Source organism: Hyperoodon ampullatus (assembly GCF_949752795.1).
Source record: "Hyperoodon ampullatus genome assembly, chromosome: 4".
Taxonomy (NCBI): domain Eukaryota; kingdom Metazoa; phylum Chordata; class Mammalia; order Artiodactyla; family Ziphiidae; genus Hyperoodon; species Hyperoodon ampullatus.
In genome coordinates, this window is record NC_136917.1 from 109,272,210 (window position 1) to 109,344,298 (window position 72,089).

The 72,089-nt window shown below is 37.6% G+C and overlaps 1 protein-coding gene across 1 annotated transcript; it reads left to right on the forward strand.

Moving 5' to 3' along the window:
• Positions 1-33,235: 33,235 nt before the first annotated feature.
• On the forward strand, positions 33,236-57,728 carry HAPLN1 (hyaluronan and proteoglycan link protein 1; the record flags this gene model as incomplete). Its single annotated transcript, XM_079703981.1, has 4 exons — positions 33,236-33,335; positions 47,096-47,467; positions 55,114-55,416; positions 57,439-57,728. The coding sequence occupies 4 exons, from the start codon at positions 33,236-33,238 to the stop codon at positions 57,726-57,728; spliced, it is 1,065 nt and encodes a 354-aa protein (XP_079560107.1).
• Between the last annotated feature and the right edge of the window lie 14,361 nt (positions 57,729-72,089).

Here is a 72,089-nt window from a genome sequence, read left to right on the forward strand (position 1 = left end):
CACCCAAGTGTGAATGAGTTTCACTCATGCATTTACATTTCAAGCCTTTTATCTCTGTAAAGTAAATGTTTTGTTTTCTGTGAAAAGAATTTCAAGCATCTGGGGGCCTTCCCTTCCTTACACCACAGTGTATAATTAAGCCGATTTAGTCCTCCATGGTCTTCAATCTGTTATCCCCATTCCATATGTGAGGCCACAGAGATTCCCTCAAGGCCTGTTTCTAGAAATGTGCAGGACCTTGGGTCCTGCTAACCCACGGCCTGATCAACCTGTCCTTCCACCCTCCCCCCAGTGCTTTGCCCAGACACAATATCCCTCCCCCACCGCAAAGGGCATCCCAGCCCATCCCTTTGAACCCTCCTGTTCTCTTTGCTTGGGTCCTCTAAGCCCTTTATTTCCATGCTTGGGTGGCTGCCCCTGGACAGGTAGAACACCTATAGCTTCTTATGTTCTATTGTTTGAGCCCCTATGTCACCCCAAATAGATGGACGGAGCAGTGAGAATCCACATATTCAGTCCAGAACTCCTCTAAGTCAAGGTTTTGAAGGAGGAAGACAGGGATATGCATAAGACAAGCACAGGAATTAGCCACCTTGTCGAAAATATGGGTCAAAGCCAGCATCTTTTTAAAATGTGTGCTCAGGTACTTTCCATTTGGTTTCAGAGAAATTTCAACATCAATGCTAACTACAGATTCTGGAAAACTAACTGGAGGAAGAAAAAAAACAGTGAAAATTTGCCTTGGCTTTTTAAACAAATGATCAGAGTCATTTGTTTAAATATTTTCCTATTTTATATTTGACATAGGGCATACGGATAATCACGTTATTAGTTGTTTCAGATTTATTTATGTTTTCTTTGATTATACTCCTTTGATTATGCCACCACTGATGCTCCTGTAAGATGCTCCTGTAGTATAAAGATGTGTTCATCACTTTTTAAATTGCTAGGACTAATGACTCAGACTGAGAGACTTGGTTTCCTTCCCCTACTTCCCTGCAGCTTAGAGGATAGTGATCTTTGACCTGCATCAGTCACCTAGCTGGGGGATATGAGTGCCTGACATTCAGTAAGTGCCCTATAAATGCTTCCTGTTGTTTCTATCAGTGCCTAGTACCGTGCTGAACTTGAGGCTTGAGGGGTCTCCCCGCCTTCTCTTCCAAGCGCCTATATTTCAGATGTCTGAACACCTCCCAACCCCAGGCCATTCCCTGACTCTGCCTTTGTTTCCTTATCAGTCTTCTTCTTATCTTTCAATGTCATTAAATTCATAAACTCTTCTCAGACTAAAAAATAATTATTGGTATAAAATTAATAATGTAAATAAAATTAATTGATAATTTTAATAAATCTCTAAATTTAAGGAAATTGAGACTGGAGGAAGGAAATGAGTTTAGAAAGGACATGGAACAGTATAGGCACGATCTAATAAGGATACACTGGCTGGGGGAGAGAATTTGAGGATTGTGTGAATGTTTCAAGGGCAGATGATAACATGAAGAGGGGAGCGATTGACTAAGATTGGGAATAAAGGAAGAATAAAAGTTTCTGGAGAAAACGGTGAGTCTAATATAGGAAGTGCCCATGGGACAGCCGAGAACTCATATTAGTTAAACGTACATACTTAGGTACAGGGGAGAAGTCATGGCTGGAATAGATATTTGGAAGTCTTTAGTATTAAAATGGTAGTTGCAAATCATACGTAAGAGAAAGGAGTTCATTCCAAGGAAGAAAAAAGGGAGAAACAGTTGACCAAGGACTAAAACCCAGGAAAAAATTGGTAAGAATGAGTTTGCCATTATTTACATATGATTTTCACTTTCATTTTATCAACAATAAATGTCCACTGAGATGAATAACATCAATGTTTTATTAATTCTTATATCTCACAGTCTTAGTCAGTCCTCTGCACATAGAAGGTGCCAGACATGTTTGTTGAATTAAATGAAATTAAAATGGCATTTCCGAGCCTTCAGGCTCTAATGACAGATTTTCATAATGATAACCCTGAGCATGGGTAAGCCCCCAAAATGTCTGAATTGCAGTTATTTATTCAATTTTGTCCAAAACTGAGCTAGCTTTAAATATATGTTGCTGCATTTTGTTGTTTGAAAATCAGTAATCAATGTGTGGTGTAGATAGTAATTCAATATAGTACTTGATTAGTCTTAGCCCGTGTTGTTTAGCTTAACATATAAATGAGTTCGCCACAGAATGTAGCCTAGTTCAAGTCCATTTATAATTCTTTTTCTGGTTCCTTGGTCCTGAAGACCTCTAAATCTTAGGTCAGATTTGGAGCCTAGAATCCCAGATTTCTCTGCAACTTGCTTTATTTTTCCCCCTAGTTCTTCTCCCTCCTGTTGCCCCCTACTTGGGTTACCATGTAAACTATATTGAAGAATTGAGTAATTTTTAGTATAAGTATGTCCCAAGTATTGCATGGTACATTCTTATACTAAAGAGATTATTTGCTGTTTATCTGAAGTTCAAATTTAACCGGTATCCTGTATTTTCCATTGGCTAAATCAGATAACCCTACCCACCTCCTACATTTGTGTTACTAAAGCCAAAATATGGCAAACAAGAATTTCTTCATGAGACTTCTGAACACTCCCCTTGTAAAGGCCAACAAATGAAGTTACTGAGTGAATGTTCACGAGTGACATAAATGCATTAAAAAGATACTGTAAATAAAATGATCTAACTACAATGTACCAATCAAGATGAAAATTTATAAAACATTTATAACTACTGTATGATATACCCTGGATACTAATAGCTATCTTAAGAATGCCATGAGTGTCTATCAGTGATGTGTTTTAGTCCATTTAAAATATTTAAAAATAATGTACATTTCAAAATAAAACTTTTTAATTTTCACATCTTCAAGTTGGCAATAATAATAAAACAAATTAATTGCTTTTAAATGAAAGAGAATACATTTAGAAAACTTTGTATAATGTACAATGGCTATAAACTCTTAACTATTCTAACTGCAGAATATCTGAAAAGATCTTTTCGCTTAATTATATGTCCTATTGTAGTTGTGCTGCCACCTTGTGATGTTTTGAGATATGACCCAATTTAACTCAGTCCATTAATGTGTTGTACCAGATTGACAATTTGGTCAATGTTACAATGATTCCTCACAGGATTAATATTTTCCATTTCACTCAGAAAGGCCACATATTTTAATACCAAGAAAGGACCCTCAAGTATTTAATGCAAATATTTTCTAGGAGTTTAATGTATTACCTGCAAATTAGTAAATCCCTTGAGATAATCACTAAAGTATAAGTCATTTAGTACTGTATTAATTTATGTTTTATGGGTGAGTATAGGTTGTATCTGCCTGTATGTTTGGTCTACTTAACCTTTTAACCTGAATTTCCTATAAACTCCTTGAACCCAACATGTCCAAAATTAAACTCATTATCTCCCTTCTACCAAGCCTGGTCCATGTCATCTCTATATAGATACCAAGACATTTCACTTATTATCCAAACCAGGACACTTTCAAAAGTGAAATGAAATGGGGTGCCTTACTAATTACTCCAGCAAAACAGGTATAAACCAAGACTGTCTCAAGCAAACCGGTCTTCTTATATATAAGTTAAAAATCATCATAATCCCAATCACCCAAACTAGAAAATGTGGAGTCACAGACTACTGTTTCATCGAACAGACCTGGAACCTCCATCTCAGACTTCCTTTTACCTACTTGCTCCCTTTCATCTCCACTGTCCATCACACTTGTCAACATTCTCATTAGCCTTGTCCTGGTGTCTGCAGAGGGGCCCAGCAGGCTCAAATCCTTTTCCAGGGTACATCTAACAGCCTCTTTCCTCCACAGCTGCTCCAAACTGCTGGCAACTGCTGGGAGAACTCATCACCCTGCAGCATGGGGCCAGGGCACAACTTCATGGTATCTGATTTCAGCTGAATCTTTAATGCCATGTGGCCATTCTACCATATTGCTTGAAAGTTTTTGCTTCTCCAACTGCCTGCAGCAGATATCCAAGCCTCCCTAATCCTGCTAAAAAGAGAAACCATCTGTAAAGAGCCCCCTCTTTGTCCTGTCACCAAAACTAGTCCCTAACACAACCTTCTTTTCCCTCCTGTTAGGAAAAACAACAGAAAAGGATCTCTCTCCTTTGCCTCTAAGCATCTCAGGCAGACATTGCCCCCTGAGTTCTTGATCCCGAATCCTCCAGTCTTTTTTTTTTTTAATTTTTAAAAAATATTTTTAAATTTTATTTATTTATTTTTCACTGTGTCAGGTCTTAGTCGCGACATGCCGGATCTTCGTTGTGGGTTCTTTTGTTGTAGCACATGGGCATAGTTGCCCCGCAGCATGTGGGATCTTAGTTCCCCAACCAGGGATCAAACCCGTGTCCCCCCACTGGAAGGCAGATTCTTTACCACTGGACCACCAGGGAAGTCCCCAGTCTTTTCAAAGATATTCGCTATTAATTAGGTTTTTTCTCTCTTGTATTCTTCACCCTGTCCCACTCTGGTAATTTCCTCCTATTGGCATTTGATCATGGTCAAATCTTTTGGTCCTAAAATGATCAAACATTCCCTAACCTCACATACATCCTATCTACTCAGCTATCTCCTTCCCTCAGAGCCAGACTTCACTCTGAGGGCAAGAAGCACCCCGTGCACACTCTCCACCCCTTCACCCATCCACTCCTCAGCCCACTGGCAACGTGCTCTCTCCTTGCACTCCAGTGGAATGCTCCTCACCAGGGTCACCAATGAGCTGTTTACAGTATGTTTGCTGAGTGGTATTTCATGCTGGTGACCACGTTCCCTTCACAACAATCTCTACCCTTGGCTTCTGTGACAGCCACTCCCCTAGTTGCCACAGACTTCTTTGCTGACTCCATCTCAGTCTGTTTCAGGCTTCCAAGAGCCTGCCTGCCCCTTGGCAGCTCTGTACTCGAACAGCTTCCACCCAGGACGCCTCACCCTACCTGTGGTCTTCCATCTACTCCTCTGCATTACACCACTCTCACCTGTGTGCAGATGACTCCCAGAGCTTTATATCTGGCCCAGAATTTTCTCCCGAGTGTCCGGACCACAAACATCTCACAACTAGGAAGTCACCCTAACACCTCAAACTCCACAGGTCCCAAATCAACTCCTTTTCTTTCTCCTGAATTTGAACTTCCCCCAATTTTATCTAGTTTAGTAAATGGCACCATCTTCTCTTCACTCAGTTTCCAAAAACCAGAAACATGGGAATCATCATGTAGACTCTAGCCCATAAATATCTCTTAGATATATACACCCTTTTTATCTCCATTAGCATAAACCGTACCCCGAATTGCCACCCTCTCTTCTCAAATTCCTATAAACCTTACCCACTGGTCTCTGTGTCTTACTGCCTAGCTTAGAAAGTCTTACTGCTTTTTCTAATGCATTATCCCACATTCTCTCACACTTTCTGAAGTGTAAATGGAAAAGACTTGCCTGCTTAAATCCCTTCAATGCCTTTCTATTGCTGTGAAAATTAAGTCCAAGTTCTTTAATATGATTGGCAGGGTTCTCAGTGACCAGCCCTAGCTTACCTTTCCAGCCTCATCTCTCATCTAAAGTGACCCGGCATCCCAGCTGACAGGATCAAAGGACCAGAAAAATTAAAACAGTAGAAACAGATCAATAGCTCTAAATATTAGAGTTATCAGATGCAGATTTTATGTTTATTTTAAGAAACTGGGTCCTAAGAAATTTAGCAAAGAACTGGAAACTACAAAAATATGATTCAAATGGAAACTCTAGAACTGAGAAAATGTAATAACCAAAATTAAGAACTCAATACATGAGTTTATGAAAAGTTTAGATACATTGAGGAGATGATTAGTAAACTGGAAAATAGTTCTGAAAAAATAACCAGACTGAAACCTGATAGAAAAAGGATGAAAGATACTGGAGGGGAAAAAAAGTAAAAGTCATGTGGGGTATAGACACTGGTGTCCCATCAGGAGAATCAGCAAGTGGGGCAGAAACAATCTCTTAGAAATAATAACTTGTGACTGTCCATGTCAGGGATTCAAGGAGCACTACAAAGCCCAACAGGATAAAAACCAGAAAATAAAAAAATGAAAAACTCACAGCCAGGCATGATATAGAAAAACTGCTGACAAAAACAAAGAGAGAATGTTAAAAACTTCCAGAAACAGAAGACTTCAGATAGACTAACAAGTAGCAAAATTAGCTAGTTGGAAATTTTGCTTTTCTTTTCACTTTAGGAAAATGCCAAAAGTCAGTGGGTTGGCTTGGTCGTCTTCTGGGTGGATCTTATCGAGTCAGCCTACTTTCTCTGAGAGCAAAGTCTTCAAGCCTAGAGGGACAGCAGTGTGGCTGGTTCCCCAAAGGAGCTGCACCGAGATAAATCTTAGTGGTGACTCAGTTCCTGCAATCTGTTCTCAGATGCTGTACAGTCCTATTGCTATCTAGGAAAATTCTGGAAGCAATTTGGGAGTCTCCTATCTTTATCACTAAGATTATTTTAGATTACAAAGAAGAAATAAATATGATTGAGAAGTTGATGATTTATGCCGGTGATATATATACACATATGTATATACATATATATATACCTATATCTATATATGTGTGTGTATATATATATATATATATATATATACACACACACACACACAGTAAATCCCCTACATACAAACAAGTTCCATTCCGAGAGCACGTTCATAAGTCCAATTTGTTCGTAAGTCCAACAAAGTTAGCCTAGGCACCTAACTAACACAATCGGCTCTATAGTACTGTACTGTAATAGGTTTATAATACTTTTCACACAAATAATACTTAACAAACAAACACAAAAAATAAAGAAAACATTTTTAATCTTACAGTACATTACCTTGAAAAGTACAGTAGTACTAGCTACATCACCGCTGCTTTTACGTTTGCTTCCGGACACCCTGGGCTTAAAATAAAGACACTGTATTACTGTACTCTATACAGTACTGTAAAGTACACAAAAGCACAACCACTTGTAGAGGATGCCCACATGTGACAATGTACACCAGACACGTGAACTAACTTACATGACTGGACATGCAAACGTACGTTCTCATATTTGAAAGTTCACAACTTGAAGGTTCGTATGTAGGGGACTTACTGTATATTACAGCAAAGTGATTCAGTTATACATATATATATGCTTTGTCATATTCTTTTCCATTATGGTTTATGCCAGGATATTGAATATAGCTCCGGTGCTACACTGTAGGACCTTGTTGTTTAGCCATCCTGTATATAATAGTTTGCATCTGCTAATCTCAAACTCCCAGTCCTTCCCTCCCCCACCCCCCTCCCTCCCCCTTGGCAACAAGAAGTCTGTTCTCTACGTCTGGGAGTCTAGTTTGTAGATAAGTTCATTTGTGTCATATTTTAGATTCCACATATAAGTGATATCATATGGTATTTGTCTTTCTCTTTCTGACTCACTTAGTATGATCATCTCTAGGTCCATCCATGTTGCTGTAAATGGCATTATTTCATTCTTTTTTATGTATGCCAGATATTTTACAATGTTATAAATATTTGTTTAAGGCATTGAAAGACAGGTCTTGGCAGCCAAAATAAATACAAATTTATCACAAAGATTCTGATAATTAAAAGCTCCAGAATATTTCTCTTCTCTTACCAGACATTCATGGAGTTACACTCTTCTAATTCTTTGCTCATGCCCTCCTTTCAGGCAGGCATCCCTTACCACATTATTCCTCCCACCTGAAATACCACTCCTGCTAGGATCCTTCATATAACACTTCCTCGAAGCAATTTTACATTGTACTGCTAGCTGGAATTCACTTTTCTCTCAATTCTTTCTTAATATTTTATTTGTATCACCATTACTTAGCACACTTTCTATGTGTTATACTGTATTTAATTGTTGAAATGTCTTTCTTGTTAGCAGATTGTTTATCCATCTGATGTCCTAAAGAGTTCTGACCTGAAAGGTTAGATTGGGAATTGGAGTTCAAAGAACCAAATCTGTTCCAATGTTCCACCCACTCTAGGAATCCCTTGTGTAGTATAATTGACAGATGTTTGTTGATCTGCTTCAACACCTGCAGCGGCAGAAAGCACTAGTATTTCACAGGGCAATTCATTTCACTTTTAGAGGACTTACCAAAAAAGTCCTTCCCGACATTGTGCAAAACTGGCTTCCTTAACTTCCATCCACGTGTTCTCATTTTGCCCTGTGAAGTTACATTGAATAAGTTTAATACCTTCCCCAATTTATATCGGAGCAATCTAATTCTAAATGCAAAACACTGTTATGTTCTGTAAAATTTTGTTATTTTGGGCACATCATTCCAAACTCTGCAGATCATTTTATTTCTTGTAGCTTCTAAGCCACATTTCAACTACTCTTAGTATTAGGTTTTATGGCCCTTGAGGGCTTTGAGCCTTGAAACTCTGAAAGAAAAAACTTCGTTTATATTAACGTGACTTGAAAGCAAACCTCTTGATTGATAGTGCTCATAGAATTATTGAAATGAGTAAGATAATGTCCTTGTCACTGGAAAGGTCTCCTTTTATTAAACAAATAGCCAGTGCACCAGAGAAACAGAAAATAAATGTCAATGAGACTTGAAAACCTTTCTTTTGAAAACAGAAGGCATTGATCATCTGCACTCTTTTATGAACTTCACTTCATTACGTATTGTTACTATTTCAAATTAATCTTCAGATAGCAGAATGAAAACAGCATTGTACCGTCATTGAATATCTATATCCTTAAACTGTTAGGATATCAAAAACTGAAACCAAGCTTGTCTAATAGTTATGATTAGTGGTAATGCACTAATTTCCCAAAGATAAAATATTTTGAAGAATATGAGATCTAAACATTAAAAGAAAATACCAATTTACTGTAATTGGTATAAAGCAAAATGTGACATTAATTTGTATTACTGTACATTCTTTGAAAAAATGCTTCCCTCCACCCCAATCCTCCTTGTCTGCACCAGTATTGCAGTATACATGCTAAGGATGAGAAGTGAAAAATCTGTGACTCCTGAATAATAATAATTGTAAATTCTGAAAGGTAATGGATTTGCCATAGGACAGCAGCTGTCACCTCACACTGATGGAAGGCAAGAGGGTCATTCAGAGATGAGACATCTGCAATACCTCGAATGCCAGGCCTCCCACTTTTAAAAACCTCTTGGTTTCTACACAGCACAGCAGTAGATTTTAAATAAAGCATTTGTTTCAACCTACCAACAGGAGAATTCCAGTGTTCTGCTCTTGATGTTAAAGTAGAAGTGTAGCCTGAATTATGGTCCTATTATTACCAACATTTTAATCGGTGGTTCATTAAACCTATTATCCTAAACTATGGAACAGGATTGATTTAATATTAAATATATTGGGAATCAGTTCTTTCTTTGTTTACACTCTTCATTTATGTAACAGAATGTTCCCATGAATCACAAATCTGAATTTTTGGTGCATGCGTGAACAGTATAGGAAACAATTTTGAATGAATTCAAAAACATTTCCCTTCATCTGTGCCCTGACATATAATTGAAAATTACCTAAGCATACACAAAAATGCCTTACAGTGTATTGACTTCCTGTGAAGTTGAGATTTTGATGTAATTGCACTCGTGCTTTGTGTAACGCCTATGGGCCTTTGATTAAGGAAGATGGCTCAGGAGCAGAGCAACTCTCTACACAGCCCATAGGATTTCTCCTTGAAGTAAAACAAAGGCATGCTGGGCCTTGATAATTTACAATTCAGACTTCCCTGGTTGCTCAGTGGTTAAGAATCCACCTGCCAATGCAGGGGACACAGGATCAATCCCTGGTCTGGGAAGATCCCACATGCTGCGGAGCAACTAAGCCCACAAGCCACAACTACTGAAGCCCACGCACCTAGAGTCTGTGCTCCACAACAAGAGAAGCCACCACAATGAGAAGCCCGCGCACCGCAACAAAAGAGTAGCCCCCTCTGGCCACAACTAGAGAAAAGCCCGCGTGCAGCAATGAAGACCCAATGCAGCCAATCGATCAGTCAATAAATAAATTTTACAATTTGAACTGTATATATGCTCCTTAAGGACAACCAGAAAAGTGCTTGTCATTCAGCATGAACAAGCTCTATGTAAGATGCCCTAATAATAGTCATCATCATATAAGGTCACCAAAACAGTTTTTGGACACACACACTTGATAAAAAATAATCTCTGTCAAGATTATCTGCCCTTGGTGGTTTACTAACTGGTTAAACAGCCAAGTGAAAAGTGGTGAAGGGAGATGCAGACGAACTGGACCTTTATTTATAAAGCCAGATCTTTACATTTGGGTTCTATAAAACCTTTGCCTGTGGGCTGAGATACAAAGCGTAACAGGGATTTGAAACTTACTTCAAGGGGGAGTATGGAAGGAGATGGAAGACAGAAAGAATCAATTCTATGAAAAACAAAAATCACCTTCAAGGGACTTCCCTGGTGATCCAGTAGGTAAGACTCCGAGCTCCCAAAGCAGGGGACCCGGGTTCGATCCCTGGTCGGGGAACTAGATCCCGCATGCATACTCCAACTAAGAAGTCCCCATGCCACAACTAAGAAGTTGCGTGTTGCAACTAAAAAAAAAAAAAAAAATCCCGCATGCTCAACGAAGATCCCGTGTGCCGCAACTAAGACCCGGCGCAGCCAAAACAAATAAATAAATAAATACTTTAAAAAAAATTACCTTCAATAGTTTATTGATGGTAAGATACATTGTATTAAATATTTTACATGTGTTTGGCTACTTTATGGTTTTTAAAACCTCAACTTTATTTTATATACTGATAGTTTACTTTTTACTGACTTAGCATTCTCTCTTTTAAAATCATTGATAATTTACACACAACAGTAAATTTGATTTTTCATAGCTAATATATTACATGGGGATTAAAAATTTATTAAACATGTTTAAAATTTTTTGAAATAGCATATTCTACACTAAAAATGTTATATTTCCCTTAATCAAGAGAGGCTAATCCTTAAATAGAATTGAGCATCATGTATAAGGTTGCCGCATTAGACAAGTATTGGGGCAACTTTTTATATCCATGATGAAGTTCAAATTTAAGCTATTTCAGTTATTTTGGAGCTTGCACTATGGGGTTAGGTAGACCTGAGCTTAAATCCCAATTCAGATTTTACTGTGACCACCTATGTACATTGTGCAAATTGCTCCTTGAGTTTCATTATCCATTTTAAAATAGAATGATTGATAGTATTTGCCTCATAGTGTTTGTAGTTCTGAGAATCTACCATGATAATAAATGTAAAGCACCATATAAAACTATTTATATTATTTTCATAAACTACTACTAAGGGGAAATATAGGTAAATATTTATCTAATAATGGCAGAAGAAATCATTGAGGAAGATACTAATGCATTTAGTTTCATAAATGTTCACAATTTCTATACACAGAAAACACTATTAATCAAAATAGAGGGAAAATGTCTTCAACATACACCAAAGGAGCAGTATCCTTAATATACAAAGAGTTCTTAAAAATTAGTACCATCTTTTCAACAAGAGTGCCAAAACAATTCAATGGAGAAGGCATACTTGTTTTAAAAATTGATGCTGGGACAACTAGGTAGCCACATACAGAAGAATTAAGTTGGACCTCTACCTCATATCACACACAAAAATTAATTCAATATAGAGCAAAGGTCTAAACATAAAAGCTAAAATTATAGAACTCAGAATAAAACATAGAAATTAATATTCATGAACTTAGAATATGCAATGTTTTCTTAGACATGACAACAAAGGCACAAGCAACCAATAAAAAAATACATAACTTGGACTTCATCAAAATTAAAACCTTTCTTCAAAGGACAATATCAAGAAAATGTAAAGACAACACACAGACTGGGAGAAATTTTGCAAATCATATATCTAGTAAGGATATGGTATCTAGAGTATATAAATAACTCTTACAACACTTAAAAAAATTAAAAATGGGCAAAGGATTTGAAGAGACATTTTTTCCAAGAATATATGTAAATGACCAATAAGAACATGAAAGGATGCTCAACATCATTAGTCATTAGGGAAAGGCGAATAAAAAACAAAATGAGATACCACTTCACTCCCACTTAGGGAGGATATAATTAAAAAGACAATAACAGGTGCTAGTGAGGACATGGAGAAGTTGGAACCCTCATGCATCACTGGTAGAAATATAAACTGGTGAACTGCAAGTCCATTGCTAGGTGTATAATACGTTCACGTAAAAACGTGTACATGGACGTTTATAGCAGCATTATTCACTAGAGCCAAAAAGTGAAAAAATAACCCAAATATCCATCAACTGCTGAATGGATAAACAACATGTGGTGTATCTATACAATGGATTATTATTCAGCCATAAAAAGAATGAAGTACTGATACATGCTACAGAATGGGTGAACCTTGAAATTATGCTCAGTGAAAGTAGCCAGTCATTAAAGGACCACATACTGTATGATTCCATTTACATGAAATGTCTGGAATAGATAAATCCACATAGACAGAAAGTAGATTAATACTTGCCAGAGAATGGGGAGGGGGGGATGGAGAGTGACTACTCATGAGTACAGGGTTTCTTTTAGGGGTGATGAAATGTGCCAGAATTAGATAGCAGTAATGGCTGCACAACTTTGTGGATATACATCTTAATTTAGTAACCTCACGTTGTAGAATCTAGCTGAAGAAAATATTTACCTAAAGCTATGTAATAATGTTTTTTATTAGTAAAACAATACAAATATACTTAAATATCCAAAAATGGGTAATTATTTAAAATATTTTTGACATACACATACAATAGTGTAACACGCAGGTATTAAAAACTATGTAAAAGAGGATTTAATGAAATGAAAAGATGCCCATTATATATTCAGTTTTAAAAATCGCTTTTAAAAAGGCCATATAATTTTGTTCCATCTCAGCAGAAATAAAAAGCAGTTATATTTGGCTAAAATGTTTGGATAAGTATGAAATAAAATGCAAACAAAATTAATCTCCATTGGAATTACAGATGATTATATTAACTTATAACATTTATTAAGGTACAATCAACATGCAATAAACAGGACATGTTCAAAGTGCACAAATGATAAGTTTTGCATGTATATATGCCTGTAAAACTAATACTACAATTAAGATAATAAAAGCGTTCATCACCCAGAAAGTTTTCAACTATCCAACTATGTTTATTTATTTAATAAACAGCCAAAAAATTTCCAAAGTGATCACATCATTTTACATTCTTTCCAGCAGTGTGTGACAGTGTTCCAGTTGCTCACATCCTTTCCAACACTTGGTATGGTTAGTCCTATTGTTTATCTTTCATCAGATTAGCCTGGATAGAAATTTATCAATTTTATTGATCTTTTCACAGAACCATCTTTTGGTTTTTGATTTTCTCATTGTTTCTGTTTTCTACTTCATTGATTTCTGTGTTGATCTTTATAATTCTTTCTTCTGTTTATATCAGGTTTCATATGCTCTTCTTTTTCTAGTTTCTTAAGGTGGAATCTGAAGTCATTGACTTGGGACTTTTCCTCTTTTCTACTGTAGGTATGTAAAGCCATAAATTTTTCACTACATGATGCTTCAGCTGCATCCCAGAAATTTTGATATGTTGAATCTTCACTTTCATTCAGTTGGAAATAATTTTTAATGTTCCTTTTGATTTTCTTCTATGACCCTTGGATTATTTAGAGGTTGGTAGTTTAGTTTCTAAATACATGGATATATTCCACATATCTTTTTGTTATTGATTTCCAACTTAATTCTACCATTACCCAAGATTTTTCTTATTGCAAGTCCCAATGTATTCATCAAATATTTTTCATAAAGCCTTTTAGTTCCCATTTACAGATGTTTCTCTCATGACCAAACAGCTAATGAGAATTCCATGGCCTAAATGATCCACTTTGAATAACATCTTATACTTTCCCCAAACTCGGAAACTCATCACACTACTAAAACCTGTTTCTACATCTGTGATTTTGGCTTTTATGATCTCCTTGGGTGGCTCATTTTTTCCCTGGCGTTACTGAACCTCAAATTATAAAACAATCTCTCTGAAAAAGTTATCAGAAATTCCTAACTATTTTCTTGCTTTGGGTGTTTTAGGGGCAAAAAGAAAATACCAAGTTCCTTTCAAAATTTAAGATTGTCCTTTGCATTATATCCAGCCCAAACAGATATGACAGAGTACTGGTGCCAGGAATGTGTCCCATGCAGCCTTTCTTTTTAAGTAAGCTGAAGACTGCTTCCTCAATTAGTTGAAACTTCTGGGTGGTCTTTTTAAAAATAGTTCTTTGAAGAAAGTAGTGAACTAATAATACTATAAATGTAAAAAAAAAAAAAAAAAAAAAAAACTTTAGTCCTTTAACTTTGAATCTAAGAAAGAATGAAGAGAAATTCAATGTTTTTTGTTTATTCATATAGAATTTTCCATCTCTGACTTTGAAGAGTGAAAAATTCTATACAAATCCAATGGAAGAAATTCTTTTTAAAAAGATGTGTATATATTTGGGCTTAGAATTAGCCAAGTTTAATTAATTAAGAGTGTGTGTGTGTGCGTGTGTGTAAACTACGTGGTTTGCTTATTTTTATATGTAAATAGATGCATACACACATTCTGCAGTCTATATTAAAATCGGTGTATAATAAATTTAAAATATCTGGGACATGTGGTAAATACAAAACTCTGTGCAATTCTGAGAAAATTGGCTATTACTTAGCCTGCACATTTCATTTCCACTTTTGGGTCTGAAATCACCCCTATGTGTTCTTTCAATATTATCCCCCCATTACAGCTTGCCCTAGGCAAAATACTAAAGTAGTTGAAGTTGCTTTTATGGGCACTCCATTCTCTTCCAGAGACTCCTTTTTCCTTGTTACTCTTCTTGGCTGGTCAGTGAAAAAAAAAATTGTCTTTCAGTTGTGAGGCCTTTTATTTCCCTGAAAAAATATCCATTTAGGTAGCTATTCCCTCCAGAGAAACACAGGACAGGCTGACAATATTAGTCATCTTCACTACTCAAATGCCTGTAACTCTGATTTTCAGTACTACACTGGATGTGTCAGTCTAACAGTTTGACAGTGAAAATCGTCACCACTTAGCACTCAGAGCACTCAATATTGGTCTTGGCTAAATCCAGCAACCCCAAACCCTCTCCACCCACCCACCCCAAATAGAAAGGATAGTCAAATGAATTCTGTCATGAAAAAAGAAAACCTTCCACAAACAGGGACCTAAAAATTGGGGTGGTTGGCTAATGGACTGAGCAAATTTAAATAAGGTAGACTATTTGCCTATTGTAGACTTTGCAAACCCTTCAGGCAAATTCATTCTAAATGGCATTTCTGGTTGTGTAAATACAATGTCTGTACTAAGAATTGTCCTGAATACAGAACACTGAATTTAAGTTCTCCATGGTGCTGCTGACCTTGATCAGTGATTGGCCAAAGGAGCTTTGGTTGGCAGATGAATATTGTCATGGCCTTCAGCTTAGTTTTCTTGTCTCATTGTTTTATTAGTGGAATTATTAGCAGCTATTTCTCACTGTCCATAAGCAAAAGGTTTCCTGTTTCTCTCCACCATTGCCCAGAATGCATCATTTTCTAGGGCTGTTGTCTCTCAAGTCTATATAAATGTCTCCCATTTAAATAAGCTTTCCTAAAGTACCCATTATCACACACACACACACAAAGACTCTAATCTGCATTTGGCAAATACCATCCCAGGAAATTATCCAAAATCATGGATGCCAACAAAAGAGGTCAACCACCATTTGCTTTTCATGTGTGTTTAATTATTGGAGGGAATTTGATTTGCCAATTATGCTAGTATTCTGAAGCAGCTTGATTTTGCTGTTGAGAATGTGAACTTCTTAAAGTGGGACTGTGCCAGTGAGCTTATGCCAGATCCATTGTGGGCACCAAAAAGTTTAATTTGTCAAGAGAACCAAATAAAGAATGGCAGGAGCTATGCTACCGCATAGAGATAAATGGAGCCTGTGCCCCAGAACAGGCAGCCAAGGTGGATGGTGTGATTCAGTGGTCAACGGGATGACTTCTTGGACAAAATATTTCTCCCATTGCCTAATATGCTCACTGTTAAAGATAAACCTTTGAATCAAAAGCATTAGCAGAGAAGCAATAGTTATCAGAAGACTCAAGACAAAGGAAGTGTTGGTTTCAAGGGAGGAGAGGGTCAGGACAGCAGGTCTGAGGTGGGAGCCTGGAAGTATAGATCCATGAGTAGCTAAAATGCCCCCGACACAAGCATGTTCTAAACAGAGAAAGAAGAAGATGGAAACAAAGGAAGACATGGAGGGATGCAGGAGCAAATTTAGCTTGTCCCACTTGGCCTGTTTTGTGACTTAGAAATTCTTGTCTAGCTAATATTTGTACTTTAAGAAAACCAAGGGGATAGAAATATTCTTTTGATGTTTCAGCTGAAGAGCACTAACTAGGAATGTTCTATATAAATGCATTTCCAGAATTTAGATATTCCAACACCAAAGAGCACAAAATAAAAGTTTATCAATCCTCCTGATGTTTTCTCTTTTTTCTCTTTCCATTACGTAGATTAAAGAATAGGGTGTTCCAAAATATTAAAATTGACAGATATAAATTGAAAGATAGTCATGAGGGTATTCTTCCAGCCTGTGTGCTGAAGATTCAAGGACAGATACTACAATGTAGGCATTGCTCTGATCAAGGCAGCTGCATCCTAGTTGGAGAAGTTGAGTGTCTAATCACATCAGTATGACACCAAATGTGACCCAGTGGGATTTAAAGAGGTCCTTCCTGGTTTGGTCTCCATAATGGTGATATAGACTTCATTTTATATACTTGCCTCTAAAATATTATTGAATAAATGTTTTTCACATGATGCCAGTAAGTAGTTATTTATTCTGCCTTTGCATATGATTAAATAGAAATTTATGCTTTTGCTGAAAGGGTTATTTTGCAAAGACCTTCCTAAACTATCACTAAAAATGCAAATCGTAGTCAAGAGGTTCCTAACAGCAGGCTATGCTCTTCTTCTCAATTGGAGAAACAGCAGATGTATCCTTTGGCCATTCACTACATACTGAGAGAATATTTGCCAACTGTGCAGTTCTTAAAAATTGATTTTGCCTAAACCAGATCATAGAAGTTAATGGTTCAATGAGATCCTTGTCTCTTCCTCTTTTCCTGTGGGGTTTTTTGTTTGTTTGTTTGCTTTTCAATGACAAGTTGCCCTTTTTCATACCAGTTTTATTGTATACATCTTATTACATACTTTAAGCACATTTCCCCTCTTGGAAGAGGAAATCTTAATCTTAAATCTTATTCCAAAATACCTGTCACCTTAACTACCTTAACTGTCGAACAGCCAACTTAACCCATTAACCTTTTTTTTTTTTTTTTTTTTTTTAAGCAATGGCATTTTGACAGAATGAAATTCTTCCCTTGAAATTCAGGAATGAATGAAAAAAATGACACACCCTTCCAGATGTGAAGAAAATAAACATTATCCTGCCCTTGAACTTCCTGAAATTTAAATGACCTTCGGTTTTGTGGTACTTTGTACCCCACCCGCTTTACTCTCTTCCACCACCCCCTTTGGCCCAGCATCATAGATTCACTGAGCGTTTCTAAGCTCACTTGTAGACTGTTTCTAACATGGCGGGGTGGAGTGGGGACTGCGGCATATGCCCGTGTGGGCATTGGATCTGACGCATTTCGGCGTTAGCAGAATGAAGAGGTGACGTGGTTGCCCCTGAACTCATTCATTGCTAGAAACGACCATCTGAAGTCCAATGACATTGAACCTTCTTACTTCATGGCTGCTCTTACTATTCACTCTCTTTGTCTCTCCTCTAAGCCCAGGGAGGCTTCCATTAGCCTGGCAGAAAAGGACAGCAGAGTTCAGAGAGCCTCACTAAGGTGATTACGTTTGACAGACTGGTCTCGCTCCCTTTTCTTTTTTTTTTCACCACTAGCAATGGCTGCTTCTTTGTTTTACGTGTCACACCTTTCTCTTTTCATGACAGAGGTCGGATAATTGTGTAAGGAGTGCATCAAAAGTCATGATCCTTAAGCAAATTTTAAATTAGCAAGTAGGAGGAAATGAGATAGATAATTTGTCCTCAGGTCTTGCTCTTTCCCTTTTTTGCCCCTATTTGACTATATTTTACATCTATAGTTTTTGCTTTGAGCCTGCTGTTGGTGGTAGTACAATTTCAAACAATCTCCATAGTACCGGGTGAAGAAATCAAATAGGAAGTGCTGATGAAAAATCAATTCTACTCATACGAAGCCTTCAATGGCTTGTATGGTGTTTATTTTCTATCAGTGTGAGAATATTCTATCAATAAGATGGGCTGGGGATTAGCAGTGGGGGTAGAGGAGGCAGACAGCAATGAGAGTCCAGATAAATGCCTTTAAAGATTTTATGCCTTATGTTGTTCTACAAATGAACTTCAAGAACCTGGGTGGAAACACTTGCCGGAAGATACAGGCAGTCCTATGCTCTTGGCCAAAAGTGGTCCTTTTAAGTCAGATTGTGTAGATTATCTTTTCAAATGAGCAGCAAACTTGAAAGATGACAGGTTGAGGTTGAGGCAGGCCAGAAAGGGTCACAGAAATAAAAAAAAATGGAGTAACTAGTAGTGACTCTAGTAATTACTTAGTTAACTCTAGTACACCCTCCATCAGCTGCATTTAGAACCACAGAAATGCCAATCTTTTTAATTCATTCACTGAACACTCACCGAAAACTCACTACGTGCCAGGAGTACAAAGACTAATAAAATACATATTTTGTCCTCAGGGGGTTTAAACTTTTGTAACATTAGCATGGAATCGAACACTTTTAGGTGCTTCATTTATCATTTGAAAATTAAATGACTGTTTTCTAAGTTTGTATGAAATGTGATGATTTGTCCAATAGGTAAGTTTTGTGTGTGTGTGTGTGCGTGTATGTGGCATATCTAATATCTAGAGAGCTATAACATATGGTTGTGCAGATTGTGTACTATATAGCACTGGAGGCTGCCATTCATCATCCTACGGTGCACAAAGCAAAACCAGCGTCCCTGAGCTCCTACTGTGTGCAGAGGATATTGTGGTGAACGCAGTTTCTACCTTCTTGGAGCTTGCATTCCAGCTGTTATGCATCCATGCAATGGGCTGGATTCTGCTCTCAAATCCTATAAAATATATTCCTAGAAGCACTTTAAAGTACATGGCTTGACAGCCTTTTGCTATAACCCAATATGAAAATGTATTACAATTCGAGTGTGTTCCATAATTACACTGATCATTGAATTTATAGCAATATTATGTTAATCTGGTGTTCCTGAAGCGTGAGAATCCAATACTAAAAGTTAACCCGTTACTTTAAAAAATTTTTACATGTTACTTTCATTAAAAATTGGAAATCTTTTTAAAGCATGTTATGTTTGCATCTTCCTTAGTAAACAGAGAATATATGACATGGTTAAGAAAATCCCTCTTGGGGTGTGGAGAAAAAGGAGTCCTCCTACACCGTTAGTGGGAATGTAAATTGATACAGCCACTATGGAGAACAGTATGGAGGTTCCTTAAAACACTAAAAATAGAACTACCCTATGATTCAGCAATCCACTCCTGGGCATATATCCAGAAAAGAGGAAAACTCTAATTCGAAAAGATACATGCACCCCAATGTTCACTGTAGCACTATTTACAATAGCCAAGACATGGAAGCAACCTAAATGCCCATCGACAGACGAATGGATAAAGAAGATGTGGTGTATATATATATATATATACACACACACACACACACACACACAATGGAATACTACTTAGCCATAAAAAGAATGAAATAATGCCATTTGCAGCAACATGGATGGACCTAGAGATTATACTAAGTGAAGTGAGTCAGACACAGAAAGACAAATACTATCTATGTATGATATCACTTACACGGGGAATCTAAAAAAAAAAATGATACAAATGAACGTACTTACAAAACAGAAATAAACTCACAGACCTAGAAAACAAACTGATGGTTACCGAAGGGGAAAGGGGAGGGGGGAATACATTAGGAACTTGGGATGAACAGACATAAACTACTATACATAAAAGAAACTGCAAGGGCCTACTGTATAACACAGGGAACTGTATTCATTACCTGTAATAACCTATAACGGAAAAAAAATGAAGAAGGATATCTATACATATGTATAACTGAATCACTTTGCTGTACACCTGAAACATTGCAGATCAACTATACTTAAAGAGAAAGAAAAGAAAATTCCTCTTAGTAACATGCTCTAACAGGGTTGTATTTTGAGACTATTATTGTGAGATGTGTAAAGATAAATAACTCTCGGTGGTTGTGGCACTTTGTTTAGAAGAGCTGAGAGCATCAGGAAAAATGCAAACAAGCGTGACATGCAAGGCCTTCTTGTCCCCGCCCCTGCCCGCCTGTCCAGCCTCGTCTCCAGCCAGTCCATTCTGATTATCCTACTCTCCCGTCACAGGGAGCTCCATGTAGTCACACAAGCAGCCCAAGCCTCTCACAGCTCATTTCCTTTGCATGTGCTCTTCTAATAGACAGCGATATCCCTTTCCCTCTTCTCTATCTCCTTCTCTTTCAGATCCAGCTGAGCAGTCACCTTCTTTGTGAAATCATTCCTAGCCCCTCCCAGGCACAGGATTAGGTGCCTGACAAGGCTGCTGCATTTCACAGCTCCAGGGGTTGCCATTCCCTCTGCATACCAGAGATCTCCTCCTTCTTCAGTAGTATCCTACGGGGATGCCTCTCTCTATATATATGCTTAGCATCCTGCTCTGTCTACTGCTTCACAGCCTCCCAAGGGGTAACTGCTTTGCGATCTGAAGCTGAACCTTATTTCTACTTGCCTGGCATGAAGTGGCGCTCAATGGATAATTACTTGAATTATGGCTTCACATGGCACGGTACATATTAGGAGCCCTCAAGATATGTCAGGCTGGTTTTTCCCTCCCTGGATCTGTTCAGATTGTTCACTTAGCCTATCTGGCCATTTTTTCTCTATGGGGATATCTGTCTTTCAAGTCATTCCTCCCATCGCCAGTGGCTGTGCTGCTGGCTGCCTTTTTCAGGAGTCCACTAGCTCTAAGGACACTGCTCCTTCGCCACCGCCCAGCTGCTGCTGTTTTCTTCTCCCTCCTCCTCCTCTTCTTGTTCTTTTCTGCTTGCTTCTCAGTGGTAGGAGCTTTTGCCTTTTAAACGCTTGTCTGCAAACGCACACTCTGAATCAGCCATTGACATTTTATTTCCCATGACATTTATACCTTTCGTGGTTCTCTCAGTATTTGCAGTATTGTGTACCCTAAAAATGATTTTCAGGTTGCAGTTATTACCAACACCTGAGGGTGATGACTGACAGCTGAGTTGGTGAGGTTTTTCTACAACTTTTTAATAGCAGTTCCTTTTTTGAGGAGTTGTACAGTGTTACCATTTCCCTTGCTTTCTAGGTACTTTATTCTCAGGATTACATTTTATCGCCTAGATACAGATAGATCTGTGTACTGCTGAAGTTAGCAAAATGAGATTATTCAAAGGTCATTAGTACACAAATAATCCTCAACTGTCATTTACCCGGCATTGATGAGAATTCTGATCTTTAGGCAATTGTTCATGAACAGCCATTTCTTTCTATGAAACTTAGTTTTTATGGTTGCTCCTTTCCTCTTAACTCTAACAGCAGCCACCCAGGAACTCTGTCACCTTTACACTGCTCTCACTAGCATGGACTTGAGTCTCTCCATAATATCTTACAAAACCATGGTCAAGTTTGAAATGGAAAAGACCTTGGGCAACTTTGTATTGGTAATTCTAATGGTGGGAATATGGAGGGAGATTGAAAGTCTGTGGCAGGGTTCGGGTTGGTAATTTTATGGTATTTAGGACATTGAAAAGCCTTTGAGATTTATGTGTACCTACTTTCCATACTTCTGATAATACTGCCCATATTTTTATGCATTATACTCACAGATGATTATTTACTTCTAAGTCAATGGCAAGACTAATGCCTATATTACATAAAAGTTTTAAATGGCATTCTTCTTTATGAAAGTTATAAATTATGTAGCTATTTTTAGAGTCTAGAGCTCTGACTGTCTAAGCTTCAGTGCCTATAAAGAAGGTTGATTAAATGATGTTTTCAGAATGAAAAAACTCCTCAGCTAAAGAAGATGTAAATGAGGATTATTTAGTTTTAAAAGCTTAAAAAACACTGAAAGATCACTGTAACTTAATTAAGACATATTCTTGGGTTGTATCTTGTATCTCAAAACCAATGTGGAAACTTGATTTAATGAGCTTAGCAGTCAATATTTGCCAAGTTAATTGGAAAATACTGGATTCTCCCTTTTTGTGCTGTGTAGACACAGCCTTTCAGACTGGAACAGGCTTTGTTATTCATAAGCCAACGAACTGAATTCTGATGAGATCATGCTTTGACGTAGGATGTGGACCAACAGTAAACCTGCTTCAGGGTCTTGGAAGATATCTTAAAAGTGACAACCAAAAGAGGTGGCGGACTGCATCAAGCAAAGAGGAGAGAAGTTTATACTCTAAAGATCATTAATGGATTTATTTTTGTTTTTATCATGACTTAGTATGATCAGATACCTCAGGAAAACATTGATCATAAAACTCTTCATTGCATTCAGTAAAAAATCAGAATTGACATATATTTAAAAACTTTCTACACCTTCTCAGAGTCTGATCATCATTTAAAATATCTGTGAGTTGCCTGATTCTTGTTGTCAGCTAGTTTAGAATTCCATGTAGGATTCAGTGCGGAGCTTAGAATTGGATTTTGCATTATGTTGAAAACTTGTTACTGTCGCATCTGTGATGCACCAAAGCTGTGTTGTAGATAATTTGCAGTTGTATTTTTAGATCTAGTGTTAATAAAATGTTTGACAGCTGTTGAAATTTTGAACTTTATAAGAAATGCTAACATTTTAAATGAAATGGAGCCTTAAAATACTGTTTTGCTAGCTTAATTAGAAACTTTCAAAAGCAATTTAGTTGAAATTCATGTTATGATCAGTTTTCTATACGTATAAACTCTACTTCTAGTTTGAAAAAACTTTCAAATTATAAAGTCTATAGCTAAGAGGTTTAGATTCATTTAGTTGTGTGAATATGAGCTAGAGTAACTTGTTTTTATGTAACCTACATTTAAAAGCAGTCCTAACCTCATCTTATTCATATTTGCACATTAAAATACAAAGAGAGTTATTTTCCATGGTGTTAAAATGATGTAAAAGATTAATAAAAATGGAAGTTGTTTTATTTTATTCACTTTTGTGTTTTTAGATTTGTTATGTTAGGAAACAATGAGATAGCAATCTAAGTTCTTAATATTCATATAGGTATATATATATATATATTCATTCTTTTACATTGCTTCAGGAAAAACTGTTTACTATACATCATTGGTTAAAAGGGGCCTTCCAATCTCTTTAAAATGCCTGTGTTTAAGTTCTATTTGCATTGCAATTCACTAGGGAATATGTTTACCTTTGTAGAGTTTTTAATTTAGTGCCAAATTCCTTGTCAGCGTTCAAAAATCAGTTAGTATTACTGAGAATGGCAGTTAAGTCATTTGATTTTATACATTAAGAAAAATATTTTTAACATTTAATATTATTCAGTATAATGCTTTGTTATTGATGCTACTGAGAATTTTGATCATGGACTCAAGGAAGAATGAATCTATAAAATGATGTGTTTCCTATACAAGTATGACTAGCAAGTATATGCTTTAGAGTAAAAAAACTTTTTTCAGAACAATGCTAACATATGTACAAGTTTTTCTTGTTTGGTTTTTGAGGAGATTATTCTAGTCCAGAAACAAAATTTTAGTGAAAGTTTAATTTTAGTCAAAATTACCTCTAGCATGTGGACTTATTATTCCCATAATTTGATCATGATTATAATGCCAAGACACCATTTAGCATGGCAGCATTTAGCAATCAAACTATAAAAGAAATTGTGAGTGAGCTTGGGAAGTGACAGCATTGTTAATTTATATACCAACAGGTTTAATCATCTTTTAAGAATTGCTCGTGAGGCAATTTGATTTTTGAAATTTTTCTTTACGTGTAATGATAGAAAATGAATGTTTTCTGCATTCTATGAAGGATGCATTTTTAATTGCATAGCAATGTAATATTCATATCAGTTATAGTCTAATTTTTAATGTTCTATGGTAAAATCATGATTTTTTTTTTTAGGGCAACAAATGTAGGATAAGTTCCCCACAGGTAAACAGAAGGGAAGGTAAAAGATTCATTTTATTTTAATCTCACCATTATCATCAAAATGTATTTCTTCACATTTATTGACCTCCTTTACTAATAACTCTCTGGTTAAGAAACAAACTATTAATTATGGCCCCAACCCTAAAAACCTAGAAATCTCATGTAACTGAAAGGTTTTTGAGTAGATGTGAGAACGCTTCAGGTGGCACACAGACAGCTCACAGGAACATGCCCAAGCTACTGTACCAACGTCCACTACACTCCAGGGCTTTGAGACCTTAAGTCCTGCCCATATCTTATACTAGTTTTTTCTCCAACAGATTGTGAATTATCCACTAGCATTAGAACTAGAATATTGGACTATAATGAGAGCAAGTCTGGAATTTCCATGGCATGACCTGGGAAGACAGTCTTACTGACTGCCCGTGTAAATGCGCAGGCATTACTATAGTTACAACTTATATTTTTTCCATCTTGTTATATGAGTGGACTTTGACATCTGTCTACTGGTATCTCACAAGATTGGAGAGGCATAGTTTATGCTGCCTACTCTCCAATACAATTCCAACCAAAGGTGAGGCATAGTTTATGCTGCCTACTCTCCAACACAATTCCAATCAAAGGTATTGCATGTAAATAAACGTTGAATGAAATGTTCCCAGCTCTTAAGCATCACTATAAGGTTAGGGTTTCACACCGTCTATAACCTGGGAGTGTCAGAATCCTGCTGTATATGCCTCATTCATTTATTCGTTCAGCAATGCCAGGCTATTAGATACTCAGAAACAAGAAAAGTCCAAATAAGTCACTGTGCTTATTAGTATGTATATGCACTGCTTTCCCCCATACTCCCTAGGGATTCAATAAAAACTTGCAGGACTGAACACTATAAACACCAAATATAATTTGTGCTTTAATTTCTATATGCTTTTTATGTTTGTTTTAGAAAAGCAATCAACAAACAAAACCACTGTGGAACCCTTTCATAAAGCTGGTTTTGGAGAGATCTAACCCCTGTCTCAGGAATTATCTAAAGCAGGTTCAGATGGGTCAATGAGAAGCTGGAGCAAATGTGCTTTGATTAAGTGAAGAGTTGCTGAGTTTGTCCCAAACTCTATCAATAGTCCTTCAAGAGACAGCTGGCAAAGAATAACCAGCCAAAAAGCAATAAGTGAATCAAAATGCTACTTAGGGCTTCCCTGGTGGCGCAGTGATTGAGAGTCCGCCTGCCGATGCAGGGGACACGGGTTTGTGTCCCGGTCCGGGAAGATCCCACCTGCCGTGGAGCGGCTGGGCCCGTGAGCCATGGCTGCTGAGCCTGCGCATCCAGAGCCTGTGCTCCGCAATGGGAGAGGCCACAGCAGTGAGAGGCCTGCGTACCGCAAAAAAAAAAAAAAAAAAAAAAAAAGCTACTTAAACAAGCATTATTGATGTCATCCCTTTAAAAATCCATTAATTTGTTTTTTGAGGTGAACAGTCCTAAAATGCAATGTAAGTAGAATGGAGGGCCTGATATCTTCGTTAAGAAAAAGTTGAATAATAACAACAAAGAATGTGTGGAAGACTTTGACATTTGTCACCAACTATTCTAATTGATGGATAAAAAAAACCTGACCCTGAAGCAGTTGAATTACTTAAGAGTCACACAACTGGAATGACAGAGCAAAGAATGAAACTAAATTCTGCCTTTCCTCCATCACACTCATAACATATTAACCATCTCCCTAGGATAGCCCCCATTTACATGGTACTGGTTTCCCATACAGTTATAAATAGTTCTTCTGTTCACTCTCTGCCCTGGTTTGGATGATAAATCATATGATCACATCAAATATCAAATAATGTAATAAATATAATAAATACAGGGAAAAGAGAAGAGGAAAAAATGAAGTTACAGTGGATGGGTAAGCTTTGTAGGTAACAAATGGAGAAATAGAAGCAGAAAAGCAAAAGATAAAAAACAGCTTTGAAATGAAAAATTTAGGGGCAAAATGGAAATTAAATAGGCTGATTTCAAAGTATGGAGGAGGAAGGAAAAAAGTCATAAAATTTTAAATGCAGCTTATTTTGAGAGTCGTGAGGACCCTATGCTCAATTATTCTAAGGCTTTAACATTACCGGACACCATGGTGACCTCGTAGTCTAGAAACGGTCAGTCTGTTGCTTCCTTGTCTTTGGCGTGATCCCTCCTTTCGTAACTCAGCTTTGACTCCCTGAAGCTCAAGCACGAAATGAAGAACGCCTGGTATTCTTAAAGGCTTAGACACGTGGTTCTCCAATCTGAGCCTGCGTCAGACTCACCTGCAGGAGGGGGCAGGGCTTGTGAAACACTGCCAGCTGGGCCCTACCCTCAGTTTCTGATTTAGGAGATCTGTCGTAGGGCCCAGGGAATTCGCTTTTTTAATGAGTTGCCTGGTGCTGTTACTGCTGCTGCTTCAGGCCCTCCTCTGTGTTTTGATTCCTGCACTCATTCCAAATAGTGAACTTCTTTTTTAATTGAAGTATACTTGATTTACAATGTTGTGTTAGTTTCAGGTGTACAGCAAAGTGACTCAGATATATATGTATATACACATATATTCTTTTTCAGATTCTTTTCCCCAATAGTTTATTACAAAATATTGAGTAGACTTCTCTGTGCTATACAGTAGGCCCTTGATGGTTATCTGTTTTATATACAGTAGTGTGTATATGTTAATCCCAAACTCCTAATTTATCCCTCCCCCGCACCTTTCCCCTTTGGTAACCATAAGTTTGTTTTCTGTCTGTGGGTCTGTTTTGTATATAAGTTCATTTGTATCATCTTTAGATTCCACATACAAGCGATAGTGAACTTTTTAGAACTCACCTGCCTCTGAGAAGGAAGTATCTTTAGTTTGCTATTTTCTTACATTTATCCATGAAAACTAACCAGGTTTGAGGTGAGCCATGCCAGCTTGATAACAATACCTTAGCCTGCATAGTTTTTATACTTTCCAAAAACACTTTTCACCTTGGGGAAAAAAATTATTATTATTTTGTAGGTGAAAAAATTGAGACCTGATGTGTTGATTATGAGACCTGGTATAGAACTCATGTTTTCTTCCTCCTGACCTAGGACTTTTTCCGGCTTCTTAGGTTGCCAAAGGATCATGCCAAGGAAGCAAGCAGACTGACCATGGCCTGAGAAGGAGGTTACCACAATGTCCGTGGCTAGACATCTAATTCAGGGCATCATAAATTCTCTTCTACTTCTTCAGTAGTTTGCACTTTCATAGAACAATGCAAGATGACAGGGCAGATGTTTTGTTCACTTGGAGTTTATACAGACTCACTCCCTGAGGGTAGTTATTGTTGTATAATTGAACACAGGTTTTTTTCATTCATGGCTTCTCTTTTGATCATTGGGTATATTCCAAGCAGTTCTGCATTCTGCCCCATTGTGTGCAGTAAATCCTGGGGCTTAGGTAAACACCCAGGGGTCCCTCCGCACACTGAACAATTCAAATGCATCAGTAGTCTGAGTTCTTTAGCCATCATTTGGGTCAGTGGTCTGACTTCTGGATTTTACATACCTGCAGAGTCAAAATAGAAAACAAAGCCAACCAACAAAAACAAAACAAGTGATGAGTCAGCATAAGATTGTCATTAAAAATATATTGCTAAGTAAGTATAAAATAATCTACAATTTTAAAAAGTCTAAAAGTTATAATTCCATGAAATAAAGGCCATTCTAACAGAAAAATAGTCAGAAAAGTTTCTTCAGAAAAAAAGAACAATTTTTAAAAGTTGAATTAATTTAACCTAATGAAAAAAGTATACTTTTGCAGTCCCTTGGTTTTTTTTTCATTTCACTGCACCACTGATCATGGACCGTCTTCTGCCTGTAACTAGATCAGACTTGAAAGGTATCAAGGAGGAGAAAATTCAGTCTATTGTAAAATAATTCTGTCCAATCAGATTCTATGGTTTGCTCATTCGGTTTCTAGCAACCTCTGTATTGATTCTCATAACCTGTAAACTACATTTCAAGTGCTGAATTGAAACCTGGTGTATTTAATTATGCCCTCAATGGAGGAAAAAAACAACTCTTCACCTGTCCTCTATATAACTACACACGTGATCTTTAAACAGTGTAAAAACTCACCTCAGTCTTGGCTCCTTTAGTCCTGGTTTCTCCCAGGTTCAGTTTTCCATTCACACTTCCTCTTGGCACACAGGATGGGCGTGCAGTGAGGAAAGCATTCCAACTTTGGATGTACACACGTCTTGTGCCAACAGTGCTGTGATCAGTGCTATGCCTACAACCCAGTGAGAGAAGGATGAGGAGAAGCACTCCAGCTTGTGTGAAGCCTTGAAAGAGTTGTGAGAGCTGATGGCATTCCTCAGGGTACACCGGACACCAGTGATGGCAGTGGATTGTGCAGACTCTGGGGTCACATCAGACTGCCCAGATCCCCAGCTTCTCACTTTACATGATGTGGACTTCACCACTCTGACGTGTTTCCGGAGCTGTAAAATGTGTATACTAACATACTTCAATTGAGCTGTTCTGAGAAATAACAGTTAAGTTGGTGAAGCTTCAAGGACAGTACCAAGCATGTACAGTTGTCCCCAGAGTCCTTGTGGGAATTGCTTCCAGGATTTCCTGTGGATACCAAAACCCACAGATGCTCAAGTCCCTTATATAAAATGCTCAAGGGCTTCCCTGGTGGCGCAGCAGTTAAGAATCCACCTGCCAATGCAGGGGACACGTGTTCGAGCCCTGGTCTGCGAAGATCCTACATGCTGCGGAGCAACTAAGCCCATGCACCACAACTACTGAAGCCCATGCACCACAACTACTGAAGCCCATGCACCTAGAGCCCGTACTCCACAGCAAGAGAAGCCACCGCAATGAGAAGCCCGCATACCTCCACGAAGAGTAGCCCCCGCTCGCTGCAACTAGAGAAAGCCTGTGCACAGCAACGAAGACCCAATGCAACCAAAAAATAAATAAATTTATTAAAAAATAATAAAATAAAATGCTCAAGTCCCTAATATATTTGCATATAACCTAGGCACATCCTCTTGTATACTTTAAATCATCTCTAGATTACTTATAATAACTAATATGATGTAAATGCTATGAAAATATTTGAAATTAAAGTTTTGCTTTTTTGGTACTTTCTGCAATATTTTTCCTAAACATTTTTGTTTTGAGGTCGGTTGATGCCGAGGATGCAGAACCCATGGATAAAGAGGGCCCACTGTAATACTAGTTCAGGAAATATGTGGCATTAGCTCTCAAGACACAGAAAATAGCATACATGCCTTCCACTTTGTTTTATTTACCCATTGCCTAATACAATAATTTTAACAAAGTAGGTGTTTAAGAAATAGCAGTCGGCCACTTTGGTATTAGACTTATTGGTATTGTATATCTTTGTGTCTATCAAACTATTAGACTTTCAGGTTGGGCAGATATCTTGCTTCCAAATAGTGGTTCAATTGTCACCAAAGCAGAACTGTAAAATCACAGTACTATCATGCCTGTGACTGTGAACACACACATCTCAATTTGAACTCATCTTGAAGCTGGCTATAGAATCATGGTGGCATGGTTTAGTAGGCTGTAGAAAGAGACCAGCAGTGTGTGAGCTGCAGGTGAACTAAGACTGTTAATTCAAGGCTGGCAATAACTGGTTCTATAGAAACCCCCAAATTTCCTAAATTCTGCTCTTATCAAAAACTGAAAAATTTTAACCAAAAATACCTGGATATTCAGAGAAGACATCATTACAAATGCAAATAAACAGGGTTCAGTGTCCTTCTCCTTTGAGGACCAGCACACAGACAGCTGGCACAGCCCTCATCCTCAGGAAGCTCAACCTGGTGTGCAGTACCTCGTGTGTACTTGCAGTTTGCTTAAACACCTGAAAATTGTGTCCCTGAGGTTTGCTTTCCTAGTTTCATGTCTTTTGGTGACACAGTTGTTATACCGCCAGGGTAACAGAGACCATTTCCACTTTCTCCTACCTGGACTGCATTGATGCCCGTGGAGGGGTATTTGCACTGAGGATGTGTAATGTCCTCAGCTATTTTAAAGATGGTGCACATGTGAATGCACGTGTGTGTGCCCACATGTGAGCCACCGTGGTGGTGCTCATGGCACCAGAGTGGTGCTGTAAACAAGGCAGGGCACGACCTTGCCAGGAAAAGTGCCATCTGACTCTCATATGCAAGCCTTGGAAAAAAAAGTTTATACTCACATATAACAAGTCAAAGTTTTCATATCACCTACATTCAAGTAAAAGAGCCTAAATAAGAAAGGCAACAAAACAAACAACTTTCTCTTTCAGAAAAATAAGTGCAACTCAAAGTAGGTGTTGCTTTTGCCTAAGGCAAATACAAACATTGTCGCTTTCTTAGATGTGTGACCTCCAGCAAGGTAACTGTGTCAGAAAAAATGGAAAGATTTGTCTCACAGGATTATTATAAAGACTGCATGAGCCATTACACGCACAGTGCTTAGCAGAGCACTTGGCACATAGTAGACATTCAATTAAAAGGAACTGCTGTTATTATTATTTATCTCCAGCACTGCCCCCACCCCAGGATGTTTGCATTTTAAAATTGGGTCGTTGGATACTTAATACTGTGACACAATGGAATGAATCCTTAGTGATATAATTTTTAATACTATGATATGGAATTAAAGTAGATAAATTTGTGTGTGATATATTTTAGGTACAAATGAGTAAAAATCAGCGTGACTTCTGTGGTAGGATGCATAACTGTGTGTGTGTGTGTTTAGGGGGGAGTACACAACTCCCTATAAATTATACTGTAGATGTCCACTCTAATGTGAAAGATAATCTAGCAAATTCTCTGCCTTTTTTTTTTTTTTTTTTTTTTTTGTGGTACGCGGGCCTCTCACTGCTGTGGCCTCTCCCGTTGCGGAGCACAGGCTCCGGACGTGCAGGCTCAGTGGCCATGGCTCACGGGCCCAGCCACTCCGCGGTATGTGGGATCTTCCCGGACCAGGGCACGAACCCGTGTCCCCTGCATCGGCAGGCGGACTTTCAACCACTGCGCCACCAGGGAAGCCCTAGAATGTCTCCTTTAACAGTCAAAATTGTATGTTTTTCTCACACCCTCTCTTCCACATTTCCCCCTCTCCTCTGATTCCCGTGGTGAGCAAAGAGCACAGGACACCTCGTATACCCATTGGCCCACTGTCTTATGTGTCTGTCTATAACTGTGTCAATCATATTCAAAATTCCAAAAGGTCACCTCTATTATATCTGTTCACCCAAAGCGTAGTTCGGGGCTGAAAACAGGTAATATTTGTTAACAGTATTCCTATGGAAAAAAGTCACTTGCTTCAAAAAAATAATCATTTCCCAAAAAACCTGAGAGGAGCAAGCAAGTGAACTCCTGAAAACAAGATGAGTAAATCAGAGAGAATTTTGCAGGTGACAGTTTTAGTTTCCTGGGAAAGTAAGTTTCTCAATTTGCTCATCCACCATCTTCTTTCTGTGACATAATGAAGAAAAAGAAAAGGGTTAAAGCAAACATGAGAGACTGAATCCGTAAGCATCACAACGATGCCGATTTTTAGAGGGGAGAAGACAGAGAGGTACTGCTGTCCCAAGAGACTTGGGGGATGTCTGTGAGTAGTGCATTAGCCTCTGGAGAAGAGGCTGGCCTGCAAAGACCTCCAGGAACAGACTCAGAGCTCTTTAATAAGTATTGCAGGGAGTCAGGCTTTCCTGGAAAAAACAAACTAGTGTGAGAAGTCATTACTGTGCAATTTCAGTCTTAAAAATAGCCAAGTATTGTTAAGGCTGCTGTGTGCATGAGAGAAAAAGAAAGCTCTTCTTAATATCTGCCTCAGCTTCCACATTAAAAGAGGAGCTACACTGAAAATCTTGCCTGGCAAATACTGCAAAGGTCGTCTGGTTTGTATTATTTGGAATCACTTTTTGGTCCTTAGAATGACGAAGTTTTGGGGGGATTGTGTCCCTTTTTGTCAAATCGGTCTTGCAATAAAGGACTGCCAGGCTATGGCTCAGCCTCTTTCACAGGACTAGAGCTGCGCCTGGCTGTCTATTTCAGCTCTTTATTTGCCTAATTGCCCTGGGAGGCTGGCAGGAACGGTCCCTGCAGCCGTGGCTCTGCTGACTGCAGAGACCCTACCTGGCACTCCAAGTTGATGCGTCAGCATTTTAGGTAGAAATGAATGAAAAATCAATCAGGATGACTGCACCGGTAGCATGCACAACTCTAACCTAGTTTGTCTATAATTTTCAACTATTCACCATAGACCCAAGCAGTGTTTAAGATGGTGAGTCTGTAACAAATGTGCTGCTTCTGTTTAATCAGGCATTCTTTTGTGTGTCCTCTTTTCTATTTAGAACAAGCAAATCTAACCTGCTTAGGAAGCCATATGTAAAATGAATGGATTCAGTTCCGAATTAAACCTGATGATAAATATGCATATGTAGCTATATCAAACCGTTTTATTAACTTATACTTCAAATTCAGAGGTTTAAATATTTTTGAAAAGTCTGTTTATATCCTTGCCATGTCTTTTTGTAACTTGCTATAACTCTCTACATTGAAACTATACTGTTCTAAATAAATTTCTAGATTTACAATTCTGCAAAGATAGAGTTAAACACTGTTTGGACTCTGGCTACATAAGAGAAATTGGAATTGTTCAAAGCTGCAGTCTTCAGCTCCCAAAGACAGCTACAGTAACTTTCTGAGCACATTGGGTTAAATATTTTTACAGACCCATTCTATGATGATAAGGCAGTAATAAGTTGTGCAGTGCAACACTCCAAAGGGTTCCAAATCTCACAAGCCTCTTTGTATGTGATGCTTTCACAGTGAAGAAGATTCTTTGGGCTACAAAGATGAAGAGTCTCCTTCTTCTGGTGCTGATTTCAATCTGCTGGGCCGATCATCATTCAAACAACTATACTGTAGATCATGACAGAGTTATTCACATCCAAGGTAAGAAAACACAGCTTCTCTTATGAAAGTCAAATTCATTTCAAGTTACTTAGAGTTGATATGCTTGGTTAGTGTTTCTTAATTTTAGTTCTGCTGCATTGACTTTCCCTTTCAGCGAATTGGTGATCATGCTCCCTGGCTTTTGAATGCTATTGCATTACAGTAGAGTTAAGAATCGGGGGACAATTAAAGTGGATTGGCTTAAGAATGTCCAACTGCAGGGAGCTGATGCAATTGTTCAAGGCTTTTCAGTTGCTATCTTCTAAGTAGAATGGAGGGTAGAAAGTTTATTTAGAGGCAAGGCAAAAGGGGGGGGAGAAATAGGAAGTAAAACTTAAGATGTAAGGTCATTTTGTTAGAATCATCATTAAGAAAAACAACATGAAAATGAAAGTCAGACAAGCTAAGGTTCAGGAAAAATTAACTTACCCTATTAAAATCTCCTTCGGTAAAGCTTTAGTTCCCATAGACCAATGTATTGCTCTGCATATTTCTTTTCAGCTCAGCTGAATCCTAAGCCTGGGAGCTGTAGCAGGATTTGAGGCTGCAGTACAATGCAGCTATTTCCTCAGCCCCAGCTTCAGATGAGGGACATCCTGCATTAAGAAAGCTAAGGGACAGCTTTCAATAAGACTTAGCTTTCAATGTTGCATTTCAATGCAATAAGAAAAATATAATTCTAAAGGAGCTGGAGCTTCTCTCTTTGCCCTTGTATGCTGAATAATTAAAATAAGAATTACAGGATTTAACAGTTTAAACATATGATGGTATGAATTTTAGATGAACTCAGTTTGGGGACCAGAGGCATTATAAGTTTGCTAAGAGACATAAAACATCAAGTTATAGCTTCAAGGTCAAAGGTGTAGTCTCAGAAAATTGCATCCACTGTTGAAAAGTATGACTTGTGAAGGTCAAATGATAGTGTAGGTCTGGCTGGAAGTATTTTCCTGCATGAATTACAACTACCCAGATAGAATTCTGAATTTGACAATGTCTAGCTATTTTAGGCATTTCTCTTTCAGTTCTCTTTGTTTCTAACAGCTTTACGATTTTCACTGTTGGACCATAAAAAGGAATTACATAATCATAAGTTTTACTATGCAAGCTGCTGACTCAGCTGTTTCCTTTACTATATATAGTAGAATCAAAGCTGTTTCCCAGAGACTTAAGATATTTACACATAGAGATTTCTGATGAGGGAGAACATCCTTTTAACATCAAGTCACAGAAGTCAATTCAGCCAGACAGTAATACCTAGTAATTGTTAACAATAGCAGTTTTAAATCCGATGGAGGATAAACTTTAGCAATGGTTTCAAGCCATTACTAGACTAGATACCTGTTATCGATGTATAAATCATTTAGTCTAAATTTCATGCAGAGTATAAAAATATTATTTTAAAACTATATTAACGTTTTAAAAGTGACTCCTGAAGGAAGCCTGTAAGTCAGGCTCAAGTTTTCTCAGCAAGGAAAACTTCTGTTGCTCCAGTCTTTCCATTCCCATATACTCTGTTGAAATTTAGTGAAAAGGAATTGCTGACACAAGGTATCAGAATTATCCATATTATTTGCCTACACTATCCAATTTTTTAAAAAATCACTTGCTAGTCCACTTCATTTTAATTGTAAACTCATGTTCTTAGAAAGTTGCTCTGAGCTTTCAAGTAATAAAACTACAAAAAAAAACCCCAAGAAACAAAAAACTACAAGGCCTACATTTTGCTTGTGGAAATTAACACTGATATGTGATTTGGGTCAATATTATGATGCTATGTCCATGGTTGAAATTTTTTTTAAAAATTGCTCCAAATTCCTGTTCTCATTAGTTTTTATCCAACAAAAAGTTTTCTTTTTACTTTATTATTCAGATTGAACTTTCATGTTCTCAGCCCTTCAGAGAAACACTTCCAAATGGCCTGCCATAATTTCAGTTGCCTTTTATAACACAAAAATAAATCCATAGCACAGCAGATAATCATTAAAGCAGATAACGTTCATTACTTACATACTGGATTATTTTCTCATATTTAAAACTTTTATTTATCAAACACAGCCCTCCAAAAACAAAACAAAAACATGGCCCAGAAGGAATTTAAGGGAGCTGAAGCCTTCATAAAATTTTATAAGAATTTTGCAATCAAATGATTAAATTAGTAATCTGAATCTCAAATTCCCAAATTGTACTGATAAGCAGTATGAGCTTCTCTCAGTGACAGAAAATTATTCAAAATTCGTGTTACTACAAAAACACCTTTTCTATCTCTCATTTTTAATTAATTTTTTATTTTTGTACCTCAAGTTTCCCAGGCTTAAATAATACCAGGGGAATAATGCACATAATCCTCAAATTCTCCTTGGCTGCCTTGATAAAGATGCTGAACACTTTGTTAGCACGTTCTTAACTCTTACGCATAAGAGTTACCTAACTATTTTTTCTGAAGGCTTCCTCCTTATCTAGTTGTGGGAGATTCTATAGAGATATAGGCAAAAAAAAATTTTTAATCTGGCTTAAAAAAAAAAAAGTCAGAATACCAGGGGAAAAAATGGCAAGTATAGATTCCTGTGCAAAGTGTTTCTATTGAAAAGCTTTAGATAAAATTGCACTTGTACTAATTCACTTCCTTTAATTTTTTTATTGAATCAACTTGGTTATATAAGAAAGTAAACTACACTTGTCCATGGAGTCTGCTAAAAATTTGCAATCAAGATATCAGCTTCTGTATCATATACTGTTTGCAGTGTGGGGGATAGTAATTTCCTCAAATACTTCTACAGGAAGAGATAACTGTTGACATTGTCTCCATAACAATCTCAACTAATGGATTATACTCCTCGTTTCATGATGTGCCTAGTCAAACAACTTCTCAATCCTTTGAAACTTGAGTTCATTAGGAAGAATTTTATATGGAGTACTAAATCACACAAAAGCACAATTTTTAAAATATTTGGATCTGGTCTAAAAAAACTCTTTGTAGACTTTCAATTACCAGCAGAAGTTCAGAGATGATGAATATACTTTTTAAAATACAACTTTTAAAAAGACATTTCTATGGACAGCAGAGAAACTTTATGACCATTTGCCTATTAACCAAAATAGCTGCAAAACAATTATAGTTATACTGAATACGTAACCGCCTGATCTTATCCCTGTCAGCGATCCAGTGTTTCCTGCCTCTGGCATTCCAAGTGCAGGTCTTCTGATGACAAGTTCAGGAGTTTTTCCCCTAATGCCAGTTACTGGCTTTAGACCTTGGGCAATTTACTTAATCTCTTCAAGTCTCAGTTATCTCATCTATAGAATTGGGTATAATCACTGTTATTCTATAAAGCTTTGTGAGAATTAAATTAGATAATATATGGAAAAGTGCTTAGTACCCAGAACACAATAAGCTCCAGTAGATGATAGTTGTTATCGCCACGTTGATTATTTCTTCACTGTTACGGAAAACTGATTTTTAAATAGAAAAAGGAGCACAAATACTGGTGGGAAAAGGTCATGTTTTTCAAATTCATTTGCTAGCAGAACCATATCATTACCTTAGTTCTAATGAAGTAATAAACATTTTATAAGTTGCCTTCTTTGCCCTCCTTAATTCCAGTTTTAAATTTCTCCAATAGTATTAAACATTATCTGATCACTTTTACTTTCCGTGTAGAAAATGAAGCTTTCCAAACTTAAGTACTATTCCCCTTAATATAATTATTAGGTGAACACAAATAAGCTACATTAAATTTTTTAAAAGAATAATAAGAGGAAATCTTAAGAGATGAAAACAGTTCCCTTCTTTATAATAAGTAAAACTTATGGTCACTTTTCTCAAAAGATAAGGCAATTTAGATTTCTTTAAAGAAAGAGTTGTCAGAAGTTCATCTCTGTGGGTGGCAAAAATAATGTAGATCTAGAATCCCTCGCAGAAGTAGACACTCTCCACTCAATGTGGTTGGTTTCCCCTTCTTGTGCCCCAAACCACTCTTCCATCCTAGCTTAGCATCAGACTGTCAGCTTTGTAACACTCCAGCTATACAGTAGTGCCTGGCACATAGTAGGTGCTTAATATATGTGCTGAATACATGAATGAGTGCAATGAGACACTTCTAAATTACCACTATCATAATGAGCACTTCTCAAATCCTGTGGCATCCATGGCATTTAGCAACACATGACACATTGTGTGGGCCTAATGTACATTAATAGATCACTGCTTTCATTCTGTAATGTTGGCATAAAGTAAATCATAGTTTACAGAATTTAAGAACTTAAAAGGACTTTAATATAGATCATTGAGATCAATACGCCATTGTTCAAGATCCAGCACTTAAATGTTGCTTGGCCCAGGTTGCATGGCTGATGAGGAGCAGTTTCTCTTGGCTAACCCCCTTCTTCAAATCTGGGATCATTTTTCACCTTCTTAATGAATGCACCCTGACTACTGTGCTCTTCCCCTCCTCTGGCATCCCGATCTATCTCTGATCTTCTTTTCCTTTTCTCTGTAGTCCTGGATATCTACTTTACTTATTTTTATGCAATTGTTTGTGTCTATCTCTGCCACAAGAACATATATCAGCTCCACGAGGGCAGGGATCTTTGTCTGATGTATCCCAGTCACCTAAACTAATACTGGGCACATAGTATAGGTAATCAATACACTTGTTAAACAAATTCAGGACCAAAATCTAGGAACTTTTCCTAATCAAGTCCTAGTCAGTCTTTCCAAATCTCAGGAAACTTTATAGTTTGTATGATGAGAGGCAGCAGATAAGGAAGAGGATTCTGAGTTTCAATAGCAATTTTTGTTTGGTCATTTTTTATTGCTCCCACACTGCACATAGCATCTTACAATCCAGGAGAATCCACCAGAGGCAGGATGCAGCAATCCTAATGTGTGCACGAAGCTTTGAAGAGTATTTGATTTACATTTGGTCACTGCAATGCTATCGTGTTCCTTATGTAATATCTGCAAGAGTTGGGATCTGGTGGTGCAGAGAGGATCAAAAGGAGTGAAGTGAATTTAATAATGGATGATCATAAACCATCTACAGAGCCAAAGTTTAATGGGAGAGCTAGATAAGCATTCTCTCTTCCACTTAAAACTTGTTTGGACTCAGACTCCATGAGTCTGTTACTAAAAGTTAAATTATAATTTATTTTTTTCTTTTCAAGGCAGAGTACACTATCTGCAGCTACAAATGCAAAATCCATGAATATCAACTATCTTTTCCAAATTGCATTTGGCTAAATGCATACACTGTTAATAATACTATCTAGAAATTATGAGCTATAAAATATTAGAGGGCTTCCCTGGTGGCGCAGTGGTTGAGAGTTCACCTGCCAATTCAGGGGACACTGGTTCGTGCCCCGGTCCAGGAAGATCCCACATGCCGCGGAGCAGCTGGGCCCGTGAGCCATGACTGCTGAGCCTGCACGTCCAGAGCCTGTGCTCCACACGGGAGAGGCCACAACAGTGAGAGGCCCGCATACCACAAAAATAAATAAATATTAAAAAAATAAAAAAATAAAATATTAGAGAATTTCATCATGAAATTATAAAAATAAGCAACATCCTAATTCTAAAATCTCTTCTTAACTTACTATAGGATGTGAAACCAAATATGCTAATAAGAACCTACTGCTTTAAACACAGCCTTATCATTTGATCAGAATAAAAATATCACCATATAAATACAATAAATAAAACCAAAAGAGAAGAAGGAAAATGTATATAGGCATATACATACATATGTAAAAATACTGCACGCATACATATATACACTTATTCAGCCTGCTATATCAGAATACCACAGACTGGGTGGCTTATCAACAATAGAAATTGATTTCTCACAGTTTTGGAGGCTGGGAAGTCCCAGATCATGGTGCTGGCACATTTGGTGTCTGGTGAGAGCTGGCTTCCTAGTTCAGAGATGGCCGTCTTTTCTCTGTGTCCTCACATGGCAGAAGGGGACAAGGGACCACTCCTGGGTCCCTTATATAAGGGCACTAATTCCATTCATGAGGGCTCCACCCTCATAACCTAATCACCTCCAAAGGCCGCACCTCCAAATATCATCACACTGGGAATCAGGTTTCAACATATGAATTTGAGGGGGGGCACAAATGTGTCATCTACAGTAAGCACCTTAATAGGCATTGGGAATAGAATGATGACCAAAACTCATGGTCTTTGTCTTCATCAAGCTTATGGCCTAGTGAAAGGCAGACATTACTATGAATATAGAACTACTAACTGTGATAACTGCCATTCAATAAAGCAGTTTCTTTAAATTATAGGTATAAGTCAAGCATGGCAATAATTTTTCTCAACTATATAGTTGGTACACTAGATACACACACACACACACATATAGTTTATACATTTATACACACATACACAACGGTTATAAATAGAAAAAAGCAAGGAATGAAATGCAACTTTGCATTTGCTAGCCCATTGCCCAGTCTTCTTTGTATTTGTGTGTCCTTTTGAAATAATCTACTCATTCGGGCATTTGCTAAACATTGGCCTTCTTTGTGCAAAATACTGAGTTATTCTCTATGGAAGAACAAACCATCTCCTCAATGAGCTTAATGATAATATTATCGGGGCGACAAAGATGACAAAAAACAATAAAATAAGTGTTATATAGAGGTTGAAATATGAAGAATAATTAGTTACCAAACAAAAATATCCTACATTTAGAATTTTGTATTCATACTCACTTTTTAAACCCATAAAACACACCTTAAGAATATTTCTAAACTTGTTGTTGAGTAGCCTAAAATGCTGAATTCTATGTTATTCTATAATGCATCTATTAAAACAATGAATTTTAGAATATTTCCAGGTATAAAAACCTATATTTAATATTTTCAGGTAGCAACAAATTCACACTAACAGCCATTGCTTTCTCTGTTCCATCCTGAGTGCTGAAATTGGCAAATTATGCAGGAAGCCAATGACTGTTTGGAAACTTTCCCAAAGCTTTTTTTTTCCCCCCAGAAAAATCCATTAAATAGAGAAGCCTTTTTCTTTGGTTGCAGCTTTGCTGGAACCAGTGTTGACTCAGCTAAAGCACTGACCTACAGCTGAATGGCTTAATGTTAAAGTAATTTCAACATGCTATATTTCTCTGACTTTCCCAGCTACCAAGAAAGAATAGTTAGATTTCTTTATTGCTTTGGCTCTTTATTTTAAATGGAAAATGGAAACTACTCTTTTAGGAATGTATTTCGGAGTACAAAAATCTACCAAAGTGCTAAGTTAAAATATTTAATTAAGAGGTATCAAAGTGAAAATATCCAGTGGGTGGGAGGGGATCTTTGTTACAAAAATATTTTTATTTCAAAATGAAGACGCTGAAAGCATAAGAAATCTAAAATTTCTATACAAATCACTTCAAAAACATTTTGTGTATTTTGTATTGCTACAATGTAGTAGCAGCACTAAATACATATGTTCTCAAAAATGATTATCAAGTAGTCAGTACAAATTGGAGTCATTTTAATCTTCTTTTAATTAAACACGTTGGTTGCTTGACTTGATTGCTTACTGGGTAACTAATTACCACATGTATAAGCTCTGAGTAGTATGTTTTTACATACTCAAGGATTATGCTGTGAAATGTACTAAAGAATATTAAGTGAAACAAGAATTCTACCTACCTTTCCCACACACTGTCCACTCAAACAAGACAAGGACATTAAAGATAAAAACACAGAAAGACCATAGTCCATCAAGTACAAAATTAACAAAGCAAGTTAGAACAGGGAGCATTTACTACAGTCAAGGGTTCAGATTAGGTGAAGGGGGTGGAAAGAAGGGAGAGTCGTTTCTTGTTTCTAAAGAGAGATCATAAATTTAAAATAGAAACACCACTGAAAACATATCCTTGAAGTGAGGAGATTTCCACTTCTAGAGGATTCTATTTGAAGTGGTGTTTGTTTGCTTCCTTGCTTTGCCTTGTTCCTGGAAAGCATTGGAAATGACGTTTGTCCGTTTGGCTCAGAGTTTCTGAATGGTAGGGAAGGCACAGATGAAACAGGTGAAAGGCATGTAAGTTAAAGACAGGTTTCGTTATAAACTACAGTATGTATTACATACAGTTTTTATTTTCTTAGTTATATGGCTACATTTTTTCACAATGGATTTATGATTATCTGTGACCAATAATATTGCTAGTAAAAAATAATGAACACTCACACGAGGGTTTTTTTTTTTTTTTGTGGTACGTGGGCCTCTCACTGTTGTGGCCTCTCCCGTTGCGGAGCACAGGCTCCGGACGCACAGGCTCAGCGGCCATGGCTCACGGGCCCAACCGCTCCGCGGCATGTGGGATCTTCCCAGACCGGGGCACGAACCCGTGTCCCCTGCATCGGCAGGCGGACTCTCAACCACTGTGCCACCAGGGAAGCCCTCTTTACCTGTTTTTATAAAGTGTTTTCATTTTAGAGCAATATGGTATAAAGCAAGGGCAGGGGTCTATGTCTACTGCCATAGCTGAGCACAGCCTCTGGGGGGCATTAGTCTATTTCAGTCACAGACACTTATCACATGCCAGGCACTATTTTGATGCTGGAGGAACAATATAACAAGACGTGGACTAGGGAGACAGAGTGACTGTTTTCAGTAGACTGTGGTAAGCACAACGATGAGGATACAAATCCATCCTGGTTGCTCATCATCGGGCAGGTTGGCTACCCTAAAGGAAGTAACAGCTTCCAAAGTGTTAGTCTTACACATCTCAACCCACCAAAGTGGTAACAGATGCCACAAAAATAAGGAACCATCTTTAAATCCTTGTGCAGCACTTTCAAATGACTCATCGTGGAGCTGGCACTTGAGTGTCTGCCTACTAGTTTGGAATGTCAGGGAGGAATTAGTTTTTTGTTTGGAGCAATGAAAAAGTTTTGGAAATAGATAGTGGTGGTGGTTGTGATCGCAGGTGGCCTCGGCCTGCAGCAGCTTGAAGCAGGATTTCAGGTCCCCGGCCAGAGACTGAAGTCAGGCCAAGGCAGTGAGAATGCTGAATCCTAGCCACCAGACCACCAAGGCCAGTGGCCAGAGACAAGGCCCCTGGCCCATCGGCTTTGTAGAAATGAACTTCCACAAAGAGGTGGAAGTAGTGAAACAAGTAAAGTGTTTATTAGGAGGAAAAAGAATATGTGTGAACAGACACACACACACACACTCGGGCAGACTCAGAGAGAGAGTCGCGCCCTCGTGGTAGTTTGAATCACTTATATGGGGCATTTCTTCTGGGTTTCCTCTGGCCAGTCATCTTGCTTTGCCTGGCTCTGAGTCCATCTTTGGTTTGTCTCAGGGTCCTCCCCTGTGTGCGTGCGCATCTCTTAGCCAAGATGGATTCTAGCGAAGAGGCCTATGGGTAGGATGACATCACCTACTATGGGGTGGCACTCCCTCCCTTTTTGACCCCTGAGGAGCCTTTCTGCACAGGTGTAGTCGGAAAGGTCTCCTTGACCTCAAGAATGAAAAATATGTGGTCTCTGTACCTCTTACCTGGGCAGGCTCAGCTTCTCCCCGCTCCTGCTGTTATCTTCATCTTGAAGTATCTCTCCCGAGGGGACAAACTCCAGCTGCTCAGCCTGTGGCCCATCTATCTCCTGCCTCAGTTGCACAACACTGTGAAAGTAATTAATGCCACTGAATCACTAAAAATGGTTAAAATGGCAAATTTTATGTTATGTGTATTTTACCACAATAAAAAAATCAAATGATGGTGGTAGAATTTTTTTCTTGGGAGGGGAATATTTTTTTGTCTTTGTTTAACCATCTTAAATATATTCCTCAGTTTTGTTTGTTTGGGTTCTTTTTACATTTTATTGGTCTAGGAAAACCAAAAGTCTAGAGGCTCCTTCATTATACACCAGTGAGAAAGTAACCAACACCAAGACTGGTTATTTTGTACAATCCAAAAAGTTATTTATTTTTAAAAGACAAACTTTGACCCATAATCCCTTTTTTTTTTCTTTCTGTTACCTCTATTTCTTTGGCAATGAACTGCCCCCCCCAAATGTTCAAACTTTTAATAGAACTAAGAACAATAGGTAATAGTCCAATACCATATTTCTAAATTGTTTTTGTCCTATTGTTTAAAAGATTTCATCTAAATTACAGAGTGATACAAAGATCAGTTTTTTGGTCATGCCATTGCTTTCATCATTTGGTGAAACTGAATGATGTCCTCTGGATTTCACAGCAGACTGTAAAATAATAATGAAGCCCTGCTGTTTCCCCTGGAGACAACTGTGGTCTTTGAAGGCCATCAAATCTTTCATCACTGTCACTGACACTCACTAATAAAAATATGAAATTCCTGTAACTTACAGATTGAACTTTAAAAAAAAATTCAGTCCCCCTAAAATGAGCAAATGTATGCTGCTTGGTTTTCTCTAGTTAATATTTAAAAAAAAAAAAAAAAAGAAAAAGGATAAGCAATAGTCGTTCTGATGATCAAGGTTTATTTTTATCTTTTGCATTTGATTTGCTTTACAACTGCCCTGCTGATTGAACAGTTTTGACTTAAACATTAATTTCAAACCAATACACATTTTTAACCCAATGATCAGATTACTCCAGACAAGACTGTGCAAAGTTTGCCATCAGCATTATAGGCCCCCTTTGTTCCAGCCCTTTACCCTCTCCCTCTTAGTGTGTTTCCTGGCTGATCCCTATCATGACAACCTGCCATAGGGAGCCAGATACGAATCTTAAGCTCAATGTTCTCATGATGTAGACCTGTCACTCAAACAGCTAAGCCCTGCTAGAGCCTGCAACAGAACCCAGGGCTCCTGACTCACTGGCCAGTGCTCTTTCCTACATCTTACCTGCTCTGCAACAGGCCACTCCCACCAGCAATGCTCAATGCTGTATAATCTGCAATGTTGAGCTTCTAAAAGCAAGCAAACTAATAAAACACATTGTTCTAAAGGCCATGTTGGGGATTTAGGTTAATGAACGTTAGTGGCCCTCAGTCACTCAAAGTGTTACACATTACCCAACTTTCTCAGGGTTCTTTGAATTTTATCCAGGGCCTCGTGGCATCTACTACCTCAACACCCCAGCTGCCCCAAAAATAAGAATGGTAGAAATTTATACATTCTAGCAGACTTGTTAGAAAAATTATTTTGTGGGAAGCCAATGGATTTTTGGTGTCTGCTTAGTTCTCAACATTATACCACATAAGTCATCATCTACGCAGAATGCTAGAGTATAAGTAAATAGTACCTAAAAAATAATCAGAAGCTTATACTTCTAGAATACTACAAGATGATTTACAGTTAACCTCAGAAAAAAATTAGAAATTTCAGTCTCTTGTACAAGACTTTTGATCTGTGCTTTAACTCTTTAATTTATGAAACACACAGGCCTTGTATTCATTCTGGAATACCTTATGATTATGCTAAACCACACAATAATTTCCAAGTTTCCTATATAACACAGGTGGCATTGTATGTATTATTTTACTCCACATGGTTAAAAACTTTATAAGTAAGTGGAACCACGGAAGGTTAATATATGTCAAAATTATGCTCAATATTAGGTAGTATCATATAGGAGAAATACAGGGGAAAAACTATGCAGTAGGAACAGTTTGGGTCTGTCATTATTTTAAGTGCTTTATGTGCCTATTAGGTCAACTATACATAGTAGGTATTACTTTCCCTAATTCACATGTAAGGCAATTGGGGCTTAGGGCTTGCACACCTTGCTCAAGGATTCAGAGCTAGTAAATTGAAGAGGTGAGGTTAGAACAAGGTCTCTAACACATCAAAGCCCATGTTCCTAACTACTATAACTCCCCTTTAGCCCAGTGCACTTGGGCATTAGTTTTGAGTTTAAAGTAAAAAGCTTGAGAGAATCATGAAACTGCAACTTTTTGAAGGCCTCATGTCTTGTCTAAACTCAAGTCCCAGCATGGGAAGGCCGAGCTTCAGGTGTCCTCCCAAGGTAGTGGGTAGAGCCATGTTCCCTAGGGCCTCAGTCATTGCTGAGCAGACTTATTAACAGCACCTTTTCCTCCTCCCAGAAAGAAGATACTAGAAATATTTAGGTCGAATATGGATGCAGTCCCTGGGGATATTGCAGGGGGAATATTCTACATAGGGTAGAGTTGGATACATTTACCTTTTATGTCTTATGATTCTATGGGCCTAAATAAGAAGATAAAGAAGAGAATCTAAAGGAAATGCTTAATGAGCTGGATTTGTGATTCATTTTACTTAAGCCATTATCCTCTCAATTTATGATCTATTCAAAGTAGGGGCACTGATGGCTTTAAAAGTGGTAAAACTGTTCAGTTTCTGAGGACTGGGGCTGACATGAATATGTTCATTTTTTAATATGAATTTTGATTGCTCTATGGTAAAAATATAACCACTGTCTATTCTTGGACCCTTTATTTTAAAATCTGAATCCTACGTACGCCATTAAATAACTAAGTTTTGAGGTTTGTCTGGAGATGACTGGCTACTCCTCCTGATGACCTGTGTACTATCGTTAACGATTCGTGACCAAGGTTTATTCAGAACCTCCAGCCTAAAGCAGGAAGGGCTGCTTGAAAGACAGCTTTGGCAGCCTTTGAAAGCTGTGTGTGGATGAGGTATGTGTGTCCAGGAATTCTTATATCGCTTTCTCATTTTCAAAGCTTGCGCATCCTCAAGAGACCTTGTCAAGGTCAAAAGCGCAATGAGTGAACCAGGGGAAACCCCAGAGAAAGCCAAGATCTGAAAATAACAGCTGGCTCTCCAGAGGCCGGGCGGCCGTGCTGACTTGGCAGGCTAGGAATAGCATGGTGCTCCCAGGAAGGCAATAAAATCCTTGGAGGAGGGAGGAGGGAAGCGAAAGGGCAAGGCATGGCAAGGCAGAAGCAAAGCGAGAGGATTCTGTAAACCAAGATACAGCAGAAAGCAGGGGCAGCGGCGGCGGTGGCGGGGGGTGGGGGGGCGTGTAGAAGGAGATTTAAGGGAATAAAGAAACATAATTATCTGGTTAATTAGAAAATAAATATAACTTTGGATACACTTTTAACATCCAAGGTTTGAGGAATATATTTCAAAATCTGGAGTTTTTTAAAAAGCACTCACTAAAAATAACTTTCTGATGTCTGGCCTTTGTGTGAAAATAATACATACATGTTGCTTGAAATGCTCCAGAACGGCATATCGCAGGTGTATACTTGAATTGAAGCCAGAGATGGGAGGACATTCTAATTCTTTGGCCAGACAGTACAATGAAAGTTAATCATGTTGCCGTATACTTTTCCTAGAAATACAATACAGATTTATCGTATTAGAAAGCTCAGCTGGGGAGAGATCAATTTACCTAGCTTGAACGTTTTGGGTTTATATTGACGAAATAGTTATGGTTCCCTGTCACTTCTCTTGGTCTCGTTTCTACGTTTTTAATATTTAACTGTAGAAGAAAAATAAATAGAATTTACAATGACATCTTCAAACTTCAAATGACTATAGAGTATTAGAGCCAATATTTCTCATTGATTACAATGTACACCCTTCCTTTTTTCAGTAGCTTAAAAGACATGACTACCTTGTAGATGCCCTCTAGTTACTAAAGGTACCTTTCTATGTGGTTCAAAGGAGATCACTGCTCAACAATGCAGAGAAGCTTATCACTAATGCTACTCTTTGTCAGATACCCTGTGCAGGTAGTATATTTCATATTATAAAAAAGTCTAAAAGCATATTAATGGTTCTTTCCTTTTTTTCTCTCTTTTCAATTATAGCAGAAAATGGCCCCCGTCTACTTGTGGAAGCAGAACAAGCCAAGGTGTTCTCACACAGAGGTGGCAATATTACACTGCCATGTAAATTTTACCGAGACCCTACAGCACTTGGCTCAGGAACCCACAAAATCCGAATTAAGTGGACCAAGCTAACTTCAGATTACCTCAAGGAAGTGGATGTTTTTGTTTCCATGGGATACCACAAGAAAACCTATGGGGGCTACCAGGGTAGAGTGTTTCTGAAAGGAGGCAGTGATAATGATGCTTCTCTGGTGATCACAGACCTTACCCTGGAGGATTATGGGAGATACAAGTGTGAGGTGATTGAAGGATTAGAAGATGATACTGCTGTGGTAGCATTAGATTTACAAGGTAAGTATCTATAAATCATGTTAAACTTAGGAATGATAATTAATCATTGCTTTTTTTTTTTATGACAAGTAATGTCTAATGGTTACCACAGTGCTGATGTGAGAAATCAAAAGTCCATGTAAAGAATGTTTTTCTGTTCTTTTGTAATCTGCAATCTGTCTATGATTCCAGCTTTCATATTTGAAATGTACACACAATGGTTATATGCAAATTTGAAGCTATTTGCAAGTAGGAGAAACATGCAGTGGAACTGAATTAACAACATTCAGAAACTGCCTTATGCCATTCAAAATTTAAATCTCATTACATAGTTATTAAGAAATTCAGAGTGGAGGCTTTTTTATTATGCTTCTAAAATTATCTCAGTTGCAAAATAATGGCAAGTTTTGTGAAGGACGTCTGCTAACTAAAATACATTTAATTGTATTCTGTAAAGTAACTGTGAAAACTTAATTTAACAAAAAAGTAGACTCTAGATTTATTTAAATATTCTTGTAAAGAAGTAATTTTTTTTTAATGGTCCAGAGTCTCTTAGACACTGAATACCAAATGGTCAAGGCATTTTGTGGGGGGAGTTTTATTTCTTAAATATGTAATACATTCAGTAGGTTCAAAGATCAAAGTGTATACAAAGCTAAACAATAAAATGTATCCATGCCATCCTGTTTTCCCCTCTGCCCAAAGACCTTTAGGCCTCTCCTTAGTTTCTCATGTATCTCAAGACACCCTTTATTCATGAATTTCAGTGTTTCTTTACATGGAAGGATGAATTTTGGCTGCATTAATAGAAGACTTTCCTTCCTTATATAAACTATAGGTGTGTGTTTGCTAGAAGCTCCTTCCACATTCTAGGCCAGATTTGTGGCTTTTGGAAAAATATGTTTGGCGCACTAGCACTTCATTGAAGATGTGACCTTCTGAATCCCACAGAGTGCCATCACATGCGTGCAGGTTTATTAGCTTTATGTATCTGATACATTGCTTGATGTTGTAAAGTTCATTTTTGTGACCTTCTCTTGTCTCTCTTAGTTGTAGTTCTTGGCTCCTGATTGCATGCCACCTTATACTTTGAGTTTTTATTGATTCACTTCCATATCCATGAACATTGGCATTATTCAGGATGAAAGAAGTAATTGGCTTAGAGAAGACAGTCAATCATCAAATATTAATTGAGGGTCACTTTCTTTTATCAAAGGGGCATCAGGCACTGGACGCTAGTAGTATCAAGATGCTTATGTTAGTCCCAGCTTTGTCAGTATATGTTTTGTAACCAGAGCAAGTTACTTATCCTTATTGTACCTTGGCTTCCAATCTATGAATAATAGGTTGAACTGTATTATCTGTTAAGTTACTTTTTCTTAAACTTAAGTAATTCACATGCCACATTTATTATCTCCCTACACTTACTTAAAAATACATTTTAAATAAATAGAAACCAGTATAACTTGCCAGAAATAGAAGGAAACCATAAAAATAAGTACAGTGAACATAAGATATTTCTAATTATAAATGGATACATGCTTGCTGGTGGCTTTGAGCATGAAGCCAGCTCTCCCTTTTCTTGAAAAGCAGATTTAACACGTGTTAGAAGATAATACACTCTACGGTCAAACTGAGACTTCCTTTAAGACACAATCAGAGGTGTTGAAAGGGAATTGTAAGAAGAGTAATTTTTCCTGCATAGGCCCTGCACTCTCCCAAATCTCCATGTTTTCCATGCTTTCATAACACTTCTCTACCATATAGCACATACGTATATATGAGCTAAGTAAATGTGTCCAAGAAACCAATTTAATTGATAAATATTTTTACAAGTGCTGTTTTGGTACCATGAGAAACAAAAAAATTCCAAAGCATGGTTCCTTTCATTCAACAATCTTACAGTCCATTAAAGATTCTAAGATACTTTCAAAAGTAAGTACTTTAAAATAAGGTAGTATTTGGTAAAGTAAGTAGGTAAAACAAATTGCTCTAATCATATGCATATTTATTTTGCTCACTTTCAGTAATGTCCCTTGACAGCTGAAACTTAGGGAAAGCTCCTTTTCTAAGATAACGTGGTTAGGAGTAAGAGCTAGGGCTAGAATTTGATACCAAGGGCACTGAATGAAGTCTATGCTTTTATCTACTATGATCTGGGAGTTTGCAGGAAGGAGAAAGCTTCTGTTGGGGTGGGAAAAAATGGAGGTTTCAGAGAGACAGTGGTGTTTGACAGCCTCAGTTCTTCTGAAGTTTTCTCAAAGGCCCCAAAGTTATTTGGGAGATGACCTAAGGACTGTCCTTTGGTCATACTTCATTAATTGGTGTGCCCATTCTCACTGCAGAGAATGTTTTTCCATCTTTCTTGTGTACTATAAAAAGGAGTCATTGTACTGTTCTGGCCAAAGAAGCAGTCATTACCCAGAGACTCTGCCTTGAAATAACTGACATTTCCATATTTAACATTATATACATGAATTCATTTCTGAACTGGAGAAAATATATTCCTCAAGAATAAGATCAAAGGGACTTCCCTGGTGGCACAGTGGTTAAGAATCTGCCTGCCAATGCAGGGGACACTGGTTCGAGCCCTGGTCCGGGAAGATCCCACATGCCGCGGAGCAACTAAGCCCGTGTGCCACAACTACTGAGCCTGCGCTCTAGAGCCCACGAGCCACAACTACTGAGCCTATACACTGCAACTACTGAAGTCTGTGCACTCAGAGCCTGTGCTCCGCAAAAAGAGAAGCCACTGCAATGAGAAGCCCGCGCACCGCAACGAAGAGTAGCCCCGGCTCGCCACAACTAGAGAAAGCCCGCACGCAACAAAAAAGACCCAACTCAGCCAAAAATAAATAAATTTAGTTTTTAAAAAAGAAAAGATGAACTCTACCCTGAGCCCTCCCCTTCCACCCCCAGCTATGATGTTCTCAGAGCACAGTCTACAGATTTCCATTGTAATTCTAATGACATTTTGTTTTGTAAATATCTGCAAATTGTCCATCTTCACCTGCTAAATAGGATCTACTTGAGGCAGTCAAGTGCCAAAACAAAGTCGGTGCTCAGTAAATAGTTTATAGGTGAGTGAATGTTTGATACAGTGGGTTTACACTTTCAAGTACAAAAAAGCCTGCATGAAATGGAAGGCGGTGGAAAGGAAGAGACATTTGATTTGGACCATGAAAGGTGAACCTGGTTCTTTCAAGGGGTAGAGAGCATGACAAAGCGGGAAGGAGGGCATCACAGGTGTGAAGGAGAAACTCTTCAAAGGCCAAAATGTGAATAACAGATGCCACAGACAGTTAGCATCCACCTTGACTGGTTTAAGGCTCAGCATGGCAACGGGGTGGGATAAAAATTTTAAACTTTTTATTATAGCCAATTTCAAACATTCGGAAAAGTAGAAAGACTAGTATAATGAATCTCTATATATCACCAGCTTCAAAAAATGTCATGATATAGCCAATCTTATTTTATCTTGCTTTATTTACTCCCACCCCCAATGAATAATTTTCAAGAAACTCTCAAGACATTATTTTATCTATACTTCAGCATGAGAGAAGAACTCATTTTAAAATAAAATTACAACATTTTAATTATAGAATAAGATCTGAGGAACCGTGATTGCTACCTGAGGATGGACACTGTGAGGGACTTGACAATTTCCACCTAGTCTGGGGTAGATGCTCAAGGTGCAGCAATTATATACATAAGAGTTTGAAGGCTATGATAAACCACATGTAGCACAAGAGATACCTTGTGGTTATCATTTACTAGCTCTTATTCCAGGTCCTGACCTTTTTCCATTACCAATTACATCCTTATAGAGGACCATCTACCAATCAGCAAGTTTCATTCAAGCTCCTTGTCAATCTTCTAACATGCATAAATAAGACCAGGGAAGTGTATCATTTTGAAGGTCATGATTAAGCTGCCTTTCCAACTGTAATTGTACAATGCCTTTAATCATATTGGTCCTTTAATACCACACTAAATGCTATGTGCTTCGAAGAATTTTCCCAATTAGAAAAATATCGTTCTTCTTCAAGATGCCCAAATTGTATGTGTGTATTTATAAGATCTTATTCTGTCTTGGATTCAAATTTATATATCCATAGTATATGTATCAGATCATAGACTTTTTGCAGAAACAGGCCACACTCCAAACTCAAGGTATCCTAGAGTACTGAGTGCAATGCCTTTCTCTTAGTTGTGTTTTAAGATCTGTTTTTCAAATCACACTGATTAAAAAAAAAGTAAACCCTTTTGAAAAACTGACCTACATATGAGTTGGAATTAGCTGTGGAAACACAATTTTTTTTCATATAGCATCTTGGATAGGGTAAAGCCCTCTGATTACTACCAAATTACCCACACTGCTAGAAACAACACCACCCAGCAAGAGACAAGCCTTATATGAATATAACAAGGAGAGTGTCACTAGACATTCATGAGTAGCCCAATACAGAATTCATTTGTGCAATCAATAAACATATAGATAATGATATGAAAAACATATTTGTGCTTCCAATCTCCCACTGTATTGGTGTTCCATTGATGAAAATGGGGCCAAATACACAAAAATATAGTCTGAGAACTTTTAGAAATAGAAAGCTAATTTCAGATATGTACATAGCACTGAAAGGTACTCTGAGAGGCACTGAAGAAGGTAAAATTGTTCTGCATGGTCTCTACCTTTTTATTACTAAAAATATTTACTTTGTGGAGTTACTGAAATTTCCTTAAGCTTTTATATGTACCATGGCATGAAAACCTTTCATATATCCAACAAATTGATATTTGCCAACCACTAGGATGAACTGGTCTGTGCAATTGTAAGTCTTAAAGAATGTTTTTAAAACATTTCAGTTGACTAAACTACCCACATCATTTGATATTATTCTTTTCCATGTGAGGTATCTTCCTTATCAATCCCCTTTTTAGTGATGCATACCAGCCCTTCATGGAAAAGAGCTTCTGATTATATTTTGACATATAAGTATAAAATAATCATATTTGGAAAATAATCATATACCCTTCTTTCTCACCCATGAAGGTTTAACTTTTCTTATTTTTGTAATGCCGGATGAAAGCAATCACCATTTGCTCCATAATTCAGCTGTAGGAATTGCACTTTTTTCCACAGAGCCAAGAAGGTTTCTGTAATTATAGTTTTAGATGTTGACATCTTAACTAGCTGAAAGTAAAATGAGCAAATAAATAAAATACTAACAAACGTGCAGTTCTAGAAATGCCCACACTTTCACGAAACATTTGATTGTTGAAATGTATGCACCAAATGTGTACAATACAGTGAAACTTTTAAAATGTTGGTGGGGACACAGAAATTGACCTTGATTTACTTGGAATGTGTTCTTTTCAGCATCATCAACCATTAATTAAAATCTGCTAAGTAAATCCTTTGAGTTACTGTAAGTTGATCATTTATTCTTACAATTGAAAAATAGTAAAATTTTAATATAGGGTTTCACTTTGAGTAATGATTGCATGAAATTATGTTAAATTTGAAAGGAACTCAGAAATATATTACAATGGATTTGGAACTGAATCAAACATAACTCAGTGGTTAATCAAGGACAAATTACTAAAGAAAAAATTTTCACAATGCCTATGGAAGGCCACCAAACACAGTCTGGTGAATTTAAACTGAGAGGTTGTCTAGGTCTTTAAAATTATTATAAATTAAAATAGTCTACATTCTCCACTGTTACCATCTTGAGCTATTTGAGAAATGGAATTCAACCTAAATGGTTGAATTTAGGTTTAAATACTTTGAGATTGTCTCTCACTTAAGGTCTAGCTGCCAAGGAAACCTCTACTGGATAAATTAAATATTTTCCTTTTCATTGGCACTCCTGGGGTTGCTGAGAAAGAGGATGGAAGGCATGAGGGGATGGGGAGCACTAGAGCAGCTCCTTCCCAGTGCTGACTGAGTCTTAGCTGGAGGCCTGGGCACAGCACTTCTTAGAAGGAGTCATCTTCAGGCCTTCCCCACCTCCATTCCGCCCACTGCTGCAGGGGGCAAAGGCAACGAAGGGAGTCTTTTCCTCCTTACTTTTGGCTCCGATTCAGCTTACAGATCCTTCAGCCAAGAACCTGAGAAGGCAGGATGAGATCAGGAAGCCTTCCTGGATCTCTGCCTCTAGTGGATGGTGCCAGCTGGACTGCCCTACAGGGACAAACGTGTCCAGCAGAGACTTTCAGTGGATGTGACTTGATTTAGGCTACTGAAATTTCTTCTTGTAGAGTCTTCCAGGACAATTTCTAAAAGAATACATTTCCTGTGTACTGGTTACACTATTAGTGGACTGTGGACCCATCTTGTATAGGGTCTGCAGTCTCATAAAATAGCACATTTGGTATAATCCACCAAATTACTGCGTCAGCAGACAGTTTTTTACATTCCACACACTAAAATATGAATTATTTTAAATTATATTTAAAAATTCAAGGCAAAGCCTTGAATAATCACTTGAAATTAATTGTCTTTTAGCAACCATGGGGGAGACATTTTGGTAGTGGTCCTTCATAAAGTCCAACAAATGATACAACTTTGCTTCCTTATGATGCAATCCTTATCCTTTAAAGAAACTGTGCAGAAAGTTGTGAAACAGCTCAGACACCTCCCATGATTATCTGATGGAAAGAAATGCTTTTGGAAAGCTGTTGCATCTTCCCAAAGTCAAGTGCCAAGTCACAGTGTTTACATATACTAAGGGTTTTTGTCCTCTAAAATATTTAATTCTTTGGCAATAACTTTGACAGATGTCTGTTTTGTACCTACCTTGCACAGGACAAGCTTCTGGAAGCTTTTTTTTTTTTTCCTATTTGCAATAAAAATGTTTTTAAAAGCTTAGTTTCAGTTTGCAATACATGAATATGGAAACTGAAAAATAGTAATGGAAACATTTTAAAAACGAAAGCTCTGGGCTTCCCTGGTGGTGCAGTGGTTGAGAGTCCGCCTGCCAATGCAGGGAACACGGGTTCGTGCCCCGGTCCGGGAGGATCCCACATGCCGCGGAGCGGCTGGGCCCGTGAGCCATGGCCGCTGGGCCTGCGCGTCTGGAGCCTGTGCTCCGCAACGGGAGAGGCCACAACAGTGAGAGGCCCGCGTAACGCCAAAAAAGAAAAAAAACAACAACAAAAAAAACGAAAGCTCTTATTTTAGTCACATTATTCAAGGACAGAATTAATAAGATTAAGAACTACACTAAAAGTTGAAACAGATAAGAGAGCCACGATGTTTTTTACGGAAGTGCCTCACTGTAAAAAGTTACCTTATTAATATGAAATAAGACCGCTTAATTGTGTTGTTGCCAGATATGCAATAGGTAAGTTCTCAGGGAGCGCTATTTGGAAGCTATAATCTGCAGACGAATCGTTTCGGAAAGGAGAATTGTGAGGACTGAGCTGAACTCTTAGCAAAAGAGGTAAATCACTGAAGTTACCAGACCAAAGAGCTAACTGTGAGATGCTGAGAGGTTGTTTGAAGGGAAATGGGTCCATGAGGAAACACTGCAAGTTGAACAAAAACAGCTTCTTCATCTGATGGAGATTCTATTAGGTTTTTCCCCACTCAAGTGGGATTTGCTCATAGTTCTTACTATCTGTGCCACTAACGATTCCTTGCCTTCTCCTTTGGACAGGTGTGGTATTTCCTTATTTTCCACGACTGGGGCGCTACAATCTCAATTTTCACGAGGCACAGCAGGCTTGTCTGGACCAGGATGCTGTGATCGCCTCCTTTGACCAGCTGTACGATGCCTGGAGGGGTGGGCTGGACTGGTGCAATGCTGGCTGGCTTAGTGATGGGTCTGTACAGTATCCCATCACAAAACCCAGAGAACCCTGCGGAGGCCAGAACACAGTGCCCGGAGTCAGGAACTACGGGTTTTGGGACAAAGATAAAAGCAGATACGACGTCTTCTGTTTTACATCCAACTTCAATGGTAAGATATTAACCATACTGCCTTGTTTCCTATCCCAGAGACCAATACATACTATGATGTGACATTAAACTTTTAATCTTATCTACTTACAAAAAAAGAAAAACAGCTTTGAAGTGTTGCTCCAGATATAAGAAATTCATAAATGTCATAATTTTTTAAAATCCACAGACATCAAGCAAAAGTACATATTTCCATGATTCTCTGGTTTTATTGCATCCAACTGTTATTATGAAATAGTTTAACTGTCATGTTGTATGGAGTCTTTTTCTTACTGCCAAAGATGATACTGCCACTGTGTGTCCTCCATGGGATAGAGACCTCTCCACTGAAGTAAGGATGGCATCTGTGTCATGGTCTTCTTCTCTAAATTACAATGTCAATTCATTCATAGATGATCAGCAAAGCTTAGGATAAAGAGAGAGCATTATCTCTCTGATAAAGAGAGGGCTCAGGATAAAGAGACCTTTGCAAGAAAATTAAGTAGAGGTGAAAGCGGAAGTGAGAGATCCAGGTTGTATCAGTGTTGACTGACTCATTGAATGCGACACAGCTCCCAACCCTATCTTGCTCCTTCCAGAACCAGTGACGTAACATGTAGGGCCCGGTGCAAAATGAAAATGTGGGCCCCTTGTTAAACAATTATTAAGAATTTTAAGATGACGCAGTAAAGCATTAAATCACGCGTGCGGCCCAGTGTAACTGTACAGGTCGCAAACCCACGAGGCTGGCCCTGGCCCCATTATTTTATATTTCAGGTGCCTGGTGACATGCTTTGGCGAAAACAGCAAGGGATCAGGGATCAACAAACTTTCTGTAAAGGGTCAGACAGTAAATATTTTTGGCTTTGTGGGCCATATTGTCTCTGTTGCAACTACTCCATGTAGCTTTGTACATTATAACACAAAAGCCGCCATGAACAATATTAAACAGATGGGTGTGGCTGCGTTCTAATAAAACCTCACTGGACCCGTGCGCTGTAGTTTGCCGGCCTCAGCTACAGATGATAGAACTAACCCTCTTATTAATGTTCCCGAGACGGCTGCCCTTTCTCCAAATCATATCCTCTTAGTCTAGAAAGAACAGGCAAGCATTAATTTAGACTTCAATCATCTGTATTTAAAGAGAGGCAGGAGGGTATCACATTACAATGTGTAATCAGGTTAGACAGTCTGATTCTATTCTGCCTGAAACTAAAAGTCTGAGAAAATCTTGCACTGATGGGTATCACTTTAGTCAGTCGATGTCATATTTTATACATTTCATGCATATTTGATACAAATTGAAGGAATCTCAGTAATTAACACAATTGAATTCGTGGTTGAGACTAACTTGCTCTTTCTTGTAAAATCAAGAAACGGTTAGGGGTCAGAGCTCCCACAGAGGGAAACTGAAAAAAATAACTAACTTCCTCCTCTTTGCTAGTGAGTGAACAAACTGAGTTCACATTCTGAGTCCATATTATTTATGGCAAGTGACTTCTTGTATGTTTTGCATTTTCATACTGTTGTCTTTGAATAAGAATAATGTCTTATTGATACCTGTAATGAAAAGGACTTGAGGGCTTTTGATTATTTTTAAATGGACTTTTCTGTCAGGAATGTTTTTTGATCCTTTCACATTCAAATTTTGCCTCTCTAGAAACTTGTGCTGGGCTTCAGTCTTGCTACAGCTAGAATTTAAATAGCTCTTGCTTTTAACATGGAATCCTGTCTTCTCTAGTGCCACAGAAGGGCCCTTTTTGCCACTAATTAGCTAAAAGAGACCTATCTGTCTTTTCCCTTTTCTTTTTTACAGCTCTAAAAGGGCATGTCTGGACACACATTAAGGGGCAAGGAAAAAACTAATTTAATGGAGAGCAACCTAGGGGCACTACATTTAACTGACGATCCTGTGTTTCAGAACCTTTACAGACACTGCTCTATATCCCCCTTCGTTGAGAAACACTTCCATTTAGGGCTCCTTCCACCTCTGTGGGGCTGAGCCACAGGCAGGCCCACTGACCCTCTCTCCTTTTCTCCGCAGGCCGGTTTTACTACCTGATCCACCCCACCAAGCTGACCTACGACGAAGCGGTGCAGGCCTGTCTCAATGATGGTGCTCAGATTGCTAAAGTGGGCCAGATATTCGCTGCCTGGAAACTTCTGGGATATGACCGTTGCGATGCAGGCTGGATGGCGGACGGCAGTGTCCGCTACCCCATCTCTAGGCCAAGAAGGCGCTGCAGTCCTATTGAGGCTGCAGTGCGCTTCGTGGGTTTCCCAGATAAAAAGCATAAGCTGTATGGTGTCTACTGCTTCAGAGCATACAACTGAGCGTGCCCCTAGAGCACGTCAGTTTTAAAGTCATTAAGAACATGTGAAAGGTTTTTTTTTCAATATGAACTCATGCAAGTTACCAAAACTGTGATAACCCTTTTTTACTTACTGTAAAGTCATTTTCATAAAGACCAATTCATTAATTTGTTTTTGTAAAGCTATCATTCAATATATATTATAAATTAATATAATTTTAAGGGAAGCACTACATAAGGAGGCTTTAGAGCCAAACTGTTTAGGCTACATCATCCCAACGAAGTATCCTTTCATGATCGGGGCATGCAATAGCTTAAGGATTGCTAGGATTAAATTAAGGAAAGTAAAGCTACTCAGAGTAGCAGCTGCCACAAGCACAAATTTTACACATTTGTACAATTTTGAAATGCACTACAATAAACAGCTTAGAGCAACAGATTTGAAATACAGGCTTCTTTACATAAACTGAGATTCTGAGAGGCTGCACAAAACTTAGTTTCACAAGGGAACAATCTACACTTTTCTAAAATATTTCAAAGCTCCAATAGACAGAATTATTTTACTCTTTAAAATCCTGCCTTTTTGACCAAAAAAAAAAATTCATATGGACTCCAATGTACAATAACAAGCACAGTTAAAACCCCTTAATAATCCCATTTATATGAAGTATGAAACTAAAATAAGCAAGTAATATTTAACCAATGAGACTCCTACCTTCTTCTAATTAAAATTACACATGCCTGAGAAGAATTGTTTTATCTTTTGAGTAGCTTTACTGAGTTATATTTAAATTCTAAGGGCCGTTTGCTAAGCAGCATTTAGCATCTACTCAGGGCAGTTATATAGATAAACTGCTGGACAGAAAAATTGTAAAATTTAGCAGCTTGATTTTATGTTAGCCTACGAAATGTTATTGTCCTATAAAAATAACTTTAAAATATTTAATATTTCTTTATTTACATGACACGACAAAAATTTAAATCATAAAAGGAATGAATTACTATACTTGTCTAACCAAGAAATAAGAACCCAACTTTAAAAATTCTTATTATTCCTATTTGTATATATACTAGAAAGCCCAAATGGTGCCTGTGTTTGGGGAAAAAAGTCAACAAAGTAGTTTTAAACCTTTCTCCATATAGAAAATGTGGTCAGTGATGTCACTTTTCTTGCTGATCATCATTAGGCTTAAATGAAATGCTGAAGCTGTCATCAAAGAGTTTACACTAAAATCTTCAGGGCTTTAAACGAAAGGGTAAGAACAGCTTCAGGAAAACTATTTTCCCTGTTAGCAGCTCCAATCTTAAATAAAGCTCAGTTTTCCTCTATTTTTATGATGGTTGAGACCCCACAGGGACCAATATTTGTATTCAAATTACATTTCATGGTTTCCCATTGTTTCACAATGAGTTCTAATAAATGGGATTTAGTATAATAATCCAAGTATGACATAGCTCGTATGCTTTCATGAATGTTTTTATGTAGATTTTCCTCCCATGAACGTGAGTAAATAAATCTGTTTCCTGAATTGATTGTGGTTGCATTCAAAGCTCTGTAATAATTCTAATAAATTTACTCTATAAATGTAGAATTATGTGTGTGGAAGGTATAGAACAATTGGAATTCCATGAAATCATAACTATATGCATACATTATCTAGGCAGAATATTATAAATAAAAGTAGATCATTTCTTCCACCAAAAGCATATCTGGAAGTTTTCAGATGCTTTCATATTAAAAGATGAGAATGTATGCATGCACATTTTTACATTAGGTTGGATATGCAAATTGTACAAAAAATATAAATCCAAAGAGATTGTGAGGTTTAACTCAAACACTGCTAATACAAATAGAACTCAAACTTCTAAATTAAAAATACCTGAATGGTCTAGGATAAGATGAATATATTATTCAAAGAGGGACTATCTCCAAAATAGTGATTCTAGTACCTCAAATATGGGGGTTATCTCATTGGAGGAAACCCATACTTGAGAGATTATTACCCACATTACAAGAATCTTATTGGAATTGCAAGTGGACACAAATTTCTATTGAAGCAGATATATAATTTTCAGTTATTGCTGCAGAACTCTACCTTTATAATATTAAGCATAGTAGCATTTCTTAACTTTTGAATACTTACTAGTACAGGAATTGGTGCTGATCAAAATCTCTGGAGTGACTGTTAGCTGATTAAAATCTATACTGACTGCACACCATTTTTCCATGCTTGTAAAAAAAAAAATATATATATATATATATATATATATGTCTTAAAAGAATGAATACTGCTGGGCAGAATTTTTATCTTCTTCCGACTTCCCCCAAAGGACCAGAGTTCCCATACCTTTTTGGACTCCTCCTTGAATAAGAGTTTCTTTTTAATGTTCTTATTTTGCCATTTTCCACCAAATGTCTATTGTCCTACTTAATTCCTCAAGGTATCTCACTGAGAATGTCTGAAAAAGAAAGGTTATCCTAACACAATTCCTAACAGAATGTCGGTACAACACTGGTTAATTCAGAAAATTGCTCCTCAGACTTGGGTACCAAGAGTATCAGAGGGATGAGATGGGAGTCTGGGTTAGGAAATCTTTTGATCATTTTGTCCATAATTAACACTTGGCCCATTTAAGGAACAAAGTATATCTGCACATTTCACTGACTCACCTACATGGGAAAACCTAAACAAAAAGAAACAATTCGTATAAAAGACAGTATAAGAAGAAAAACAAGTTAGTCATGTTAACACTGGAAGCCATCTTTTAATGACTGCTGCCATATTTTATCACAGTAATTTCTAGTCAAATATGGTATTTGTAAATTTAAACTTTCTCTCATAGAAAGGGGGCCGGTACCTGTTAAAGTTTTATTTTATGCAATAATATATTCACTTATTATTTTGGCAATTAGAAGTAGTCTCAAAGGAGATTCCAATTTGGTTGCTGGCAGCCATACTGGGTTTCTTGATTTCAATGCTCCAAAGAATATGGTGGTCTCAAGGAGTAGCTGACCACTAAAGAGGGAAGGATGAAAAGGGAATTACCCATCCATTCACAGCACAGAATGCATCAAGAATGATCGATGGATAACTGACACAGTTGTGTTGAGAAGTTAACTGAATCATAGCTCACTACTGCCAGCACAGCAATGATGTACGAGAGAAATGAAAAATACAAAAGTCATTATGCCACCTGATTAAAAGGAAGTCAGTATTTCAAGGCATTTAATACCTACCGAGTACAAATCTGAGAAGAACCAATCTGTATTACAAAAAAAAAAAAAATGTTTTCATTTTCTGTAAGATACAATGAACTGGTAAACAAACATTAAAAGTTAATTTTGTGTTACTGCAGTATCTTTTGATTCTTCTGAGTTATAGAATCTTAACTACTTTTCTTTGTGTCAAACTCTATAAATACATTATTTCAAGAAAAGGCATTTAACCCAACCTTGTTCTGATACATTTGAGTTCAAATTGTAAACACAATTGAATTCCCATTTCCTATATTTTGTAAAGTTAATAAGAACAACAAAACAGAGTATACATCTGTGTTGTTGTTAAATCAGCAATAGTAGTATCCCCAAATCTACTGGCTTTTTATATGTCAAAGTACAATTTATTTTGTTCACCAGGTCAGCAATCCCAGGAATCTGTGGTGTCATTGATTAGATTTACATACTTGAGATACTGTATGACTTTAATTAGTAGTACTGAATTAAAAAGGTTTTAATTTTCTTACTAAAGTCTTTCTAGCACTTTACACTCCAATAACAAGGAACATATTTTTCAATATTTCCATTCCTTCCTGAATTTTCAACGTGGAAAACAGTTTCTGGATATTCCTGGTATTTAAAAATGGTTTCTTGGGTGCAAGAGTCTCTTGCTGATGCAATGACTTGAATGCAAGCACACCTAAAGCAATTTGGGTCACTGACGTTCAAACAGAAAAATGTACTTTAAAATGTTGTCCATACTTATTTGGAATACATTGAACAACCTTGGAGAAGAAAGTCCAAGGATAACATAAAATTAAATCATCTTCTTTTAGTGTTTAAGTTCTCACACAGATGAAAGATATCACCTTCACTTTTCCAGCAAATCTCTTGTATTATTAAGGCTAGGTCATATACAAACCTGCTTGGTACTAATATTGAAGGGTCCTATGGGTTTTCATAGTGCTTAAATAAAAACAAGTTCACTGTTCAGATGTGATGGCCTTGGTTCTCTACCAGGTGACAAGGCTTAATACTAAGAATATTCTTGAGTAGAAGCAACCCTGTCCAGGATGGTCAGATATGCAAGGATAGTTTAAAACAAAAAAAAAACTTAAGCGTTACATTAAAGCATTATTGGGTAGTATGATTTCTTGGGCCCTTCATTTAGGATTATTTAGGGGCAGAGCTTAAGATGGCTCTGAAGTCTGTGCTTCTCTATAGGTGATATATTTAGGAAACTGACAGCAGGCTACTGGCTCCAATCTTAAGGAGGAAATTCACTGCACACACATTTTTTTTTTCACTAAGAGCAAACGAAGCTTATTTATTTTGTCTATATTTCCTACAGGCCAATAAAGTTTTGTCACCTCCATAGCCACTCATCATCTGAGACAACTTGGGTCAGCCCAGAGGGTAACTCCATGTCTTTTCTGAAATCAAACAATTTTCCTTTTCAGCTTATCTCTGTTCACTGGGGTTGTCCAGTTTCGCATGCCTCAGCTACTAAAAGATGGCTCTTTCATTCAGTTGGTATCTGGCTACAGCCTGAGGTCCGTTTATTCAGGAGAGTATTCCCAAGGTGGAGAGAAAGCTTAGATTCTTCATTTTCTAACAATGAAACTATTGGTTTGATCAACAAATGTAAGATTCTTGGATGGGGATAGAATTCTAAGAATACCGTATTCCCATATTTTTCTTTCTAAGGAAGGAGCCCGATTGCCAGCTCTTCATCCTGCTTGAAATATCTGGGATTCTTCTGTTGTTGTTTTAAATTTTTTTTAATGTTTCTCCCTTTGATTTTAGTCAATGAAAATCCTGCCTGCCAAAACTCATATATATGTAGAGAGCAGAAAAAGATAAAAAGCAAGGGAGTTTGAGGTTTTAGTCTTTGAAAGGCCCTTCTTTGAAGATACTGAGAATCTTGCATGTGAATCTGAAACAGAACTGCATAACCACTCATTTATTATTCTGATAAATAAACATATTTGCGTGTAATGACTGCTGTGAGCCCAGGGGAAAGATAAATACAGTCCTTTGTGGCTCTCCCTGTACTTAAGGTCGGACAAATTGAACATCCTTGCTCCATGGGAAGATACTTATTCCTGTGATAGGAGCCAAATTTCAAGCGGCTGAGAAGCAAATTCTGCTTTGAAAAAAATGTTTTTTAAAAGCCAATCTTTCAGGGCTTCCCTGGTGGCGCAGTTGTTGAGAGTCCACCTGCCGGTGCAGGGGACACGGGTTCGTGCCCCGGTCTGGGGGGATCCCGCATGCCACGGAGCGGCTGGGCCCGTGAGCCATGGCCGCTGGGCCTGCGCGTCCGGAGCCTGTGCTCTGCAAAGTGAGAGGCCTGCGTACCACAAAAAAAAAAAAAAAAAAAAAGCCAATCTTTCAGTTCAATATACATAAAAATTCAATAATCTATCAAAGCAGTTGTAAGCATATTAGAATCAGCTAGGGAGTTTTAGAAAAACTTTGATGTCTGGGTCTCTTCTCCATAGATCATGCTCAAGGGTACAACCTGGACATCAGGATCGTTTAAACCTTCCCCCACAGACCCCTGGTTAATTCTAATAAGTAGCCAGGGTTGAGAAACACTGGTCTTAACAGACTTAGGAGGAAAAATCAAAGCCATCCCACTGATATATGATTGGATTGATATTTATAGTTCACAATTAAAAATAATTTTTAAAAATAGTATAATTGGTTTGAATTTGATCAAACTTAGAAATTCTTCAAATGTAAACATTTAATTCATTTGATTTGCTCTTTTTCTTCTAGTAATAGTTCCCATTATAGTAGCAAATGTGTTGTAATAAGCTATTTATCTGCCTGCCTGCCTTATTATTGTCACTTCTGTAAAAATTACTTTAAGCCACATGTATCCTAATATCAAACTCTTCTTTCCCATATAAAGTACCAAAATCCAAGAGCTATAACAATAATTGTGTAAAACATTTTGGGGACAAGAATTCAAACTCCACATTGAAGCCAGTGGCTTCTGAGATTTAGTTATCTCAGGGAAAAAGACCTATGCTCACTGTGAGCTTTATATTACAACATGGGCCCTCAGACCCAAAACAAAACAAAACAAAAAACAAGCTAACACAATGCTGGTAAAATAGGGAAGAAAGATAATGAAAATTACTCATAATCCAAACATTCAGGGAAAAAATACTGTTAAATTTTATATTATATTTTCCATTATGTATGTGAAAAGGTCATGGTTTTTGATAAAAATTAAGTCATCATTACAGATTTTAATTAAACACTTGCTAAATCAATTAATTAATTGATTCATCAATTCTAGTAAATATAAGATGTATGAACTATGTCATTAATAAAGCTATAAGTGATTTCCTAACTGGCCTATGAATCTGACAGAGCTGAGTCAGCTGCAACTCACCTTGAGGCAAGTGAAAGACTTGAACAACACAATTCAATAATAAATTAGCTTGAAATGTCCTTTAGCCATTCTTCAGCTTCCTTAGTTCCCTGGCCCCTCCAGAGAGCACAGAGGCCAATGGTCTAGCATTCACAGAGGGAGTGGGACCTGGCCCTTCCTTCCCTGGCTTTAGACTAACAAAAGAAAGACTAGTGGCTCAAGACATGGAGGCTTTCTATCAGAATACTGCCTGTGCAAAAAGAAAGCATAAAGCTCTGTTTTGTATCCTCCCCACCCAGAAGAAAAATTCTAAATTCTAAAGAAAAAAACAAATTAACTAACAGTTAATAACAAATTAACTGCACTAAGGTGCACTAACAATATAACAGTTACCTGCCACCAAAAAGATAGAAGAAATTGTTGAAGGATGACAAATCCCTTGAGAACTGGCTCCCTATTAAAGGGTCATTGGAGGAAAGTTCAGGCATCAGGGTCTGGAGGGTTTGATAGGAGAGCACGGCTCAGGATGAACTTTGGAAACTTAGAAATTCTCAAAGCAATAGACAGAATAACAGTATCTAGAGACTGCTGCCTAATGCCTTAGAGAGTCTGTGGAAGAAAGCTATCCCTGTGATAGTGGTCTGCAGAAATGCCCTTATCTTACTCACCAAAGCACTACTTCACAAGTCAATTCTGACATGTAATGTAAATGAACCACTTCCAATCTTGTTTGGAATAAAGCAAAGACAAATAAAACACTTAAAATATCACTAAAGCTTACTGCTACTTGAAATCTAAATATTTATGTCTCTTCACATACAGAATTTTTAAAAATCATCAAAAATTTACAAGCATATAGTATTTATCTGAGGCTATGAAACTTATTCCCTTCCATGCAAATACTCAAAAATGGCAATTAAGAAAGTGTGTTGTCTTTATGATCTCATCTTTGTGCAGTCAATTTATTAATATGCATAGTAAAGCCTGGAAGGATATACACTAACATACTCATAACATAAAAGATATATACTACCAAACTCATAACATAAAGGGGTTATCCTTTTTCTTTCTAATTCTGAAGTTTCCACAGCAAAGGTGCATTATGCAAAAATTGTTTAACAAATTCATGTGCCATAACATTAGCATATTCTCACTGGAGTCTAACAATTTCCAAAAAACTTGGAAAAAAGTATTCCAGATTTGATTCTAAGAATTCCTGCCCACTGTACCATCCTCGATTCCAGGTCTGCCACTATAAAGCCACCCTGGCTATCTCTTGGTGCGGACCTGAATCACCTGCACTGCATTTCAAGAAGTGCCATGTGCATTTTGGATAAAATGATTCTTTACTGTGTGGGATTATCTCACCTTTCAGGGCACTTAACATCCCTCACTCTTCCAGCCACTCACTGCCAGTGATTACTCCCTTCCAATCAATCTAATAACTCAAAACACACCACACAAGTTTCCATACATACTCAAGATAGGCAATACTGCCTTTTTGGGGAACAGCCTGAGTTTTCTATTATAAGGTGGATGATCAGAGTAAAAGGAGAACTAAACAAACCAGTGGAACTCAAGCCCCAGTGGAGCTTTGCTACATCTGCTAAAAGGTGGCCACAACCAAGCTCCTGCCTTAATATCCACCCAAGCTAGATGAGTGTGCTTTTCCCGAAAAACCAGCCACCTCTCAGGTGTTCAGTCAAGGTTGACCTTCTCCAAAAAGTCCTGGAATATTTTACCCAACTCTAATATCTTATCGGCAGTGGTCCATTTATGAATGCCTGAGATTAGGAGGGAAATAAACTCATCTCAGCATTTATCCCATTGGTTAAGGTTATTTGCTGATTAAATGCGTTAAGTGCTTCTAAGGGTGCCTGGCACTAGTAGGTGCTCAAGAAATGCTATATTCATCATTAGTCGTCATTACCATCATCATCATAATCATTATTTGTGATTTCCTTTTCAAGCACAGTAAATCAAATAGCAACTTTATAATGACTGCCCTCTAGTCTACTATATACCATGCTCTGCACAAAGCAAGTTATTCCTTCTTCAATCTGGTGATGATCAATTTAAGACCTAAACAATTCTTGCCCCACAGTCAAAATTTGGGCCTCATAAATTGTATCCATATTTCTAATAGACACAATGATTCTGTCCTTGACAATGTAGTTTTCAAAAGAATTACCAAAATTCTTCACAAATGTATGTTTTTACAAACATTTATTTATTTTTAAAATTTTTATTGGGGTATAGTTGATTTACAATGTTGTGTTAGTTTCAGGTATACAACGAAGTGAATCTGTTATATATATACATATATTCACTCTTTTTTAGATTCTTTTCCTATGTAGGCCATTACAAAGTATTGAGTAGAGTTCCCTGTGCTACACAGTAGGTTCTTATTAGTTTTCTATTTTATATATAGTAGTATGTATGTGTCAATCCCAGTCTTCCAATTTATCCCTCCCCCACTTACCCCCAGTAACCATAAGTTTATTTTCTACATCTGTAACTCTATTTCTGTTTTGTAGATAAGTTCATTTGCAGCTTGTTTTTTAGATTCCACATATAAGCAGTATCATATGATATTTGTCTTTCTCTGTCTGACTTACTTCACTCAACCATGTTGCTGCAAATGGCATTATTTTGTTCTTTTTTATGGATGAGTAATATTCCATTGTATATATGTACCACATCTTCTTTATCCATTCCTCTGCTGATGGACATTTAGGTTGCTTCCATGTCTTGGCTATTGTAAATAGCGCTGCAATGAACATTGGGTGCATGTATCTTTTTGCACTATGGTTTTCTCTGGATATATGCCCAGGAGTGGGATTACTGGATCATATAGTAGCTCTGTTTTTAGTTTTTTAAGGAACCTCCATACTGTTCTCCATAGTGGCTGCATCAGTTTGCATTCCCACCAACAGTGTAGGAGGATTCCCTTTTTACCACACCCTCTCCAGCATTTGTTTGTAGATTTTTTGATGACGGCCATTCTGACCAGTGTGAGGTGATAGCTCATTGTAGTTCTGATTTGCATTTCTCTAATAATTAGTGATGTTGAGCATCTTTTCATGTGCTTTTTAACCATCAGTATGTCTTCTTTGGAGAAATGTCTATTTAGATAGTCCACGCCTTTTCTGATTAGGTTGTTTGTTTCTTTTGATATTGAGCTGCATGAGCTGTTTGTATATTTTGGAGATTAATCCCTTGTTGGTTGCTGTGTTTGTAAATATTTTCTCCCATTCTGTGGGCTGTCTTTTCTTTTTTTTTTTTTATGGTTTCCTTTGCTGTGCAAAAACTTTTAAGTTTAATTAGGTCCCATTTGTTTATTTTTGTTTTTATTTTCATTATTCTAGGAAGTGGATCAAAAAAGATCTTGCTGCAATTTATGTCAGAGAGTGTTCTACCTATGTTTTCTTCTAAGAGTTTTATAGTATTGGCCTTACATTTAGGTCTTTAATCCATTTTGAGTTTATTTTTGTGTATGGTGTTAGGGTGTGTTCTAATTTCATTCTTTTACATGTGGCTATCCAGTTTTCCCAGCACCACTTACTGAAGAGACTGTTTTTTCTCCATTGTACATTCTTGCCTCCTTTGTCATAGATTAGGTAACCATAAGTGTGTGGGTTTATCTCTGGACTTTCTATCCTGTTCCATTGATCTATATTTCTGTTTTCGTGTCAGTACCATACTGTTTTTTTTTTTTTTTTTTTTTTTTTTTTTGTGGTATGCGGGCCTCTCACTGTTGTGGCCTCTCCCGTTGCGGAGCACAGGCTCCGGATGCGCAGGCTCAGCAGCCATGGCTCACGGGCCCAGCCGCTCCGCGGCATATGGGATCCTCCCAGACCGGGGCACGAACCCGTATCCCCTGCATCGGCAGGCGGACTCTCAACCACTGCGCCACCAGGGAGGCCCTACCATACTGTTTTGATGACTGTAGCTTTTTAGTATAGTCCAAAGCCAGGGAGCCTATTACTCTAGCTCTGTTTTTCTTTCTCAAGATTGCTTTGGCTATTCGTGGTCTTTTGTGTTTACAAACACCTACTGAATTGTAAAATCAAATACAATGTAAGATTTATGCCATACATGTTCCTTTGGAAGTTTTCTGCATGGGCTGAACTACTTGAATATATAATTTTCTTAATATATAATTCTAGCGACATTTGAACCAAAAAAATTTTCCTGGCTTGGCATATCTTCCTGTAGCAAGTGAAGCTTTTTTTCCATTGATCAGAGCTCATCCTTCTAGGATTCAAAATCAGAGTCAATGGTCTCAAAATCACTGTCAATTACATACATGAAAAGTCTGAGACATCTTTAAATGATCATCCTGGAACATTTGTTGTCTAGGCCTGTGTTGGCACAGACTGCAGTCCCTTAGTGGAGGTAAATGCAATTTTGGTAGTTAATGGGGGATTGTGGCAGGCTGTGGAGGCAATGTCCTTATTAATGATTTTTAAAAGATCTAAAATTGGTGTTTGCCAGACAAACTACAAAGTCAGCTGTGTTCTGACATAGGACCCGTGTTCTGACATGTGACATTTTTGATAAAGAAAAACTGCAAGTTTGTTGAGATCAAACACCCTGCACACTTCTCCACTTCCTATATGGTCCAGCAGCCTGTGCTCTCATATACTGCTCACTGCAGATCTCAAAAACGGTGCAGTTTGACTGAGGGAGAGACAGCTGAAGAGGTGTCTGATGTGAAAATGAAAATAATCCTTTCCTAGATCTTATTTTATTCTCACCACAAAAAAAGAAATGATAATTATGTAATGTGATAGTGGTATTACCACTACAATGACAATCATATTACAATATATAAATATATCAAATCAACATGTTGTACACCTTAAATTTATACAATGTTATATGTCAAATACATTTCAATTAAAAAAATAAAAAGAAAATTCTACAACGAAAATGAGATTTGTTACTTTATAGTCTTTAGACTAATCTATATAACACTTTGGATTTTCTTTACAGAAGTTTCCTTACATAAGAATTTAACTACTGATAATGTGTTTCCCTGCAAACTGGCAAATGAGAAAGGTCACTCAGAGCAAAAGACTTTTTGGAATAATTTAAAATATATCATATAGATGTGGTACATATATACAATGGAATACTACTCAGCCATAAAAAGAACAAAATAATGTCATTTGCAGCAACATGTATGGAGATTGTCATACTGAATGAAGTAAGTCAGACACAGAAAGACAAATATCATATGATATTGCCTATATGTGGAATCTAAAAAAAGGGTACAAATAAACTTATTCACAAAACAGAAGTAGAGTCACAGATGTAGAAAACAAACTTACAGTTACCAGGGGATAAGGGGCAGGGGGAGGGATAAACTGGGAGATTGGGATTGACATACATACACACACTGCTATACATTAAATAGATAACTAATAAGAACCTACTGTATAGCACAGGGAACTCTACTCATACTTTGTAATGGCCTATATGGGAAAAGAATCTAAAACAAGAGTAGATAAATGTACATGTATAACCGATTCACTTTATTGTACACCTGAAACTAATACAACATTGTAAATCAACTATACCCCAATAAAAATTAAAATATATCTTTACCTATCTATCTATCTATATGTATATCTTATAGGTATGGTTTAATTTTAGGGAAAGAGTTTTTATTCAATTATTAACAAGTGTCTGCATGCCTTTTAGTTCTCTCTGAAGAAAACATCATGGAGCATAAACCTCAAAATTGGTAGTCCTTAGTCCTTGCTAAGTATCTGTGCATAGTCTGGGTTGCCACATTTTATGTCCCAATTTAAAAGTCATTCAGGGCTTCCCTGGTGGCACAGTGGTTGAGAGTCCTCCTGCCGATGCAGGGGACACGGGTTCGTGCCCCAGTCCGGAAAGATCCCACATGCCGCGGAGTGGCTAGGCCCGTGAGCCATGGCCGCTGAGCCTGCGCATCCAGAGCCTGTGCTCCACAACGGGAGAGGCCACAACAGTGAGAGGCCCGCGTACCGCAAAAAAAAAAAAAAAAAAAAAAGTCATTCAGGTTCAAATTCTTTTCAGTTGCAAGCATGTTCAGGATCCCTAGGGAGTCTGTGACAGAACCAGATGGCTGGCATATCTGCAGAGTTCCACCTAATCTAACTTCTTATCTTAAAATAATTGAGTTTCTCCTCTTCATGTAGCCTTTAATGAAAAGCAAATTGTGTAACAGGAAAATATTATTGATGCTTGTTCAGGTTTTGTTGGGCAATTTAATATGAGTTGGTCTTGGTAAATATGGGAAGAAATTAGGGTCATGAGACAAATTTCCAAGTCTGCAGGTGCTCCTCTGGTTGCTAAATAGAGGAGTGGAAATGCATGTAACTTGTCCCAGTGGAACTTGTGAAAGCCTACCAGTTTTAAAAGCAGACCAACTTCCAGGTTTGACTGAAATGTTTCTTAATTGGTCGAGTCATACAATGTTATGTATTTCAGCAGTTCTCAAGCTATGCCACCTCACATATAACAAACAATACAGACGTTCGTGATGTAGTGCAATATTTTGAAGTATCAGCTGGCATCTTTCTTCCCAAATACTGAATTTGTTCACACACACCCTGAGGACTTCCTCTCTCCCCCAAGTGCTCAGGTAAACAGTTTCCCTATAAGCACTGAAGAGAAACTTAAAAATCTTTTTTTTCACATATATACATTTTTTTATAGTGCTGAGAGGAGGGAAACATCCTGAAATTTCAAAGCAAATTCTAAACTTTCAGTATTGGCAACAACCTCATGATAATATAAGGACAACTGCTGAGCAGAATGCTGGAGAAATGGGATTAAGGTTAGCAGTCAGAGATTCAAAACAAACATGCTAAGTAACTCCAGATGAGGCTACGGATGAAGAGAAAATTTTTTTAAATGCTATGTACCCAGATGCATTGATTTAACTGCATTTAAAATTATGACCATTTGAATAATTTTTATTTATTAGATTCATGCCATCTTTATGTAACAAGTGTTTAGGCACTGCATGCCACACACCAGCTGTTAAACGGATCCTTCCGAGCTAGCATTGATGGCATCTTTGTCTTTAGGAGAAAAACCTTTCTAAGCAAGATACGGGGTTGGTTTTTGTTTTTTTGTTTGTTTTTTTAACACACAGGGCAATAGCATTGCTGATACTAAATTTTGTTAGGAGAAGCTGGTAATATTTTGAAGTATACAGTATTTACAATTTTATGTGACTAGGTTTATCCACAGTTTAAAAATTTTAAATAACTGTGTTCAAGTTAAGTGGTTGCTAGATAAAAGTGTAAGCTGTGGTTTCATATTTAAACAAGAGACACTTGGAAAGAATTAAATTGCCAGATGGTGAAATTTTTTGACAAAATGCTTTTAGCTAACAATGTAAATGCAAAGGATACGTAAAGCTTTAAAAATCAATGTAGCGGATCAGCATCTAAGTTAAGTGGTAATGACAAGATGTCAAATCAGACTAATAAACTGCTTTTCAGTTTATTATTAACAACCAACTATGGAGAAACACCTTTTAGTCATTATTAACACAGTTCAGTTTTTCTGGAAAAAGTCTGCATACAGAAATGTCCAGAGCCCTGCAGGGCCAGACCCTAAGAGGTGCGCTGTCTGCTACTTCCCATCTGCAAATGTGTCTTCCTGGGGATGCCTGGGAGGACTCAGGAAGGGGGTCTTCTCTCTGACTGTACTGGTCACCATTTCCACAGACTGCTGCAGCTCTGAGAGGCGGAAAGCAACTTCCAGGTGGCTGTTTC